At 39.2% G+C, this 72,089-nt stretch overlaps 2 protein-coding genes across 4 annotated transcripts in view; both read right to left on the reverse strand.

Moving 5' to 3' along the window:
• Positions 1-4,597: 4,597 nt before the first annotated feature.
• ctsbb (cathepsin Bb) lies at positions 4,598-33,219 on the reverse strand. Its single transcript, XM_041250662.1, has 10 exons — positions 33,102-33,219; positions 22,350-22,476; positions 21,697-21,782; positions 16,766-16,880; positions 16,124-16,239; positions 15,804-15,889; positions 15,357-15,503; positions 14,838-14,954; positions 9,333-9,461; positions 4,598-5,305 (listed from the first exon to the last, which is right to left on the reverse strand). Exons 2-10 carry the CDS (start codon positions 22,473-22,475, stop codon positions 5,208-5,210), a joined length of 1,020 nt encoding a protein of 339 aa, XP_041106596.1. The 5' UTR covers position 22,476; positions 33,102-33,219; the 3' UTR covers positions 4,598-5,207.
• A 31,900-nt stretch (positions 33,220-65,119) lies between these two features.
• Positions 65,120-72,089, reverse strand: part of preb (prolactin regulatory element binding) — a 10,879-nt gene continuing 3,909 nt past the window's right edge. For all 3 annotated transcript variants that reach the window (XM_041250663.1, XM_041250664.1, XM_041250665.1), the window contains exons 2-10: positions 71,998-72,089; positions 71,298-71,505; positions 70,676-70,908; positions 69,968-70,048; positions 69,481-69,608; positions 69,157-69,330; positions 68,359-68,431; positions 67,560-67,719; positions 65,120-67,216 (exon numbers count right to left, since the gene is read on the reverse strand). The exon at positions 71,998-72,089 is cut by the window's right edge. In XM_041250663.1, coding sequence (XP_041106597.1) covers positions 67,122-67,216; positions 67,560-67,719; positions 68,359-68,431; positions 69,157-69,330; positions 69,481-69,608; positions 69,968-70,048; positions 70,676-70,908; positions 71,298-71,505; positions 71,998-72,089 — 1,244 coding nt within the window. In that variant the 3' untranslated portion in view covers positions 65,120-67,121. The remainder of the gene's footprint in view (positions 67,217-67,559; positions 67,720-68,358; positions 68,432-69,156; positions 69,331-69,480; positions 69,609-69,967; positions 70,049-70,675; positions 70,909-71,297; positions 71,506-71,997) is intronic.

Below are 72,089 nucleotides of genomic sequence, written 5' to 3' on the forward strand. Positions count from 1 at the left end.
AGAGGTCTTACTGTACCATCCTGAGAGGGAAAAAGACGAGGATCTTCCTGTGACAGTTTTATTCCCTCGGTGGGCGGGATCAAGTGCATGATACCAGGAAGGGGTCTGAGCAGCTCTGGTATAGAGAGCTGAACAATACCTATCCCAAGGTCAGGAACATCCAATACCTAATGTAGTGGTGGTCATTTTCAAATTGAAAGGGAAGAGCAGCACACATTTCTCACCACTTATTTTCCTTTCCCAAGCTAAGTAAGGCATGACCCATTCCCCTTACAATACAAATATAAAATAAGACACACAATGTATTTTTCTAAACCTGAAAGTAAAAATATACAAAAGCATGACAACCTTAATGTACAAAAATCTTCACTAACATACAACTGAATAAAACTTGAGTATTTATATTAGTTTCGTATAGTATTAAATGGCGGTGTTTGAGTGAAAAATAAATATGAAGATAAAGAAATAAATAAATGTCTATGTATTGAAGTATGTATTCATTTATTTCAATATTTATTAATATTTTACTTTTACCAAATATATATGCTATCCTTCAGCATAGCTAATTCTTAAAAAAAAAATAAAAAAAAAATAAAATAAAAAAAAATATGTATGTTCCTTTTTGTCCAGTTGGGACCATAAAAAGCATTACACTGCCGAATCCAAATTTTTTTCAGAGCGCAAGACCAGAATAAAAAAATTATGATGATTGTTGGAACATTTTTTTTTTAAATATAAATGAATTTTTGGCCTTAGAATACAACTCTCAGAATGGGTTAACGATTAAGTCAAATTCTGGTTAAATTCCTACTAAGACAATACAAACTAGAAATAAAACAGGTTTTCTTTGGAAATTACAGTTGATTTTATGAGGGTTCTAAAAACTGGCTACTTCAAAGATAAACTGGATTGAACCAGATGCTTTGTAGACAGGGTTAGAACAAATGAACAATTAACCAAGTGATAAGAGATTTGTGTCTTTCTGACTGGTTTAAGGAAAAATCATGTCTGGTTATAACTTTGCAATTCTGAACTTTTATGTTCAATAAACTTACTTATCTGGACTCAAAAAGAAGCAGCCAGCGACTTTTATTTTGCCTTTCAACAAGGATGATGATGATTACTCGAAAAATCCCCAAAATATAAGTTCCGAGCATTCTCAACTGCAGACTTCATCTTTCAAAATACTCCTTGTCTTAACGAATTGTGAAGCACTGACAGTAACGCAACACGCTTGCAAACTGAAGGTTGAAGTTACAAATTCCATGCATGGGGGAGGAAGATGAGGAGCATGGCTTCACGACTGGACTCCTTCGACTGTGATGCACACCCCCCCCCTTCACCGAGAGCCCTGGGAGGTGGGTCTAGTCTCACAGAAAGTGACGATGCCAAGCGGGCGTGAGGGAATGTTCCCTGGAAAGGCGGGCCACCCGACTGGTGAAGGGGAACAAAAATCACATTAAGTGCAATCAACCAGGGCCTCTTGAGCATGCGCAAGACACAGACAGACAATGCTCCTATGTTCGTCCTCTGAAGGCAGCTTGGCCTTGCAAGAAACACATGGATGAAACCCAGGCATGGCATAGCAGGGCCTCTGTACTATGTAGCAGTGCACACAGTAATAACAGTAAAAAGTGTCAGTACACACAGTAGAGAAAGCCAGTGGCCACAATAGCATCAGTGTAAACAGCAGACAGTGTCAGTGCACACAATAGATAGTGTCCTTGCGCAATAGAGGCTGTAAATGCGCACAGTACATATGAGTGTTAGTGCACACAGCAGACAGTGAGTGCATAAAATACTGTGTCAGTCACAGACTGTGTCAGTATGCAGTGTCAATACACACAGACAAGATCAGTGCACACATTAGATCATGTCAGTGCCACTCAGTCCCGGTATTGGTAGCGGTGTGTTAACAGGGATGCCCAGCTGTAAAAACAGCCACTGCCTAACCTTCCAGCCAGTACAGACATGAGACTGGGAGCAGCCTGCCTGTAAACAAGCTTTTGTAGCAGTGTGCTGAAAGCTACACTAATACAGCAATGAGTTGATAAAGTAGGCACACCCACAGTAGCTGCTTGTTTTCCTTTCAATCCTTACCTCTGGAAAAACACATTAATAAATGCATTACAATTACACACAAAACTGGAGAACGCAAAGCAAACATGGCTGAACACTTTTTTTTTTTTTTTTTAAACTCTGGCGGAGTAGAAAAACAGAGAGCACAAACAGACTTGCTAAGGTCCCAGGAAAGACAGCACTTGAGCCTCAGGCTTCCCGCAGAGCAACAGGCCACGGTGGGACTTTATCAGCACCTGGCTGTAAAACAAGAAAATCTAGAAATAAACAACTTTACTTCAGCGATTCAATATTATTAATTTAGCATTTCAAAGCAAAGCTACAAAAAGCAAAAAGGTAATTAAAGATACAACTTTTATCAATGCTCACTGATATATTCAGATCAGCTGAAAAGTAAAATGGTATTGTTATCAGTGTGTGTAGCTCCTATATTAGAACATAAGAACATAAGAAAGTTTACAAATGAGAGGAGGCCATTCGGCCCATCTTGCTCGTTTGGTTGTTAGTAGCTTATTGATCCCAGAATCTAAACAGGCAGCTTCTTGAAGGATCCCAGAGTGTCAGCTTCAACAACATTACTAGGGAGTTGATTCCAGACCCTCACGATCCTGTGTAAAAAAGTGCCTCCTATTTTCTGTTCTGAATGCCCCTTTGTTTAATCTCCATTTGTGACCCCTGGTCCTTGTTTCTTTTTTCAGGTCGAAAAAGTCCCTTGGGTCGACATTGTCAATACCTTTTAGAATTTTGAATGCTTAAATTAGGTCGCCACGTAGTCTTCTTTGTTCAAGACTGAACAGATTCAATTCTTTTAGCCTGTCTGCATATAACATGCCTTTTAAACCCGGAATAATTTTGGTCGCTCTTCTTTGCACTCTTTCTAGAGCAGCAATATCTTTTTTATAGCGAGGTGACCAGAACTGAACACAATATTCAAGAAGAGGTCTTACTAGTGCGTTGTACAGTTTTAACATTACTTCCCTTGATTTAAATTCAACACTTTTCACAATGTATCCGAGTATCTTGTTGTTACAGTATTGTTACAGCATTGATGTGTTATGATTTCAGTATTTGCCATGTGTCTGCCCAGTTCTGAATCTTGTCTAGATCATTTTGAATGACCTTTGCTGCTGCAACACTGTTTGCCACTCCTCCTACTTTTGTGTCGTCTACAAATTTAACAAGTTTGCTTACTATACCAAAATCTAAATCATTAATGTAGATTAGGAACAGCAGAGGACCTAATACTGATCCCTGTGGTACACCACTGGTTACCACACTCCATTCTGAGGTTTCTCCTCTAATCAGTACTTTCTGTTTTCTACATGTTAACCACTCCCTAATCCATGTACATGCGTTTCCTTGAATCCCAGCTGCGTTCAGTTTGAGAATTAATCTTTTGTGCGGGACTTTGTCAAAAGCTTTCTGGAAATCTAAATAAACCATGTCATATGCTTTGCAATTATCCATTATCGATGTTGCATCCTCAAAAAAATCAAGCAAGTTAGTTAGACACGATCTCCCTTTCCTAAAACCATGTTGACTGTCTCCCAGGACCCTGTTACCATATAGGTAATTTTCCATTTTGGATTTTATTATAGTTTCCATAAGTTTGCATATAAGTCAGGCTTACTGGTCTGTAGTTACCTGGTTCAGTTTCGTTTCCCTTTTTGTGGATCGGTATTACATTTGCAATTTTCCAGTCTGTCGGTACCACCCCTGTGTCAAGAGACTGCTGCATGATCTTGGTTAGCGGTTTGTAAATTACTTCTTTCATTTCTTTGAGTACAATTGGGAGGATCTCATCCGGCCAAGGGGATTTGTTTATTTTAAGAGCTCCTAGTCCCTTTAACACTTCTGCCTCAGTTATGCTAAAGTTATTTAAAACTGGATAGGAAGTTTTCAAGTTCAGGTGTCTTAAAAGGAAACACCCATTTGTAATGGTTAATATTCCCTACTTGAAAGGGAATAGCTGGAAGCCAGCAAAAAGCAAGTACTTTCTTTTTTCCTCCCTTTCCAAAACAAAAAAAAAAAAGAAACACCAATACGGAGTCCGTCCCCAAGTAATTGCAGGAGACATTTGGATAATAACACTTATTTGGAGGACGGTTTTATAGAGGCACAAAAGGACTAATTACAATGATCTCTGGGGTAGAGATGTGTTTGCTTTCCTGACCTAAGCAAAATGGAGACCAGGAGGTAACAAGGTAAGAAACTGGTTAATATAGTGAACACTTTACTCAATAACATATCATATGTTTTGGATAAAATATTTACATTTTTTTGGTGTCAAACAAGGTTCCTCAAAAGGGTATCTTCTTCTAAAAAAGGAGTTACAATACAACAATTAGGACACATAATCCAGTACATTAGGTCTTGGTTATTACATGCATTATAGGTCCAGTACAGTTATGCAACTGACGTGTACTTGTATATGATACAATGGTTTCTCCTAAAATCATATATTGTGTTGCCAGGAATGTGTGTGTCAAGGAAGTAACTTGACAAGACTTAATTCCAATTATGGGTTTATTAAAAGAAAATCTTTATTAAAAAATAAATCAATTTAAAACAAGAAATTATGATTCAATTTGGCTACAATCCAGTGAATAACACTATTTTGCATTAAAAATGTTCTTTCAAAAACACAGTTTGTTTACTGTAGTAAAACTAGCATCAGTAGTTTTACTACTCAAGTTTATGGACTGGGTCAATATAAAACATTTATAATAACTGGTCAAAGGTGGAAGATGATTGATCTACTACTGATCCTGTTCACAGCTCAACTTATGCGATTTGAATCTTCCCTGAAAAGTCTCTGCAACCTATCAATTTTACCAGCTGTCTATTTACATTACAGCTGCAAATCATACTTGTGATTTTTAAAATGAAAATAGTAATTTAAAAAACCCCAGAAAATTAAAAACGCTAAATGTGAATTACATATGTTTTCATTATTTGCAGCTAAACAAGCGTCTCTCCAAGCCATATATTAAAGACAATGCTCACAGCAGGATTGGCTCCAATCTACTCCCCTGCCCCCCAGTAAGTGGTGATTTGTCATAATTTGGTGTTGCTATAGAATCACCCCTGGTGAAGATACAGAGGGTGATCTTCTGTTGATTTCCTGTTTAAAGCCTGTTGGAAGAGGATGAACTTTTAGGCTTGCCAGCAACAATCTCCGATTCGATTCCACAGTGATCCTGTCCACGTAGAATCTTAAAGAACCCTGGAAGAGGAACGACAAATACATGAGAATTAGTGGCAGCATTTAACCAAGGTAGCACCAATTAGCTAAAGAAATTACTACAGCAGCAACTAGAAAAAGTGTTCCTGTTTTAGCTAGTCCCTCCAGAAAGACGTGAATCTGTGTATTAGCCCCTACTTGCAGAATTTTCAGTGCATTGCAGAAAAACTGATAAGTTGTTCATTTTTCTTCAGTGGTGCCTACTACTGCTATTATGTGGCAACAGAGTAGCACATAAACACTATCTCATAGCATGATGATTCAGTGTGGGCAGCAACTTCTTATATATGCTGTACAGCCTCAAATAAGCAAAAATGATAAAATGGCATGGATAAATGAAATGGTGCAATTGGCTAAACAAGATCAAATGACCATGCAGTAAGAATGGTCTTATGCAGGGCTAGGGGCAAATCACCTCTGATCAATCAATTTCTTAGGAATTATTTTCCTAAAAACCTCAATTATTCTCTTTGGCCACTGCAACAGTTCCTGTAAAGCCATGAGCTAAAATTACCAAATTCCAGAGTGCCATAGTACTAGAGAAATATATTTTAAACCTAGGCAGGACTCCCTAACAGAGCAGGTGCTTTAAATCTGGGGCACCTCATTTTTACAAACTTTATCTTAAAGTGATATAAGAAAAGTCTTATAAATAATATCAGGGCAAAACTGCCATTTATTCAGCTGTCGAGTTTGGTAACACAGACTCCACTGGTCCGCCTCCTGGAGATATTCCTGCGAAGCCGACCGCTGGTGTTGTATTCAGAGCCATGAGTCTGGAAGACTGTCCTTTCTTTGTTCCGTTTTATATTTCAAGACATACTTCTCTAAAAAGAGCGTAATCTTGAATTTGTAATCACATCTATATTGAAGCATAAGGCTATAATGATAGGATTATAACACTTAGCTTTAGATATATTGTTACATTGTATTCTTTAGGATAGTTTTGGGTTTTACACAATTTTCACACAGAAATGCAGCCACTGAGCCGTCTCTGAAATGTTTTAACAAGTGTGTAAAATACCACTTCACACAGCATGAAATTGCGCAATCTATGCCAGTGTAATACCGTCATAACCCTTTCACATAGCCAAAGAGATCTTGTGTCTACAACTTTCAAACCTGCACAAATCAGCAGATTGTTCTCATGGCAACAACAGACTGTTCTTGTGCAATCTGAAACACTGACAAGACCCAACATGCATGCAGTGCTTAATTTGTAAATAAAGAGATGCCGGGGTGCAACCAATGACAATAACACCGACCCTAAGAAACGCATAAAAAACGCATATTTGAAAGAGTATTGTACGTACTTGTGTTAGATGTTTACAATCACATATTCTATATCACATATAAAGAAGTAGTGCATGCAGAGAAATTAATTAAAAAGGTAACCACAGGACAAATTATTAAATAAAAAAGGCCTGTATGCATGTTTTATGGTTTTGCATTTAAATGGTTTAAAAAACAGAAACGCACCAACATTGGTTTGACCCACGATCTACACTATTAATCAGCAATGTGTATGCAACAGAATTATTTAATTATATTCATTGAAAAAGGCAAGAGAGAACCAGATCGTTATTTTTATTGTTTTGTTTTAATATAATATAGCAAGTTAATCCTATTGAAGTAGGCTACAATATTTTTTCTTCATTAAAAAGTTGCTGTTCTTTGTTGAAATTAATGCTTAGCTTTCATATTTTGTTGTGCATTACTCATTTAAATCAAAACATAAGAAGCTGCTTGTATCGTTCATGACATGACATTTTTCAAATCAAGTAAGCTATCTGTGTATAAAAAAAATAACAGAGTTGCAGCCAGTGTCATCTTAAAGGCACTGAAATCGTAAAGTAATTTAAAAGTAAGCTACAGATGTGGCAGTGGAGTGTCTCTCTAGCGCACGCAAGAACTTGCAGACTTAATACAACCGAGTTCAGATTTTAAAACTAAAGCATATTCTGATATTTTTATCTAGGGGGTACCGGCGTTATGACTCTGCACGCCCAGAGGTTCGTGGCTGTGCACGCCTATTACCCAACTACGCTTAAGTGACCTGGCATGTTGACTTTGAAACCACACCCACTATAGTCTTTCACACAGGCAGTTATGACTGTTCAGTGCCGTCTCTGAACCACCTCGCAAGGTGGTTCAGAGACGGCATCAAATATGACGGTTCTGTGGCGGTATAGGCACAGATCTATAAGCCGGTTCTGAACAGTCATAACTCCTCTGTGTGAAAGCACCTATATTATTAATGCTGTTAGTTTGCAAAGACAATACTGCCTGGATTGTCCGAGCTAGGATCCAACGGCGGTCTGCAATTACTCGATCCATTTAAGCATAAATAAACCGAAGGAGTAAATATATATTCTGATTTGTTAAACTATGAATAAATTGAGTCTGTGCGATTATTCTTAATTGAAGGTTGTTTGGGCATGTGAAAATCTGTAAGCCAACATGAATATCTGCTGTAGGAGTTTAAACCATCTATCTGTCCTTCTGTCAGCCTCACGATTCTCTTAGAGAATAAAATAAGAGCTCCAATGTGGAAACAGCGTATGGCAAAAAACAAAAAAAACACACTCTAGGTTCAGATTTAAAAATATGGTATAAAAAAGTAGTTGCAGGCATCAATGTATTATAAATTTTATTCAGGTTGACATGCCACATTCTGCATCTACCTCACTGTCTCAAACTAGTGTTGAGAAGACACACACATATAATACATGTAAATAAGCAGTTACATTTGTTGACTTTCAGACTGCACTAAAATTATTATTTTTAAAATAATGCACTCAAATAATGCAATTTGGAGCTTCTAAAAAGACAAAAGTATAGAGATATTTTGCACTGGCTGGAGGAACAATAGATTACATAACAATGTTTATTTTATAAAATAAACAGAGGCATTTTTATAAGCGCAACAACTCACTCCAGGATGTGTGCTAAGAAATACCCTGACCTGTGGCAGCTGTGTGCCTTTTTTATTTATTAATAATAATATTTAGCTGTAAATATGTACAAATAAAACCACATGCCTATAGTCTTTATTCTGGATACCAATATGCTAAATGTTAATTGTGTCCATTCTAGTGTAGCACTTTTTAAATTTATTCTAAGGTTAAGCCCTTTGCAATTGCTTGATTAGTTCAGTATGATAAGTGTAATCTTATTTTAAATAAGATTTTAATTCTAATACATCTAATTTTAAAATTTGCTGATGCTTGGACACCTTCTGATAGCAGTGATGACCCCTTTTCCTACCCCACAACAGTTAAATTCCCTTAGCAGTCCATTTATTCAGCGCTTGTCAGGCACGTCAGGTCCAATTTATTTTTACACGCGCCATTTAAAATATATTCTGAGAAAAACTTGTTTAAAAGGCATTGAATCGTAAAAGGACACACTGTATCTCGCCAAGCCCCACCCCTTGTTTGCTGTATTTTTCACGTACCTCTTTTTATAGACGTGCACACTATAAAGTCATTATTTTATTGCTATAACATCTCAAAGCTCTACAAATGTCTGTGATATTGTTTGAGCGCTGGATGGAGAAGCAGCCATCTCCTTTGTTTATGTCCGTGTTGTGTCTGTGGTTCACGGGTTATCAGATATGCCCTTTTTTTTTGCTTCATTCGGCTCCTATCAGTCTCACTCGGCCACCGAAAGGTTTTCTGGTCTTTTTCCGGAGCAAAAACGACGAGACCTGTGCTTTACGTCTTTTTGATGACTGGAAAGGGAAAATTGTAATGTCAGACCTGATCCGACATAGGACAGCAAAGGGTTAAGGCATGATTAATTTTGCTACATGGGTATCTATATACTTAAAATAACAAGTTACATGACATTTGGGCAAGCAATTCTCTAGATACATGCCAAAAAATGTGTGGTGTGACACATACGTATGACCACTTCCACTATATACCCCTACGTAGGGGATTTCATCTCCAGCGGGGGAGAATAATTAGAAAATAAGACACACAACCTATTCCAAGAGGGGCCTTACCATTTTCACCCCAGTCAGTGTTCCAAGAGTTAGCTGCTAGCCAGTACGGGGTGCTTCCCTCCACCCCCCAGCCCAGGATCTTGATAGCATGTCCACCAACAGCCTCACCACTCACATGCTGGTACACTCCTGCAAGAGACGGGATCACAAACACATTAACTCAACATGCAAGTCTGAGGTTCCTTACAGCTTGCCACTTTCATCACAAAACATACCGCAGGTAATCAGCATGTTGTGCCTTGGACACCTCACCTTGCAAGCAACATGTCATGCGGAAGACACCAGGGAAGGATATATAGAAGTGTGCACAGATTTATGTCTTGTTCTTTAAACCTGTATGGACACTTGAACCACAGTTAAAATATTTTTCAATTCCTAGTAACGACCTGGCCAACACAAAAAGCCAGAATGAAGACTTCAACCCTTTGCTACCACCATGCTCTAATTTCAATACTATGATGTATGCAGTTAAACGAGGCAGTCTTCCCAGCGACAGCGAGTGGGAGAAGTACAGGCGTGGAAAAGTACAGAGCAGTTTCGAAGCAGTTTGAAAGCAGGTTGACGGCTGCAGAAGAAACTAAACTTCAAAAAAAAAAACCCTCAACATGGTCTTCAAGCCTGTAATCTGTGACACCTGCTTGATGTGGGAAATCCGAGAAAACCCAGCGGAGCTAAACCAAGTGTGCGTAAAGTGCCGCGCGATCCAGGATTTGCATAAACTAGTAAGTATGCTAGAAATGGAGCTGGAAGAAGTGAGACAGCAACAGGATCTTGAGGAACTGGCACACCCACAATTCATGGAAGTCTGCATCACCCCTAACAGACTGAAAGCCACCAGGGAGATAGGTCAGAACAGCTGGGTTCAGGTAGGCAGAAGCAGGGAAAAAAAGAAACTTCGTCAAACACCACCACCAGAAATCAAAACAACCAACAGATTTGAGTCACTTCAGAATTGTGATGAGCAGAACCAACAACAAGAGAATGAAAGGAACAACATCGAGGACCCTATTGACAGTGGTGACCAGACAGCAAAAAGAAGGGAGGTCATGATTGTTGGGGACTCCATATTGAGAAACACAGCAAGTTCAGTTTGCAGTTTGGACCCCCTTACTACAACAGTGTGCTGCCTTCCGGGAGCCTCGGTCAAGCACATCACTGAGAACGTGGACAGGCTCCTAGAACGAACAGGAGACGACCCGGTAGTAGTCGTCCACATCGGTACAAACAACATTGGAAGAGACAGACCAAAATCCCTGCAAAACAAATTCAGAGAGCTAGGAAGGAAATTAAAAGAGAAAAACCAAAACTGTGGTATTTTCTGGTATACTACCCGCACCTTGCAAAGGACCATATGGACAGCTGGAAATAATTAATCAAAACGAATGGCTGAAGACGTGGTGCACACGGGAAGGCTTCACCTATCTTGATCATTGGACCACATTCTACAACGAGGACTATCTGTATAGACGGGATGGACTGCATTTAAATAACAAGGGAACTAGTCTACTTGGAGAAAAGATCCTCGAGCAGGTTCGGAAGCATTTAAACTAGAAAGGAAGGGGGGAGAAATCAACAAAAAAACAGAAGGGAGACCGCATCAAAACAAGAACAACAACTCAGGTAAGACAACCATTAAATGTATTTATCTAAATGCTAGAAGTATCAGAAACAAAATTCTAGAACTTGAAGCTACTGCACTAACAAGTAACTATGATGTGATAGGTGTTACAGAAACGTGGTTATCTGAGAGTGATGGGGACGAATATAATATTTGTGGGTATACACTGTATAGGAAAGACAGGCAGGACAGAAGAGGAGGAGGGGTAGCGCTATACATAAGAAACAGTCTTGAAGCCCAGGTGTTAAACCTGGACAAAGAAAATAAAGCCGAATCAATATGGGTCAGAATAACAGACAAAAATTCAAAAGGCATAATAATAGGAGCATGCTATAGACCGCCAGATTCAGACGGTGAGCACAATAATCTGTTATACAATGACATTAGAAATGCGTGTAGCAAAGGAGAAGCCATACTAATGGGGGATTTCAACTTCCCCCAAATAAAATGGGAAAACCCGGTGGGTAGCACGAAGGATGAAATTGAAATGGTGGAAATGACAAATGACTGCTTCCTAACACAATTTGTGAAGGCACCCACTAGAGGGGAGGCATGCCTTGATTTAGTCTTTTCAAATAACGAAGATAGAATAACTAAAACAGAGGTCAGAGAACCACTGGCAAACTCAGACCACAACATGGTCTCATTTGAAGTGTTTTTTAAATCCCCAAAAATAAAGACTAAAGCTAAGGTTTACAATTTTAGAAAAGCAAACTATGAAGGCATGAAACAGAGACTAACAGAAGTAGATTGGAGTAAAATAGAGAAAACACCCACAGAAGAAGGATGGTTGTTCTTCAAAAATGTAGTACTAGAGGCGCAAAACAATTACATCCCTAAAGTAGACAAATCTAAATGTAAAACTAAATTGCCAAAATGGTTTAATAGATCAATTAAAAAAAATATTCAGCGAAAAAAAGGCACTTTACAGAGCATTAAAAAAGGACCAAAAAGAAAGTACGCAGAAAGAGTACACAGAACTGCAAACGCAAGTCAAAAAGGAAGTTAGAAAGGCCAAGAGAGAAATAGAAATGAACATTGCTAAGGGAGCTAAAACCAATTCCAAAATGTTTTTCCAATATTACAACAGCAAGAGAACATTCAAAGAGGAGATTAAATGTTTAAGAGATACAAATGGCAAAATCGTAGAGGAAGAAAAAAAAATAGCAAATATGTTAAATGATTACTTTTCACAAGTTTTTACAAAGGAAGATACTGACAACATGCCCCACATGTCATCCAGTTCCTATCCAGTTTTAAATAACTTTAGCATAACTGAGGCAGAAGTGTTAAAGGGACTAGGAGCTCTTAAAATAAACAAATCCCCTGGGCCGGATGAGATCCTCCCAGTAGTACTCAAAGAAATGAAAGAAGTAATTTACAAACCGCTAACCAAGATCATGCAGCAGTCTCTTGACACAGGGGTGGTACCGACAGACTGGAAAATTGCAAACGTAATACCGATCCACAAAAAGGGAAACAAAACTGAACCAGGTAACTACAGACCAGTAAGCCTGACTTCTATTATATGCAAACTTATGGAAACTATAATAAGATCCAAAATGGAAAATTACCTATATGGTAACAGGGTACTGGGAGACAGTCAACATGGTTTTAGGAAAGGGAGATCGTGTCTAACTAACTTGCTTGATTTTTTTGAGGATGCAACATCGATAATGGATAATTGCAAAGCATATGACATGGTTTATTTAGATTTCCAGAAAGCTTTTGACAAAGTCCCGCACAAAAGATTAATTCTCAAACTGAACGCAGTTGGGATTCAAGGAAACGCATGTACATGGATTAGGGAGTGGTTAACATGTAGAAAACAGAAAGTACTGATTAGAGGAAAAACCTCAGAATGGAGTGTGGTAACCAGCGGTGTACCACAGGGATCAGTATTAGGTCCTCTGCTATTCCTAATCTACATTAATGATTTAGATTCTGGTATAGTAAGCAAACTTGTTAAATTTGCAGATGACACAAAAGTAGGAGGAGTGGCAAACACTGTTGCAGCAGCAAAGGTCATTCAAAATGATCTAGACAAGATTCAGAACTGGGCAGACACATGGCAAATGACATTTAATAGAGAAAAGTGTAAGGTACTGCACGCAGGAAATAAAAATGTACATTATAAATATCATATGGGAGATATTGAAATTGGAGAAGGAATCTATGAAAAAGACCTAGGAGTTTTTGTTGACTCAGAAATGTCTTCATCTAGGCAATGTGGGGAAGCTATAAAAAAGGCTAACAAGATGCTCGGATACATTGTGAAAAGTGTTGAATTTAAATCAAGGGAAGTAATGTTAAAACTGTACAATGCACTTGTAAGACCTCATCTTGAATATTGTGTGCAGTTCTGGTCACCTCGCTATAAAAAAGATATTGCTGCTCTAGAAAGAGTGCAAAGAAGAGCGACCAGAATTATTCCGGGCTTAAAAGGCATGTCATACGCAGACAGGCTAAAAGAATTGAATCTGTTCAGTCTTGAACAAAGAAGACTACGTGGCGACCTAATTCAAGCATTCAAAATTCTAAAAGGTATTGACAGTGTCGACCCAAGGGACTTTTTCAGCCTGAAAAAAGAAACAAGGACCAGGGGTCACAAATGGAGTTTAGAAAAAGGGGCATTCAGAACAGAAAATAGGAGACACTTTTTTACACAGAGAATTGTGAGGGTCTGGAATCAACTCCCCAGTAATGTTGTTGAAGCTGACACCCTGGGATCCTTCAAGAAGCTGCTTGATGAGATTTTGGGATCAATAAGCTACTAACAACCAAACGAGCAAGATGGGCCGAATGGCCTCCTCTCGTTTGTAAACTTTCTTATGTTCTTATGTTCTTATGTCTACTACAAAACGCATCATGGTTCAGCCGTCCAACCAGCAATCTTGCATTTTTTTCCCCCTCATGCCTCCATGTAATTGGTTTAGGTCTGGGTGGGTAGGTTTTTTTTTAAAACACACACACTGCAAGGATGATTAACTTGAGTCCGTCATTACAACAGAGTTCAATGGGGTACTCACACATTTGAAATGTCTACCTCCCCCTCTACATGCTCTAAAGTGCTGATCTATAACCCATCCAAAAGCTAAGAACTGGGCAGGAGATGGCGATTGAGACAAAAAACTAAGTTACTGTACAGACATCTGAGATTCCCCCTTGTATTTTATTGTACTGTTATTTTAATTATATATTTGTTTTTATTTTACATCCAGTTTTGAAAAAAGTTTCTCCGGACGGAGGCAGAACTAATTAAATGAGATGCACACATCTGATGCCTGAATAACTTGGGTGTAACTTCACTATGTTTTCTTCGCTTCCGTGTGTGTAAAACGATGGGTAACTTAGGATGTAGTTATTACTTTATCATTTAGCTATTTTTTTTATTGGTAGTATGTTATTTGTTTTATTTTAATTTTTTAGCAATACAGTAGCACACTGAAATCCTTATAAAATTGTGACGCTCCTATACAGTTTTTTCTACGTAGTTTAGAAAAAAATTGTACATTTGTATGTTTTACAAATATTTATTATACAATTTTTTTAATATTCTATGAGAGGCATGGCTTTGTGAAAAAACACATCCATTAGAAAGGTCTACTTAATGCCTTTCTGTTGATATTGAGTTTTAATTTCTCATTTACGGTTAGCGTTAACACAAAGTTGTTATTCACGTCCAAATATGGTCATTCCCCATAGGCAGCATAGGGTTAAAGTGTTTTTTGCTGGGACTATGGTGAACCAATGCTCAAGGTTTCAAATATATCTCTTGAATTAGGAAGTTAACTTCAGACCATGCTAGCACAGCTAGCTACAGAGGAGAATGCAGTTTTTCAATTCAGGACGGATGGATTACCTTGTTCAAGGCTATCAGGACTTACCTGTCTTGTACATGAGGAAATCCTCATAGACTGTAAAAGCGCCCTCAACTGGCCCATTCTTGTAGAGCTCTGTCATGATATGCTTCTCTGAAGAGGGCACTGCATAGGATGTCAACCCTGCAGAACAGACACTTAACTATCCATCTGCACATGCTTACCTACACCTATACATTTATTCAATGACTAACAGGTTATTCTTTCTCAAAATAAAACTGTGATGGGTAAATCACTTCCCTTTGGATAAACAGGTATTTGGAGCCACGAGCTGGATATTGCTGACAGTGAACAAATAAAACAATTTTATAGTTAACAAAACAAATGTTATAATTTCTAGTCTGCAATGCCAAAAAAAAAAAAAAAAAAAAAAAAAAATAGGCTTCAGTAAAAAGGGGGCTACTGTAACATTTAGAAGAAAGTGTGGATTGCAAATTGGGGAGAAACTGGGGTAAAAAACCATTGGCAATGACTACATTTATATTCAAAATAAAAAAAAGGGATGGTAGCCCCCCTCACCCTTACCATAGTGCTTATCTTGCTTGTAGGAGGGGCTGTATCCATCCTCACACTGTAGGACACATTTGGGGGTGTCTCCTTCTTCACCAGTGCAAGGGGGTCGGGAGCCATTTACGTGGTGCTCACAGGGAGGGATTGAGTATGGGCGGCAACCTGAGGCGAAAACAAGACAAGTAAACTATAAGCTTGACCGATATGAGCAGTTGTCAGCCTGGGACATGTCCCTTTCAGAGCAGTCAAAAGGGAAGTAAATCATTATTTAGAAGATTATCACAAAGAGAGAGAGAGAGAGAGCCAGTGGAGTCCCACTTAGGTTACGTTAACCTCTTAGGTTTTAGTCTACTTGACTCTCTGTAGCAGAGAGCAGGCGAATGCTTGTGTGATTATGTAAACGTCCGCCATTCGGAGGGGGTATCCCAATACATAGGGAGAGTTTTCACATTCGCTGCTCACCCACATGCGAGTCATATAATCCACCCGTCACCAGCCCTTCCTTGGTCCAGAAGCTCCAGGCTGCAGAAGGAAACCCCCCATTACACCTGTAACAGAAATAAACTCAACACTTACTACATTAGAAATAAAAGGAAGAGACCAATCAAACTACATGTTAATCACCAGCAAGACCAGAAGACAACTTGGAGACTGTATAGCAGTCAATACAAGGCTGTCAGTCCCATCCCCTGTGATGAAGGCAAATACTCTTGGTATTCCTCTTGTATCTCCACAATGTTCCCAGCGTACCATTTCCAAATCGACCCTTCCTAATGCCTTACCCCATGCCACACGAGTCACAGCAGGAGAGCAGATCCTCCGCAGAGATCTCAACACTGACCTTCCCATTAGACTGAACGCAGAACCGGTCAGAGATTGCCTCAGCAGCACCAAAAGCCTACCAGAAAGAGAGAAGCAATGACAGAAGATATAAACATTGAGGGGAGGCAGTGGCTACAGCTGTGGCCACATTCTTCATACACCATACCTGTAGCAGTGCCATCTGTTTACCAAATTCTTTTTGCTCCTTTTTCTATAATTTGCAGAAAAACTATGTCTATTTTGAAAAATATTACATATATAAAACTAGGTGGTCAGTTGTAAATACAAAAATATAGCGATTGATATCTTAAAGCAATTCACAGTGAAATTATGTGATAACATAAAACAGTATTCCATCTGGTAAATCTCAAGTGAAGCATCTCAGGTTTGCAACTTCTGTCACTTCTTTGAACAACCCAGACATAAACAGCAACAAATTCCCAAGTACATCAGGAACTGACAGGTTTCCAAACATAGCGAATCGAAGTCACCAGAAACAGAATAGATTTGTATTTTCAGCAAAAGGTTACTTGCTATCAGCAACATAAAGCTGTATAATATATACTGGAGTTTAGTTGAGCAGCCTGATGGGAGTCCCTTACCCAGCAAGAGCCACAAGAGCCCTGGTCTCGGATCTCCTGGATTGTCGGGCAGTTGGGCCACTGCTTCCTGGGGTCAAAGCTATCAGGTAGTTTGACATCACCAGCATACTCCACCCTGTAGAGAAAAGATCGGATACATAGAGAGGGTGTGAGAGAATCAGCCAACAGATATGACAAACATTATAGCGGTCAATATAAAATTAGAAAACTTCAATATCAGCAGCCAGTTAGCTTCCAGCTATAGTTGGCATTGATACACACAAGATACCCGCTGGAACACAACCACATCACCCATGAATCAAAAAAATAAAATAAAAAAATAAAAAGTCCATGCAAGTATTGGCTTTCATTTTGACTTGCTGTATTTAAGCCTAGTTCAGTAAATACTGTACTAAGTAAAGACAAGTGGTCCAAATATATTTTATTATCCACAATAACCAGCCAATCAATACTTTGCACCAACAAAAGCAACCAATCCCATATCTGCAACTGTCAGCTATTCACAGCCTGTCAACGACACAGCAAACCGAGACACGGACATTTCAATAACATAGCTCCATTCAGATATCTGGCACTATTCAGATAAACTATAAGCAATTCTGACAAGTAGACAAAAGTTTTGTTTAATAGTTTTATTTCTCTAATTGTGTGTGTTCTTTTACGAAAATTTTTGGGACTATACCTAAAACCTCATCGGATGGGTATCTGCCAAATCATAAGTTCAACGTAAAGTAGGTTTTAGTGTTTAACCCTTTGCAGTCCATTTATTCAGCACTTGTCAAGTGTGTCAGGTCCAATTTATTTTCACACACGCCGTTTATTATACACACGCTGCATAAAATTTGTCCCCACGGAAATCCGCACAGGTCAAGATATGTGCCTTAGGGAACTCACACCTAGTTCATTTGTAATTAATTCGAAATCGTGGTTCACTTGCAAACAAAGTCATTTTTTTCAGGTTTGCTTTGGTTTGTTTCACAACAGAAACATTTAAGCAAACTTAAGTTTGTTTTAAAGTGAATTCAAATTTGTTTGTTCAGTTTACTTGTGGTTCATCCAGGACAAGAGTTTTATTAGTGTCACATTGCACTCTTCCAAACGCACTCGGCTCTCTTGCCAATTACTAGAGTGAAACTTCTCTCTGTAAACACTTTCCATCATGCCCAGCATGGAGAATACTTTAGGTGATGTGCTGTTGTCTGTGTTCATTTTGGTTTATTTGGGCTTTACAACATCAAATCATTGCAGAAGAAATGGACCATTCTGAAAGAGAGTAACGTATGTCAGAAAAGCACTGTTCTTCTGAGGAAATGCGTGAGCTACATCTGGTGTTTAAGAGACGTTTCAAGCAAAAGCAGATATTGATATTAACAATAAAAGTAGGTGGTGGTACGTGTGATGAGATACAGATGCAAAAGGAGCTGGTTTACTAACTCAGGTGGAGAAGCACAAACTCAACACTAAATGTCTGTACCGCTTTGTCTCGGCTCAAAGTTTCCTCTGCGAGTGTATATGGTGCAATTATAAAGAAGCAATACATGTGCTACATAATTTAGGGGTGGGAATTTCAAATAAGATATTCAAATATACCCCATCTCTAATTACTCAGAATAGTGACATGTCCTTAGAACATATTAGCAGCAACCACACATAGGGATGCATAAACACAAACAGTAACAGCCAAGGCATCTAATGTATTCAAAAGTAAAAAATTATTTAAAAAACCAAGAAGAAAGAAAGAATATACGGCAGTTCTGCAGTTTATGGTTATAAAACAGAACTTTACAAAAAATACCTTCAAAACTTAACTGCATTTAACACCCTTTGACAGCTCGTATAAAAAAGCACACAACAAAATGTTTGCTCAATAACGACTGCTATACTATATAACAAACGAGATGTACTGTACCCCTACTCGCTGATTCCAGAATATAATAATGATTATATATATATATATATATATATATATATATATATATATATATATATATATATATATATATATAAAATCAACCAAGACATCACATTGCTGACCACTGCGCACAGTAAAAGATGCAATGCTTATTTGTTTTCTGCCACATTCTGTATTTTCTTCCAAAAAGTAGATGGTTGCTTGCATTTTACATGATTGAGTATTTAACTTTTTCATTTTCAACAAGTAATACTTGTGCTGCAGAGATTACATTGTATAGTGGTCGTTTAACTTATCAAAATACTTCCATGCATTGCTTTTGTTTGTCTTTTTAAGATGCCATTTTCACTGCTCATGTACTCCCTTAGCCAATAGCAGAGCTAGGTAATGAAGAGCGCCCACCTCCTGTCAGTTATCAGTAAGGAGACAACTGGAGTGGCTAATCACTTAACCTTCTCCTCTCTTCCGGGTTGCATACTTTTCCATCTGTTTTAGAAATTAATGAGTATTCGAAACATGATCAAAGTATTCAAGTAGTAATTTTACTTTGAATACTCTATTACTTGAATATTTGGACTCACCCCTAATATTTATTCAATAGTCATTTTCATATTTTTTTCTTATGACTTGTCCTTGACTTGACAATTTTCCTATTGTGTTTAACAACAGAATGATGAAGGTGGTCATTTTGACAGTTTTTGGAATTTTTATTTAAATTTTCTGTGTGAGCGTGTTTAAGATAAGGAGCTGTGCTTTCCTAACTTCCTAAATATATGTACTAATTCCCCTGACCATTAGCGAGATAAAATACCGTCATACCTATTTCGACCAGGCGCAGCACATATAAAACATATTAAAACAATTAAATGTGTAAAAAGTTGTCAGTAGGTTAATGAAAAGAAATTGTAGGCATGTTATTTAAACAGTTGTAGCAACATGTGGGGAAGTGTAACACTATTTTTCAAAACCCTGCTACTTAATGTTTAAAGAAAGCGCATGCTGCAATAGTAAATCTCAAAACACCGGTATTGGCGTAATTTCAGCAAATAGCCCCAGGTTACGCCAGTTAGTAAATCAGCCCCATAGTATTTTTTTGTGATGTGCTGTTCTGTACATGTGACGTTATGGTGTTCTTGTCTGGTGTGTATGTGTCATTGTATTATATTGCGAGTTTTGCCGAGCTCTGCGTTGCATATGTGTGACAGTGCCAAGACACTTTCCTTGTTGCTTGCTGAAGTACACTGCTGCCACGATTTGCTTTGTTGTTTGGAGATGTTCATTTCCAAGTGAACTGGAATTCGTTCGGTTTCATATTGATAAAAGCTGAAACGGAGTAAAGTGACAAACGTTCAGAGTCCCCTTCCAAGTGAACAGAGACCACTATTTCAAATGATCTCGGTTCACTTGGTTTGAGGCGCATCCTGGTGGGATTACATGGTTCTCAGAGGTTTCACATATCACTCCAAGCGAATCGAACCACACTTCAATCCGCATCAAAGGGTCAAACTAACTCAGGGTGAATGTGCCCTTGGCACAAACCCTGGAGTGAGTTATTGTACTTAAAATGGCTCCGATTATTTCAAATAAAATTAAAAAAAACAACAAAACACACAAAAACAGGTTTAATGTAATGTATCCTTAAGCTGGCCTCTGCAAAATGGCTCAATTTGCTGGAAAAATATTACTGCAGAGTGCATTTCTCAAATCAAATATAACTGCTTATTTACATGTTTTATACACTTTTGGTAAATAAAGTTGAAGGTTGAAATCACTGTTAGTACTTATGTTTCCTCCTTTTGCATTTTAAGGCTTTGACATTTATGATAATTCTTAACAAGTATGTGAAATCTGGGAACATTCTGTCTTGCATATCCCTTTCAGCTCAGAAAAATTGGATACATAATGCTTGGCTACAGAATTTTTCAGATAAGACCAAAGCATTTCTATTGGATTGAGATTGGTGATTGTGAAGGTCACTCCAGAATAATTCCAGAGTTAGCCATACTGGAAAATAAACTGCCTGCGAATCAGCCTACGATCAGATGGTATCACTGTACTTTGGAAAATGTTTTGATACATGGCTGCATTTATTTGATCTTCAAATCACATGAATATCTCCAGTCCCTGAACTGCTTAAACACCCCCATAACATGGTCAAACCACCTCCACGTTTAACTGTAGGTACAAGATTTAATTCATGAAGGCTTTCCCTTTTTTTTCTTCAGATTCCTGTTCATATTCCTTGGCTTATTTAAGACAGTTTTCTAACAGGGGTGTCAAACTCCATTCCTTAAGGGCCATAGGTCTTCTAGTTTTTGTATTCTAACTTAAGCTCTCAATTAACAATTGAGCCAAATACCTCTTTCAGGCTATTGACTTTATAATGCAGCTTTGTCAGTTAATATATAATGGCACATTTGTACAGACTTAATACAAAAGGTGCCAATACATTTGGCATGAACACATTTTAAATTGCTTACGTGTTTTTTTTATTTTTATAATAGATTGCTGGTTAAAACTACCAGAAATTGTGCATTTCGGTCTGTCACAGTAATCTGTTTCTACTGTTCACTAAATGCTTATATTGAAACATGTTTTCTTAAATTTTATATATTACATGTAGGGTGCTACTACTTTTGTCTGTGACTCTATATTACTATATTATAGTCCCGGGAATATACATCCAATTTATTCTGAACCAGCTTATAAAGGATTGCTCTTTGGTTGAATGGAAAGTCCAGGTCTTACCTTTCCATTCAATTCATGGGCTAAGACGCCAATTCATACACCGTTGCATATCAGAGCTGTGCAAATGAAGTTGCTAGCTACGCCAAGAAATCAGAAAACCAGTTGGTCTCGTTTGAAAATCAGCAAGCTGACTGGACCAAACTGACTGGTGTTCTGCAAATTCATATTGTACTGCTTTAGCACTGTTTCAAGCCAAAGACAAACTATTGTCTTATAGTTCATTCAGAAAAAAACTAATCCTATCAACCCTCCAAATGACCTTAACACTCACATTACTGGGAGCTTGGGCCCATTGAGGAAAGTCCCACAGAGTTTCTTTACATAGCTCAGGTCAGCATTAGGGAAATTGTGTCCAGCCTGGAAATAAGTAAGGAGTGTTAGCTGCAAGAGACATTTCCATGAATACACCAAGAAGCTGCACAGTACAAATATATCCCCCCTAGACTACATCAGAAATGCTATATGCCATTATCAATGTAAAGTCTTTTCAACTGTGCTTGAATTGGAAAATCCTTAAATTTTTCTGGTCAATACTTGTCTATCAATATTATACTGTACAGCAAGTTGCTACGTGAATCATGCTGAATGTTTTATTACACCGAGCATATCTCAAATCTGACATTTACATTTTGGCCCTAAAATTCTCAAAAAGGGCATGTCTAACTAATGGGGAGGTCATCCCTTCTGGATTGAAGAGACCCAAGAAATCTGTTCAACTGGTTTCACATAGGATAGGCAATGTAGTCCACAGTTCATGCTACTCAAAGTCTGTGAAAGCCATACAACGTTTTTAAAAGGTTGTATTTAGGATCTATGAAGGACTAAATGGCTAATTCCTGCCCCTTAGTACTGTAATGCTTTGTGAGGGCAGGGTCCAGCACTGACCAGCATAAGGACAGAGACAAGGCCGTACAAACTTCTTACCTTCCAGGTGGTGTTGGCCTTGTTGATGTAGTTGACAAGCTCATTTGACAGAGGTGGGAGGCGAGGCAGTGTACGTGCTCTTGCGAGCACTGAGAGGAGGCAGAGCAAGGCAACAGGACGCCACATGCTGGAGAGGGAGAGAGGAAGAGGAAGGACTCAAAAACACAAAATCCTAAGAACCTGATCACCTGAGCATCAATTTTACATACCCAAAATTGCCATTTGGTAACTGACAAGGTTATGTGCAACACTCTTCTGGTCATTTGGCAGCTAATAAATGCATTAACCACCTTTCACTAGTTTTTACAGTACATCAGTCTATTTTACATAGCACCTTTCATAGTGGACCACCATCACATTACTCAAGTCAAGAAAGAACACCATCATACATGTAGTTTACACCCCACTGTTGAACTCGAAAGTCTGAATTCTTCACTGGAGTGCTTTCAGGCTTTTTTTTTTCTGAAAAGGCAAGATGTTTTGCTTGTGTTTTTGATGGGTGTAAACCACATTACCTCATATGGCTATATACAGGTCACAAAACATTTTGGATGCAAGGTCCCCCTATCTTCTGAAAAAGAAATAATGAGCAGGAATCGCTTTCTCTATTATGAATTTTTTGAGATTCTCAGACTCAACGATAAAGTTGAAAAAGGACTGTCCGCTTACAAGGCTGCAGCCATTTCTTTCTTTGATAGAGAGATCAATGCAGTTGGTCGACCCGGGGTAGCAAATCAACATTGATGAGGCGCTTTTACTCTGAAAAGGACAACTTCATTTTCAGCAACATAAACTAAAAGAGCTCAATTTGGAATCAACTGTGCCCCAGTGATTCCACTCACACACATACAGTGCCTATAAGAAGTATTCGCCCCCCCTTGGACGTTTACACAGTTTGTTGCATTACAACCTGAAATCTTGATGCATTTAAATGGGATTTTTTTTCTTTGATTTACACAACCTACTCAACACTTTCAATGTGTGAAAAAAATGGGGGGGGGGGGGGGGGAACATACAAATCAATTAAAAATGAAAACCTGAAAAGTCTTCTTTAAAGTCTTCATTTCTTTCCTGCCGGGGGGGGGGGGGGCGTCTTCTAGGATGACAATGCCCCCATACACAGAGCACATGTGGTCACTCAATGGTTTGATGAGCATAACACTGACGCTGCCTAGATCAGGCCGTCCCTCCAAATTGGCAGAGCAAGGAGACTGATCAGAGAGACTACCAAGAGGCCAATGGCAACTTAGCAAGAGCTACAGGCTTTTACAGCTAAGACTGGTGAAAGCGTACATGTGACAACAATATCCCAAGCACTCCACAAATCTGGCCTGTATGGTAGGGTGGCAAGAAGGAAGCCATTACTCAAGAAAACTCACCTTGAATCCCGTTTGAAGACAAGAGATTCTGTAGCCATGTGGCAAAAAGTTTTGTGGTTAGACAAAACTAAAATGGAACTTTTTGGCCTAAATGCAAAGCGTTATGTCTGATGCAAACCCAAAGAACACCATCCCTGCTACGAAGCATGGTGGTGGCAGCATCATATTATGGGGATGTTCATCGGCAGGGACTGTGGCACTTGTCAGGATAGACGGCAAAATGAATGGAGCAAAGTGCAGAGAAGTCCTTGAGGAAAACCTGCTTCCCACTGCAAGAAAGCTGAAACTGGGACGGAAGTTCACCTTTCAGCATGACAACGACCCAAAGTATACAGCCAGTTACACTGGAGGGGCTAAAGGAACAAAAAGGTAAGTATCCCTGAGTGGCCCAGTCAGAGTCCCGACCTAAATCTAATCGAAAATTTGTGGCATGACTTGAAGATTTGTGTCCATCAACGTTTCCCAAGGAACCTGGCAAAGCTTGTTTTGTAAAGACTGGTCAAATATGATTCACAGCTGTAATTGCTGCCAAAGGTGCTTCCACCAAGTATTAACTCAGGGGTGTAGAGACTTATCCAATTAAGATCTTTCAAGTTTATATTTAATATAATTTTTTTTTTTTCCCCCCTCAAAACTTTTTTCCCTTAACAGTGTGGAGTATGGTATGTAGAGAAGTGTAAAAAAATCCTCATTTAAAATGCATGAAACTGAGGCACTGACAACAAAACGTGAAGATGTTCTATAGGCACACTAATTTTATATATATAAAGCATAACACATTAAATACAGTGGCAAATGCATAATACATGATAGTGACATAATGCGAAATAGCAGCATCAACACAGCAGCTAATAGCAAATATCAGGCTGAAAGAGCATGGAAAGCAAGAGAGAACAGGTGGGTCTTGAGAGTTGATTTAAAGTGAGCAACAGTGGGAGCATCACGTGCCAATGTCTGAAAGGGGGGGTCGCAAAGGATTTCGTATTTTTTTTTTTTTTTTTTTTTTTTTTTAACCTTTATGCACCGACAAAAACAGCAGCACGCCCTCTTTATATTAAGATTAATTAGTATGTTCTACTTTCTCCTCCTTCCTTTATCTATGGATTCCAACTATATTGTATGGCAATTTTCAAATGACTTTTTCAAAGTACAAATGTATTGGTTGAACCATCTGACATCGCTGACAGGAACTCAGCAATGTAGTGCACAATTATTCTTGCTGGTTTGTTATTCTTGTAACGACTTCCTAGATTTAGCCCGTTCTGTTCCTCAACCCTATTATCAAATTACAACAACAAAGCTATTTTCTATTGTCACACGGACTGAGAATCTGCTTAGCATTAACTTATTATATTTGTTCACGCTTTAAAACAAGTCAGTTCAAGATAAATTCCACGGACGAGTAGTGGAAAAAAAATGATAGGTTACTTATTGTAACCCTGGTTCTCTGAAAGAAAAGATGACCACCAAAACATTGTTTAAGGGAATATGCCTGCCTATTGGTAGGTGTAGGTGTCACCACTGAAAGCCATACAGGTGTCTTCGATGGACAGCGCAGGAAGCTCATTTACTCTTCTGGCAGATTTACTCTAATGGCTAATAAAAACGCCACTGAGGGAAACAGGGAGCAGCTCTGCTGAGGCCATGTGATCTATAAGTACCCCCAGCACCACCTCCAGATCCCATTTAGGGACCATGCTTTTCGTCTGAGGACGGAGCCTCAGGGCCCCTTTAAGAAAATGCATTGCCAGGAAGTATGCCCCAGCAGACACAGAGTCAATTTTGTCATGGCACACTGACACTGCTACTTAGTAGACCTTCAGAGTAGATGCAGATTTTCCCCGCATCAAACAGGTGCTATAAGGTGGTTAGAATTGTCTCAAAAGGGAAAGTCACAGGGTCATGACCACAAGCAAAGCACCAGTTTTGGAAAACCTTCCATTTATACGAATATTGGGCTCTGGTGCTAGGCGCTCTAGCAGACTGTAGTGTCTCTACCACTGTGTCTGGCAGACCTTGTCTGGACAGACGGTTCAGTTCAACGGCCAAACCCAGAGTTGGAGCTGGGCCGGGTTCCGGTGCCACAATAACCCCTCAGCTTGGCTCAGGAGGTCCTGGAGTGGGAGCTGCCATGGTTGATCCAACAACATGTTGGAGAGGGGAGCAAATCAGGGGCTCCTCAGCCATCTGGGTGCTACCAACTAAACCTGGTCTTTTTCCACCCTGATCCCCTCTAATGTCAGGGGCAATAGCGGTAGAGGACGGAATGCATACAAGAGCTCCTGTGGCCAGGGGTGAGTTAGCGCGTCTACTCCCAGGGGCCCCCCCTTCTCTCTCTCTCTCTCCATAGAGAACCGTAGGGGGCAATGAATGGACTCGGCTGTGGCGAAGAGGTTGACTTGTACTGTACGAAACCTCTCCCAAATTTGTTTCACAACCTGAGGGTGCAGTCTCCACTCCGAGCAGTCTGGAACTCCTCTGGACAGGAGGTCTGCTGCTCTGTTGTCCACACCACGGAGGTGGACCACCCTGATGGAATGCAAGTTTCTGTGCATCTAGGACAGGAGTCTGTGCGCCGCATGGTGAAGGCCAGGTGAGCGCAGGCCGCCTTGGTGGTGTATATAGGACCATTGTCGTGTTGTCCGTCCAGACCAGCACATGTTTGTGTGCTAACTGCCGGTGAAAATGAGATAGTGCCAGGGTTACTGCTTGCAGTTCTTGGGCATTTATATGCGCTTGCTGCCAAGGTCCCTTCCACTGAACTTACATTCCTCTCCCATTCCAGACCGCTCCCCAGTCCAGGCTGGAGGCATTCGTAGTGACAACTTCCCTTCTGTGAGGGGAACTGAGGGGAGATCCGAGGCATAAAATGCTGGGGCGGAGCCAACTCTCCAGTGTCTTCCGGTATTGTCTGGAAACTTGCACCAGCCTGTGTCGATCGTGGACCAGGTGCACCTTGAGCCTATTCACCCAAGCATGAAGCGGGTGTATTCTCAGCAGCTCTAGGCGAAGGATTCTCGAGACAGCTGCCATCAGCCACAACAACCTTTGAAACATTCTGACCTGTAGAAGTGCATCCTCACTGAACTGGGAGAGCGTGACTCCCAAAATGACCGAATTCTGTCTTCCTACAGTGAGGCAAGCATGCTCACAGAATTCAGTTTGATCCCCAAGAACACTGTGGACTGAGACGGTACGAAGTTGCTCTTCTGTTGATGTATGGAGAACCCTAACTTCGTCACATGATCTATGACCTGTCCTGGGTGCAGCCCTGCCATGGGTCGTGTCCAGTTGTCATTCCGGTTATGAGGGGAGAAGGTGGCAACCAGAGCTCCTGAGGGGCAGTCTCCCTTGGGCTTGGGAGGAGGCACATCTTTTTTAGGCCGTGGCCTCGGTCTTCAGCCAAAGAACCGGTTACCCCTGGCCAGCGGTGGTCCCTTGCCGCCAGTTTTTCCTCTGTCTGCTTGTTTGGCCCGAGGTGGAGGGCGGCATTCAGGCCTAGCTGCCCCACCAGACTGGGAAGGCCACCTAGGGCACTGCCGATAGGCAGGAAAGGCGAGAACTTTGAAGTTACCTCCGTAGCCTTGTGGGACTTCAAGGCTCGCATCCACAATCGCTCCGAATGTCTGCCACCAGACACAGCGAGTGTGCCCATCCTCCCTTGGGAGCTTCGCTGCATACTGGTGAAAACCAGCAGAGGACCATGCAGAGCGCACTGACACGACGGCGCGGGCGTCCGTGTCGGTGACTGTAGTTGGCACCGAGGTGGGGACGCACCAATCAGCGTCGGGGTCAGTGCCGAGCTGTTGTAGTCTGAGCCAAGTCAATCGGCATCGGGGGCAGTGCCGAGGAGGAGAGCGGTGACAATCCAGAAGCTGAGAAGGGCGCGGTAAGCCCAAGGTGGACGGTAGCTGGTGCAGAGTCAAACAGCATCAGGGACCCGACAGCAGCTGCCACAATAGCTCACGACTCAAGCACAGTAAGAACTACGAGATTAATAAAGAGACTAAAAGCTTAGCGCCCATCTCTGTAGAAGGGTCGAAACCAGTTCTATTCAGGAGAATCTGCCAAAGTGAGACTAAGGCAACTAGCAATCTCAGCAATACTCGTAAATGTAGTAGTTTACTGTAGCAAATCCGTTTTCCAGGCTAGATACTCTATTCTGAGCGTTTTTCACAGTGCAAACGATCCAATTTCCAGCACAAGGAAAGCGAGGTGAGAGAAAATGGCGACATGCTACTGTGAGGACATCCCTCTTCAGTAGGAGGTGGGAAGGACTTCCCCTTCACAGCAGGGCCTGATAGCACTCTCAGATGTACTCTGTGCATTGGATGTGGGCGTGCGTGCGTGTGTGTGTGTGTGTGTGTGTGTGTGTGTGTGTGACTAGCTACCTCACAGCTGGCTGTTGAAGCTGCTGCTTGTGTGGAGACAGGCGGTGTCATATTTCAATTGCAGGCTAGTCAAGCATAAATGTAGTAAGGGTTTTTGAATTGTGTTTTGTGCTCAGACACTAAGATTTACTTTGACACTTCTGATTTCTATTTATTATTTGTGTACTTAATTCTACTATTGATTTGGCATTCTTTGTGTCTGCGCGTGAATGTGTGTTCATAGTAAATCCTCGATCTTTAGAACATGTCAATTTAAATAATTAGTAAGAGAACTAATCAACCCAGATATATCAATTATTAAACTGTTCCTACAAGATATAGCACTGCTACACTAAAAGAAACAAATATGCAAATTATGCACTTGTAATAAATTGTTTCCACAAGCCTTATACAAATTAATTTACAGTATGGTTTGCCACATGTAGTGACAACTTGCAACCATAACTCGCAGGGGCTTTACCTTTGTGACAACAACTTCCCTGAAACCAAAAGGACATTTTGTCTGTCTGCTGGTCGGAGTATAGGCTTGGGATTTCAAAGAAAATCAGTCGAGGTGAGAACCACAGAGTCACCATTCTCTACTTCTGCATTTCTGTAACTGCAGAGAGGGTTAGCTAAAACACCTTGAGAGACAGGCTTGACCTATACACAATTCCTTCCTATCAGAAAACAGAGAAAACTGACTCACTTCATGTTTACAAGCTAGATTCTGAGAAGCAGAGAACTTAACAATTCCAGATAGTATTTCTAAAGAATGGGATATTTATATAGATTTCTTGCTGAACAGCTTCTTATAACAAATGTGTAGGCAATTGAGTTTAAAGTAATTGAGACAACCATGATGTACCTATCATGTAATCATTTTAGCAAACCTAATTACATGCCAAATTTAGTATACAGGTAATTTACATCAACTAAAACAAACTCAAATCAATGACAAGTCTCTCGGTGTCCTTAATTCAAATGCTATAGTTATTCATGAAATACAGGTAAAACAACATCAGCTTGAGTTTCACCACACATGGAATGGATGAATGCTTCTCCAAAAAAAAGAAGTTATAACAAATGTTTCCTTTGCAACCCCACCCACTGCTTGGTGGTAATAACTTGTCAGACACATTAAATGCTGTAATGCAACACAAAAACATATGTAATCTGAATTTAAACACCAAAACTTAAACTCTAAACCATGTAGATTGCTGATTGGTTGAAGAGCAAACAAGAGCCATTGTCTAGGGGTTTGCCTTTTCATTTGACTAATCAAAACAAAACTGCAGACTCATTGAAAACCTGAGCCAGTCTACAGCACACAGTAATCTAGGAGTACAGTTGCTTGTTTCTGTATTTAATGCAAAACAAGTAATCTTACACATTAAATTTGATGTAAGGAAATGTTACTAAAAAAAAAAATGTTCTGGCAAGTATGTTTTTATGGTCACTGCCTCTGCTGACAGACAAACAAGCAGACTTGCAGGTCCAGGCAAGAGTGCAGGCAACCTCCCAGCCTTCATTTACAGACCCAGTATTAAACCTGGCAAGGTCACCCTTTACAAAGTGGAGGGGCAGGTCAGCAGACAAAACGACTGACATGTTTTGTAACTTCAGACCTCAAAAAGGTTTGATTTTAGTTACTTTGGCAGTTTAGATTACAACAGCCGTCTCTCATTTCATTTATATATATGATATTCTGTTACCCTGGCTTGAAAAAGAAAGTTGCATAACCTATAGCTTCAATCAATAGGGTGTTCAAAGTCTTAAGTTTCAGTTCTTCTACTAAACTTTAGCCATCAACACACTTTGTTGTTTGGACATTTTAGTACATTATGTATTGTTTACTAAATAGGCAACACTTCTTAGTTTAAATGACACAATTTCTAAATGTTAGTTTTACCACAGAAGTTAAACTGTACAGTCCAAGGTCCACAGTGTAGTAAAATGCTACAATAAAGCCATTTCTTGCATCTCATGAGACAAATGAGTAAATCTCTATGTTCTTGTTGCTCTGTTGCTCTGTGTTCTGTGCTCTGTGTTCTTAAAACACATGAAGAAATTTGTAAAGTCCTACATCCTACCTCAAAATACACAGTATCTAAAAGCTGAAAATGATAATATATAGCAAGAAACTACTATAGGCTAAAAATATTTTAGTTGTCTTGAGACTTACCTCAGACCTATTGTATATTGTGAACCACTAGTAAAAGTATCCAATACTATAGAGAGGGAAATCAATTTTGGTGCATTAGAGAAAAGGGGTTTTATGAGAAATGGAATATACCTGGAAGAGGCATTGATTTATGAAACCATTGTAAGATAATGTATTATACCTCACTAATCTCTACAGACGTTTATATAAATCCATGGAACAAGCAGATATGGGACTGCTTTTCACTCATAGATTTAATAAAAGTAAAAGCAACCTAAATCAGCTCAGAGCAGTACAGGGTCATACTCCCCAGTACAGTATTTTCCCAAAAACTACCAAGGTTATGGTCACACAAGGAGTTTTGGTATTGTCAAAAAAAAAAAAAAAAAAAAATATGAAAAGAAATGAAGACTGAAAAACAGCATATTTTATATTACATCAAGACAATCGTCGTAATATAATACTGCTACACATCCACTTCCGATTTCTCCGATCCTCAACAAACTTTGACATCCAGTACACTTAACTGGTTACCGGTGTCGTTATTTTGTGGTACACCGTGTACTGCACTTGCCCGGGCATGCGGTAATGACTTTAGCTTAGAAAACAACCACCTGAAAGGGATACGATGTACTGAGTTTGCCCCTTAAAGTTATTTTTAATGTATATATTTTTTTTCACAATTCAGCAAAATGTGACTAACTGATAAGGAATAAGTTGGGTTATCTAAAATTGTAAAGATACGACTTTGCGGGTGAACTGCAGTTTGTATTGTTCGTAGCGATTTGTGCATATTTGTGCAGTACTGTAATCAATCACAGTGACAGCCAGAGCAGCCAGCACATTGATCCGAATTTGTAGTATACCTAGGGCAGAGCATTGTCACAAGTACTGTATATTGCGATTGCTTGATGCTCAAAGGAAATGGCAGTTTCAGTTATAGACAATATATGGAATTATACAGTTAAATCATGAAAAGACTGCTACATTGTAGATGTGTGTTTTTACAATTACATATACGTCTTGCAGAACTTTATAATGTTCCAGCTTTATATTGCTTTGAAATAAGTTACGACTAGTGTTTGTATACATTTAGGTTCTGTAGCAGTCAGACAGTCGATAGTTTTGTTTTGTTTCTATTGTCTTTGTTGATCTTTTCAAATTATTAAATTTAGTCGCAGGTTTTGCAATGCGCTAGGCCGCGACGGGGGATAGCTTGCCAGAACAGCTAAAATAACATTAAAACACGACTGAAAACTTAGCGACTGTAAATAAATACATACTGTTTTTAGCAAAAATGACAGAGAAACAACTATTAAGGCACAACAGAGTAGTAATAAAAAACTACTCAGGCCCCCCGTTACGAGTTAACATATTACGAAGTTAACATTTTGCTAGATAATCATTTGTTAACAATAGTTAGCTATAACGTTACCGTGATCCAAGTAACGTCTTCCTTGTTTTATCAGTACAAACAGAGAAATAGTCTTGAGGTGCATTAATTTATCTATCTGTGTTCTTTTTAATAGTGAAACGTGTACTTTAACATGTTAAGCACACCTGGCTAACTATGCCACTAACAAAACAAACCCAGCGTTTGTTCTGTTTATTACTTTAGTTAATTTCTTAAAAATTGTACAGCATTTAAAAATGCAGTGAAAAAGCAGGGTGTGAGCATATATTTATTAACAAACCAGTTATAACCTGAAAGAACCTTAATGTAGCGGTAAAGTGCTGGAATCAGCTTTCATTTTCAAAACAGCTCGGTTGTGGTTATAGCTTTATAAGTTACAAGACCATGCAATACAGTATTCAACGATATTGTGGCACACTTTTTTTTTTTTAAATCGATGTCTTTACAGGTGTATGATTTAGTTACCGAAATCTCAGTCAACAAAGGCACTTCATATCACTTAATTTGCACGGATGAAACAAACTGACAGATATGGTTACATTACAACTTGAGGATACAACAAAATACATTTCAACTAGGAAATGCATTATGAGTGACCAAATATCCCCAACATGAAAATCCCGTGTTCGTCCAACCCCCACTAATTAAAATTAATGGTGTTACCATTCACCCGTTTTATTTATCCCGTGCCAAAAATACACCACTCACCTCTGCTTAATCCGCATTTATTTGTGTGTATGTATCTCTGTATCTCTCTCATATATATATATATATATATATATATATATATATATATATATATATATATATATATATATAAATAAATAAATAAATAAATAATATGTATTATATCTATTAGAGGGCAATAAGACCGCTAAAACTTTTTGCAGGTACTCAAGTTCTCTCTGGCGATTTTGAAAACGTCCATGTTCTCTCGGTAGGCCTGTTAGCGTACAATATTCTGGCGTTAAACGGGTACGCGTACCAGTTTTGGCCCTACATCAGCACAATATAATTGTGTTAACCCATGATGATCCTACACTATTAACAATGTATATTACTATAACTCTCGATCTGTCTTTAACAACATCATAACAGGCACTACCTAAACTATTTGTTACGTTTTAAAACCCCCAAAGCTTAATTTTCTTTGATGTTGTTTACACTGAAGCAAAACTGAAAAAAAAAAAAAAAAAAAAAAAAAAAAAAAAAAACATGTCTAATATTCATAAATACCAACAGTATGCAAACAATCAGACTTATTTGGATTGTTTTGTTGTAAAATGAACAACTCAGAATTTAGTTTCACTCGACCTCTGCTGTTTAGCAGCATTATGTATAACTTGAATTAACCGACACAGAACGTTAGTTACGGTAAGCAGATCAGATAATTTAAAATAACAAAGCATGACAAGTTTCAGTTACCTTACTGCGTAAACTGAAACCAACGGTGTCTTGCAGTTTTTGCTAGTTTGCTCGATCTCGTTCTCCTCTTGCTCTGGTTTAATTCTTCGTCTAGTTAAAGCTTAGGCGTTTATGAGATCACGTGATAAATCACGTGGCCTGAGGGCGCATGATGACTATCCAGAGGATTAGGTCAGACACGGAAACTCCAAGTAGCAGTGCGCACGTCCGCACAAAGGAATATTCACAAGAACGTGTCATGAGGGCATCAGCTGATTTTTAATGGTTAGGTTTAGTGTTGGCTATTCGGTTATGGTTAGGTTTTAGGGCTGGGGTTGCTTAAGGTTAGGGTTGGGTTTGGATCAGGATGGGTTGATTTCGTAGAGTTCCTGAGCTCTGGCAGTTAAATGTGCCCTAGAATCATCCGATGCCCCTTTGGACACTTTTAGCGGACATTCCTTTGCGCTGCATGTAAACCGGGTGGCCATATTGCCTAGCAACTTCATTCACTATAAGGAAACAGACCACAAGAGTATGTATAGCTGCAAAACGAGCAGTGCCTGCAAAGTTACCACGAAATGATCCTGTCAGGACAACTGAAGATGTCAGCACCTCCGGTCACTTTTTTTTAAGTAACAAAAACGCTTATTCACTGCCAAATATGACTACTTTAGATGTGTAATGGCTCTAGTATAGGATACTGATCTTAGGTTTAGGGTTTCGGCGTTGGGAGAGGATTATTCATTGTTTTATTAACAATAATATGATAACCAATCAGAGTGCAGTGTCCTGACAGGAACATTTGGTGGTACCTTTGTAAGGACAGCGCAGGGTACGGCAGTGCTGCGTGCGCAACTCATAATTTACGTCGTGCTTCATTCAACTTCAACTCCCCACTACGTGACCATAAACAGGGTGCGGAAGGAGGAGAACACTTCCTCACCCTGTGAAAATTAATTGGTGGTCCACGTCCAAAGCCCCACGAACCTTAGGGTTACTGTTAGATTATTGTTATGTGTATTGAAAGTTACGGACAATACCCTACAAACCTTCGGTTTACGGTTAGGTTATTTTTATGAAATAAACATAGCTTTAGTACCTACATTCATCACCCGTATCATGTGATTGGGCTGTAGAGTATAACAATTATGCTGCCTATTACGAGATGCGCACGTTGCAATACACGGTGTGAGCTGCGGTAGAGAGGATGTGTTTAATTGTTGTTTAAACTTTGACTTGTTCCGGTAATACATTAAAATCACAAATATTACGTGAATTATTGATTTAAAAAAAAAAAAAAAACGAGTGTGTCTTTTGATGGTTAAAACCACAGAATAAGGGTGTAATAATATATCGAGAAGTGAATTCAGACCGCTAATGAACAGCTTAGGAGACAAACTTTTTTTTTTTTTTTTTTTAAACCCGCAGGAATTATAATATTGTCATATTAATACATAAAATAAATACATATCTACTGTACACACATACATGCAGTCGATTATATCAACGCTACTCACATGATTGGCATTTTTTAAAATGTGTTTTTGTTTTTTGATAGGCATGAATACCAATAACAATTTGTAATGAGGTATAACTACTGTAGCTATAAAAAGGTTATATGTGTATGATCATTACTAATATAGCGGGTTATAATAATAATACTAATTTGTTTATGTGGCTGACGCTTTTATCCAAAGCGATTTACAGGGGTAGAATTAATTATTTATAAATAAAAATTCAGGTACCCGTTTGTACAGGTGGGTTTTTACTAGAGCAATCAAACCTTGCTCAAGGGTACAGCAGCAGTGACCCTTCTGGGATATAACAGCCTCAACATTTGTGTAACTTTACATTGGAAATGATGAGGTTAAATATTCTAAAGAGCTGTATTTTTAAGAAAAAAAGAGCTATATTAGATTTTAATGAGAACGTATAAGGTACAGAAAAGTAGAATATGAAAATAGTTGTATCTTGCATAAACTAACAATTACAACATTAAGGATTTTTTTGTTGTAACTTGTCCTTGACACCTTTAATCCTCCTTACTTTTTTCTGATCAAAGAACATAACATTAAAATCTACAAGTCAAGTAGATGACTTGTCCTGATGTAAAATTGCACAAGATAATAGGGAGTAACTTTACATAAGCTTTATGACAACCTTTACAGATTAAATTAGGTATTACATAGGTATTGCCCTCTCCTCTTTCTCTCCTCTCTGCATCGCTGATGTCTTCGGCTTGCTGTTGAAATCAACTACTGCCACATACCCTCTGGACCCCTGGCCGACTAACCTTGTCCGTCTCTGTGCTTCTGATCTTGCTCCTTCCATTATGCACACTTGCAAGCTGTCCCTGGGCTCTGGCTCGGTTCCTGCTGCCCTTAAGCTTACCCAAGTTACACCAGTACTCAAAAAACCCTCCCTTGACCCATCCCATCTCCAATCTCCCTTTTCTCTCCAAAACTCCAGAAAGGGCTGTAGCCAGTTAGCTGATGAAACATCTCACGGACAATAATCTGCTTGAATCTCTACAGTCTGGCTTCTGGACGCATCAGAGTAATGAAACTGCTCTGCTCCGGATTGTGAATGATCTCTTGCTTAATGCTGGTGCTCCCTCTGTGCTTGTCCTCCTTGACCTAATAGTCGCGTTTGACACCATAGATCATGGCATTCTTTTTGACAGCCTTCAGAAGTATGCTGGAATCTCTGAAACCTCTCCTTTGATGCCCACATATCCTCCATGGTCAAATCTTTCTTCTCCATCTTCGAAACATCTCCAAAGTCCATGCCCACCTTTCTCTCCCAGATGCGGAGATACTTTATCATGCATTGTCTCCTCTCATAAGAACATAAGAAAGTTTACAAACGAGAGGAGGCCATTCGGCCCATCTTGCTCGTTTGATTGTTAGTAGCTTATTGATCACAAAATCTCATCAAGCAGCTTCTTGAAGGATCCCAGGGTGTCAGCTTCAACAACATTACTGGGGAGTTGATTCCAGACCCTCACAATTCTCTATGTAAAAAAGTGCCTCCTATTTTCTGTTCTGAATGCCCCTTTGTCTAATCTCCATTTGTGACCCCTGGTCCTTGTTTTTTTTTCAGGCTGAAAAAGTCCCTTGGGTCGACACTGTCAATACCTTTTAGAATTTTGAATGCTTGAATTAGGTCGCGACGTAGTCTTCTTTGTTCAAGACTGAACAGATTCAATTCTTTTAGCCTGTCTGCATATGACATGCCTTTTAAGCCCGGAATAATTCTGGTCGCTCTTCTTTGCATTCTTTCTAGAGCAGCAATATCTTTTTTATAGCGAGGTGACCAGAACTGCACACAATATTCAAGATGAGGTCTTACTAGTGCATTGTACAGTTTTAACATTACTTCCCTTGATTTAAATTCAACACTTTTCACAATGTATCCGAGCATCTTGTTAGCCTTTTTTATAGCTTCCCCACATTGTCTAGATGAAGACATTTCTGAGTCAACAAAAACTCCTAAGTCTTTTTCATAGATTCCTTCTTAGATTTTTATTTCCTGCATGCAGTACCTTACACTTTTCTCTATTAAATGTCATTTGCCATGTGTCTGCCCAGTTCTGAATCTTGTCTAGATCATTTTGAATGACCTTTGCTGCTGCAACAGTGTTTGCCACTCCTCCTACTTTTGTGTCGTCTGCAAATTTAACAAGTTTGCTTACTATACCAGAATCTAAATCATTAATGTAGATTAGGAATAGCAGAGGACCTAATACTGATCCCTGTGGTACACCGCTGGTTACCACACTCCATTCTGAGGTTTTTCCTCTAATCAGTACTTTCTGTTTTCTACATGTTAACCACTCCCTAATCCATGTACATGTGTTTCCTTGAATCCCAACTGCGTTCAGTTTGAGAATTAATCTTTTGTGCGGGACTTTGTCAAAAGCTTTCTGGAAATCTAAATAAACCATGTCATATGCTTTGCAATTATCCATTATCGATGTTGCATCCTCAAAAAAATCAAGCAAGTTAGTTAGACACGATCTCCCTTTCCTAAAACCATGTTGACTGTCTCCCAGTACCCTGTTACCATATAGGTAATTTTCCATTTTGGATCTTATTATAGTTTCCATAAGTTTGCATATAATAGAAGTCAGGCTTACTGGTCTGTAGTTACCTGGTTCAGTTTTGTTTCCCTTTTTGTGGATCGGTATTACGTTTGCAATTTTCCAGTCTGTCGGTACCACCCCTGTGTCAAGAGACTGCTGCATGATCTTGGTTAGCGGTTTGTAAATTACTTCTTTCATTTCTTTGAGTACTACTGGGAGGATCTCATCCGGCCCAGGGGATTTGTTTATTTTAAGAGCTCCTAGTCCCTTTAACACTTCTGCCTCAGTTATGCTAAAGTTATTTAAAACTGGATAGGAACTGGATGACATGTGGGGCATGTTGTCAGTATCTTCCTTTGAAAAGTAATCATTTAATATATTTGCTATTTTTTTTCTTCATCTACGATTTTGCCATTTGTATCGCTTAAACATTTAATCTCCTCTTTGAATGTTCACTTGCTGTTGTAATATTGGAAAAACATTTTGGAATTGGTTTTAGCTCCCTTAGCAATGTTCATTTCTATTTCTCTCTTGGCCTTTCTAACTTCCTTTTTGACTTGCGTTTGCAGTTCTGTGTACTCTTTCTGCGTACTTTCTTTTTGGTCCTTTTTTAATGCTCTGTAAAGTGCCTTTTTTCGCTGAATATTTTTTTTAATTGATCTATTAAACCATTTTGGCAATTTAGTTTTACATTTAGATTTGTCTACTTTAGGGATATAATTGTTTTGCGCCTCTAGTACTACATTTTTGAAGAACAACCATCCTTCTTCTGTGGGTGTTTTCTCTATTTTACTCCAATCTACTTCTGTTAGTCTCTGTTTCATACCTACATAGTTTGCTTTTCTAAAATTGTAAACCTTAGCTTTAGTCATTACTTTTGGAGATTTAAAAAACACTTCAAATGAGACCATGTTGTGGTCTGAGTTTGCCAGTGGTTCTCTGACCTCTGTTTTAGTTATTCTGTCTTCGTTATTTGAAAAGACTAAATCAAGGCATGCCTCCCCTCTAGTCGGTGCCTTGACAAATTGTGTTAGGAAGCAGTCATTTGTCATTTCCACCATTTCTATTTCATCCTTCGTGCTACCTACCGGGTTTTCCCTTTTTATTTGGGGGAAGTTGAAATCCCCCATTAGTATGGCTTCTCCTTTGCTACACTCATTTCCAATGTCATTGTATAACAGATTATTGTGCTCACCATCTGAATCTGGCGGTCTATAGCATGCTCCTATTATTATGCCCTTTGAATATTTGTCCGTTATTCTGACCCATATTGATTCGGTTTTATTTTCTTTGTCCAGGTTTAACACCTGGGCTTCAAGACTGTTTCTTATGTATAGCGCTACCCCTCCTCCTCTTCTGTCCTGCCTGTCTTTCCTATACAGTGTATACCCACAAATATTATATTCATCCCCATCACTCTCAGACAACCACGTTTCTTTAACACCTATCACATCATAGTTACCTGTTAGTGCAGTAACTTCAAGTTCTAGAATTTTGTTTCTGATACTTCTAGCATTTAGATAAATACATTTAATGGTTGTCTTACCTGAGTTGTTGTTCTTGTTTTGATGCGGTCTCCCTTCTGTTTTTTTGTTGATTTCTCCCCCCTTCCTTTCTAGTTTAAATGCTTCTGAACCTGCTCGAGGATCTTTTCTCCGAGTAGACTGGTTCCCTTGTTATTTAAATGCAGTCTATCCCGTCTATACAGATAGTCCTCGTTGTAGAATGTGGTCCAATGGTCAAGATAGGTGAAGCCTTCCCGTGTGCACCACGTCTTCAGCCATGCGTTTTGATTAATTATTTCCAGCTGTCCATATGGTCCTTTGCAAGGTGCCGTTAGTATACCAGAAAATACCACAGTTTTGGTTTTCTCTTTTAATTTCCTTCCTAGCTCTCTGAATTTGTTTTGCAGGGATTTTGGTCTGTCTCTTCCAATGTTGTTTGTACCGATGTGGACGACTACTACCGGGTCGTCTCCTGTTCGTTCTAGGAGCCTGTCCACATTCTCAGTGATGTGCTTGACCGAGGCTCCCGGAAGGCAGCACACTGTTGTAGTAAGGGGGTCCAAACTGCGAATTGAACTTGCTGTGTTTCTCAATATGGAGTCCCCAACAATCATGACCTCCCTTCTTTTTGCTGTCTGGTCACCACTGTCAATGGGATCCTGGATGTTGTTCCTTTCATTCTCTTGTTGTTGGTTCTGCTCATCAAAATTCTGAAGTGACTCAAATCTGTTGGTTGTTTTGATTTCTGGTGGTTGTGTTTGACGAAGTTTCTTTTTTTCCCTGCTTCTGCTTACCTGAACCCAGCTGTTCTGACCTTCTATCTCCCTGGTGGCTTTCAGTCTGTTAGGGGTGATGCAGACTTCCATGAATTGTGGGTGTGCCAGTTCCTCAAGATCCTATTGCTGTCTCACTTCTTCCAGCTCCATTTCTAGCATACTTACTAGTTTATGCAAATCCTGGATCGCGCGGCACTTTACGCACACTTGGTTTAGCTCCGCTGGGTTTTCTCGGATTTCCCACATCAAGCAGGTGTCACAGATTACTGGCTTGAAGACAATGTTGAGGGTTTTTTTTTTAAGTTTATTTTCTTCTGCAGCTGTCAGCCTGCTTTCAAACTGCTTCTAAACTGCTCTGCACTTTTCCATGCCTGTACTTCTCCCACTCGCTGTCGCTTCCACTCGCTGTCACTGGGAAGACTGCCTCATTTAACTCTCGACTCAACTACTGCAACTCTCAATATAGTGGTCTCCCGACACACAACATAAACCGACTGCAACTAGCCCAGCTGTACTGGCTACCTGTAAAGTCCAGTATTACTTTTAAAACTCTCCTGCTCACCTACAATGCCCTTCATCTCACAGGTCCTGAGTACGTCCTCAACTTGCTGACCCGCTGTGTCCCTGCCCGCAGGCTGAGGTCCTCCAACTCTAGCCTGCTTGTTATCCCCAAGCAAAAGTGCACCGGACTTGGAGAACGCTCATTTAGCTTCATGGCTCCAACTCTTTGGAACTCTCTCACAGCTTTGGTGCATGATGCTCTCAACGTTGCTCGATTTAAATCAACTCTCAAGACCCACCTGTTCTATCTTATATTCCATGCTCTTAAAAACAAAACCTTCTCTGACATCAATCCATGACTCGGCCTGCCTGCAAGCTCTCCCTTCTGTATCTGCTATTAGCTGCTGTGTTGGTGTTACTATTACATTTATTATGCTACTACAGTCAACCCTTTTTATACTGCCAGATAAGGGTCATACAAATGGCCAATAAGTGAGGGTGGCATTATAGTGAGGGTCAAAAAAAAAAAAAAAATCACACAAACACACACACACAACCTTCTATGTTTGCAATACATTCAAACGTTTTATTTTTACTACACTACAGTGCTGGTTCTTAATACAACAGTAGGTCTACTAGTGACGTTTTATCATCTTTTCCCATCTGTATGAAACATACATGGTTACTTTTGAGGAGCAGTTTATACTTCAAGAAATAAAAATAAAAAATAAACAAACACTCATTAAGTGTCAAACACCAAAACAGCAATTCCATAAAAACAAAAAAGCACACAATTGTTTGGTTTTTTTTGTTTTGTTTTGTTTTTACTGTACTGGTCATTTGAACTTTGCTGTTTGTTGCATGGCTGTAAGCCCATTGAATAATGTCATCTATTTATTTTACAAAGGAATTTAAGCTCAACAGCATTCTTTAAACAATTTTTAAAAAAAGCGATGAATATGTACAGACAAACACTTTTATTTTTTAAACAAAAGATAAAAAAAAATTCTGCTGTTTACAAAACTAATGCTTTAGTTAAAGTCAGCCTTCATTGGTACAAACAAACCTCTAACTTTACTTTTTTTTTAACATTTACTGTGGTTTATAAAAGTCACTTATTTTAGACTCGGTCAAGCCTTTTTGTGGTTAAACAAATCAACCCGTTCCATCAAGGTAACCCTTATGAAAAACTCACATGGGAAAATTTTATATTTTATATTTCAGTTAACCAATGGGATTTTATTGGGGTTCTCATGAGATTTTAATGGGGCTCCCAAGGGGTTCTCATGGGATTCACATGAGATTTTAATAGGGGTTCTCATTGGGATTTCAGTGGGGTTACCAACGGTTTCTCTTGGGATTTTAATAGTGTTTCTGTGGGGTATATCTTGGGACAAATGGGGTTCATTAGGGTTTCTTACTTATACACAAAAAAACCAACACCTATTTATACAATAGGAAAGTAAATACTAATTCAAAGTTTGTATGCCTTTCAGTTTCATTATATTTAACTGCTAAATGAACATCTATGTAAATAATATTTTATTTTGACAAAAAGAAAACAGCTAAAAAAAAAAAGCATGTTTTGTTAATGCATGTTATTAGTTTGTATAGTTTTTTTTTTATGTAACATTAGAAAAAGATGACTCAATTTTTATTTACAAGATTAGTTGACTTGTATGCCATTGTGGTCTCTATGGCAGTTTTTTCCACAGTCAGAAACTGTTGCTGCACTTTTACTGAAATAAAAAAAAACAAAGAAATGGTAAGGTTGAATGGTCTATATTTCCTAGAAATGGCTGCTTCATTTTATTTTAATGATTTTATTGTTTGATTGCATAATCCATGTCAGTTTTAATAATTTTCCTGGATTAAATGGCACTATAATATTTAACTTTGCAGGTCTTTTGTTTCACATTTTGATTTGCTTGAATAGCTATAGTGGGGCAAGTAGTGTTGTTCTTTGTACAACAACACTGTGTTGTATTTTTTTCAGCAAAGTAAAAATTCTTAGTAGGTGAAAAATAGAAAATAATCATTAGAATTTTTAAATGATTCACTCACCAATAATTGCGAAAACTCTATTTTTGCCAAAAGGGGTTTCATAACAGCCTTTTCTTTAGTGTTTGACTTCTGCCCCGTGACACCAGCCATTTCCTCTTTTAAAAAGAGAACTTCCATCATGTGTCTTGTCATTTTCCTGTGATTAGAAAGGTTAACAATGGGCAACTTCTCTTTAGGAATAGTTATTCCAAATCCTAGATCAATCTGAAAAAAACACATTTGACTTAATTAAAATAAATACATTTAAAAGAAATCTAAAAACAGAAACTTGAAGCATTACAGAAGTGTATGCTGACAGTCAACCTCTGATTGTGTTCAACGTAATGACAAATCTTTAAGCTTAAGATTTACAATTCTAGTCACTAGGCTCAAAAGAGTTAAACTGATGGCACCACCTACAATATACTTTATAATGGCTATGGCAGCACCTTATCTTTTTTTTTTTTATCTGGGTCCTAGGTTCAATATAACATTTCCAATGAAACGGAAACAAACTTAATATTAGAAGATAAATTCCTTGAATTTTTCCTGATTTTCCTCCCATAAAGAATGAAAGTTAATTCTAAAAAATTAACTATTAAAACAAAAACAAGGAAAAACTAAATAATAAAAATTATATTAATTTAATTGATATATTATATAGTTGTGTATATATATATATATATATATATATATATATATATATATATATATATATATATATATATATATAAAGGGATTGGTGTTAAAAACTGAAAAGATAATGTAAAACTAACTGGTTGGTAAACAAAGTAATTAACGTGAAGTGTTTGGGATTAAAAACTAAAAGTGGGTTAACGAATACCTTGGTAAATGATGATGGTGTTTTAAATAAGGGCAATTAAAAGCAGTTAAATCTGGTTTAAAATACTTATTGTGCAGAGTCCATACATGGGGGGACATTAGGACCTGGTACTGGTTATAGGATCAACTCCAGGTTTATTTAATTGACTAATTAGCAGATTAATTAAGGCTTAAAAGGGTGTGTGTGTGTGTGTGTGTGTGTGTGTGTGTGTGTGTGTGTGTGTGTGTGTGTGTGTGTGTTTGTTTGTTTGTTTAGTAGACTAATTAAGGCTTAAAAGGGTGTGTGTGGGGGGGGGGGGGGGGGTATGTATGAGTTTGTTTTGCAGTTATAGTGAGACTGGAAAAACAAACTATTGGAAAAGGTATTTGGGATTACGATTTGGATTGTGAATTGGTTGTGATGATGAGGGAACAGGCTTAGCCTGCCTTGTTATTAGATAGAGAAAGAATTGTTTAGCTAGGGCCTGAGAACGGGTTCGGTTTTGTTTTGTTTATTTTCTTTTTAAAATTGTAAACAATAAACATATGCTACGGTGTTTCTTGGCATCCTGTGTTTAAAGCATTTATTTGAAAACGTGTGATTGGAGGGCAATCCATCACAATATATATATATATATATATATATATATATATATATATATATATATATATATATATATATATATATATATATATATATATATATATGCACAATGTGTGTGTGTATATTTTATGTCTTCTTGCAACAAACCGCTTGTGTTTGTAGTTTTGCAGTCTCTTCACTGTCCTTTCAGCCTCACCCAGTCCAGATGCCCCCCTCCTAGCCCTGGTCAAAACCAAGGTGCCCTTTTTCTTAAGACACAGCAGTTTCATTAATTAGTCCAGTTATATCATTAATACACGTTCATGTAATATCATATTCAAGGAATATGTCCTACAACTTTCAACATGCACCAGCTTCTTCACTTAGCTGAAGCAGTTGAAAACTGGAGTTCTTTGCAGAGGAACACAAGGTGTTCCATACCAACTAGAAGCTAGAACCTTGTAATATTAAGACATTTACCCATACTGGCAAAATGGCACCTTGACAATACAACTACTGCGGCTACTGAATATATTGTCAATTCATTTAGAGGGTATTCAGTGGTTAAAAAATTATGATGATGTTACTGTATTTGAAACCCAAAAGTTTCACATTCTAACAACTGCAATAAAACAAGCTCTGGAAGTCGTAAGTCGAAACATTGTGCAGACAAGTTAGCTTTTTACAGCAGGGCAGTTGTAAAGGAATGCATGGCACATTCAATGTGTTATGAGAGAGTTTCAAAAAGAGTGAGCTATTGTGTATTGTTTGATGATCGAAACTGTGGTTTAATTGAGAGTTTTGTATTATTAGACCACAATTGCTTTTGTTTGGTTAGATTGTTGTGCACTTAAAATAAGGCATTTCGAACATCACAGTCCAATTCTGAGCACTTTTCTTTTGTAAATAGAGTGAGCAATGATTATGTTGCATATAAAGCTTCAAAAATATAGAGAACATGGGGCCCGAACTTCGATCTTCGCACAATTTGTGCCTCACAAAAAATATTGCTATGGCACAAAATGAGAGATAATCCAAAATGGCACAAAGCATTTGCGAGACATTGGTATATAGCAGTTTTTTGAGCAATTCGCAAATATGTTTGTGCCTCTTAAAACCGTCTGCACATTCACTACTAATATAGCAACTGCACCAAACAGCCAAGTGAGAATGCAGAATGATGGACAGTCACCATTGGTAATGGCATTACCCTGACAAGCTGTTGTCGCCACAGTATGTACTGATATGACAGCAGACAAGGCCACACAATATATCCTGCACACAACATAACACCACTGTTTTATTGAATATGGACAGTATTGTATCAGAAGGAAATACTAAATAGGTTTCTTTAAAGGCCAGCAGATCTGACATAGATGTATGTTTTTGAAGCAAAATAAAAAAAAGGCTTTGGACACTGTCTGTTTTCTTAATGATTTTTTAAAAATATTTTTTATATAAGTCGTGCCGTGACGAAGTTTACTGTGGTAGCACACTCTCTGATGTGTAAATGTAACAAGGTCATTCACCTGCAAAGTAAACATCAATCAAACATTTTTATATACACAATACACAGAAATGCGTTATGTTATTCATTCTACTCACCCATTTGAACATCATGATTAAGCCCAGTTTGTAAGGTTTTGAGTGTCGCCGGAATAGATTTTTTTTTTCATTATGCCCTTTTTTTTTTAATAATAATTAATTCTTAATACGTTCCTAAAATGTTAATTGTAGTTTACTATGATTTCTCAATAAATGAACAGTCTCTGTACAATTAGCAACATCAACATTCAGCAGACTGGACAGCTGCAGAAAAATGGCCAGAAATTACAGTTAACAGAAATGTTTGTCCCGCCTCAGCTAACTTATGATTGGACTTCTGCAGAGAAAGTCTTTGATTGGTTGATCGTATCACCAGTCTGATTTTAGGAAAACGTTATCACAGCAAGAGTGCGTCACAGCACTCTTTCTAGAGCAGCAATATCTTTTTTATAATGAGGTGACCAGAACTGAACACAATATTCAAGATGAGGTTTTACTAATGCATTGTACAATTTTAACTTTAATTCCCTTGATTTAAATTCAACACTTTTCACAATGTATCCGAGCATCTTGTTAGCCTTTTTTATAGCTTCCCCACATTGTCTAGATGAAGACATTTCTGAATCAACAAAAACTGCGTGCAGTACCTTACACTTCTCTCTACAAAATGTCATTTGCCATGTGTCTACCCAGTTCTGAATCTTGTCTAGATCATTTTGAATGACCTTTGCTGCTGCAACAGTGTTTGCCACTCCTCCTATTTTTGTGTCGTCTGCAAATTTAACATGTTTGCTTACTATACCAGAATCTAAATCATTAATGTAGATTAGGAATAGCACAGGACCTAATACTGATCCCTGTGGTACACCACTGGTTACCACACTCCATTCTGAGGTTTCTCCTCTAATCAGTACTATCTGTTTTCTACATGTTAACCACTCCCTAATCCATGTACATGCGTTTCCTTGAATCCCAACTGCGTTCAGTTTGAGAATTAATCTTTTGTGCGGGACTTTGTCAAAAGCTTTCTGAAAATCTAAATAAACCATGTCATATGCTTTGCAATTATCCATTATCGATGTTGCATCCTCAAAAAAATCAAGCAAGTTAGTTAGACACGATCTCCCTTTCTTAAAACCATGTTGACTGTCTCCCAGGACCCTGTTACCATATAGGTACTTTTCCATTTTGGATCTTATTATAGTTTCCATAAGTTTGTATATAATAGAAGTCAGGCTTACTGGTCTGTAGTTACCTGGTTCAGTTTTGTTTCCCTTTTTGTGGATCGGTATTATGTTTGCAATTTTCCAGTCTGTCGGTACCACCCCTGTGTCAAGAGATTAATGCATGATCTTGGTTAGCGGTTTGTAAATAACTTCTTTCATTTCTTTGAGTACTATTGGGAGGATCTCATCCGGCCCAGGGGATTTGTTTATTTTAAGAGCTCCTAGTCCCTTTAACACTTCTGCCTCAGTTATGCTAAAGTTATTTAAAACTGGATAGGAACTGGACGACATGTGGGGCATGTTGTCCGTGTCCTCCTTTGTAAAAACTTGTGAAAAGTAATCATTTAATATATTTGCTATTTTTTTTTCTTCATCTACGATTTTGCCATTTGTATCTCTTAGACATTTAACCTCCTCTTTGAATGTTCTCTTGCTGTTGTAATGTTGGAAAAACATTTTGGAATTGGTTTTAGCCCTCTTAGCAATGTTCATTTCTATTTCTTTCTTGGCCTTTCTAACTTCCTTTTTGACTTGCATTTGCAATTCCGTGTACTCTTTCTGTGTACTTTCTTTTTGGTCCCTTTTTAATGCTCTGTAAAGTGCCTTTTTTTGCTGAATATTTTTTTTAATTGATTTTTTAAACCATTTTGACAATTTAGTTTTACATTTAGATTTGCCTACTTTAGGGATTTAACTGTTTTGCGCCTCTAGTACTACATTTTTGAAGAACAACCATCCTTATTCTGTGGATGTTTTCTCTATTTTACTCCAATCTACTTCTGTTAGTCTCTGTTTCATACCTTCATAGTTTGCTTTTCTAAAATTGTAAACCTTAGCTTTAGTCATTACTTTTGGGGTTTTAAAATGCACTTCAAATGAGATCATGTTGTGGTCTGAGTTTGCTAGTGGTTCTCTGACCTCTGTTTTAGTTATTCTGTCTTCGTTATTTGAAAAGACTAAATCAAGGCATGCCTCCCCTCTAGTCGGTGCCTTGACAAATTGTGTTAGGAAGCAGTCATTTGTCATTTCCACCATTTCAATTTCATCCGTCGTGCTCCCCACCGGATTTTCCCATTTTATCTGGGGGAAGTTGAAATCTCCCATTTGTATAGCTTCTCCTTTGCTACATGCATTTCTAATGTCATTGTATAACAGATTATTTTGCTCACCGTCTGAATCTGGTGGTCTATAGCATGCTCCTATTATTATGCCCTTTGAATTTTTGTCCGTTATTCTGACCCATATTGATTTGGCTTTATTTTCTTTGTCCAGATTTAACACCTGGGCTTCAAGACTGTTTCTTATGTATAGCGCTAGCCCTCCTCCTCTTCTCTCCTGCCTGTCTTTCCTATACAGTGTATACCCACAAATATTATATTAGTCCCCATCACTCTCAGACAACCAAGTTTCTGTAACACCTATCACATCATAGTTACTTGTTAGTTCAGTAGCTTCAAGTTCTAAAATTTTGTTTCTGATATTTCTAGCATTTAAATAAATACATTTAATGGTTGTCATACCTTAGTTGTTGTCCTTGTTTTGATGCGGTATGCCTTCTGTTTTTTTGTTGATTTCTCCCCCCTTCCTTTCTAGTTTAAATGCTTCTGAACCTGCTCGAGGATCTTTTCTCCAAGTAGACTGGTTCCCTTTTTATTTAAGTGCAGTCCGTCCCGTCTATACAGATAGTCCTCGATAAGAGCAGATAGCTCTGGTAAACGATTATTCATGACTATCCATGATATAATATTATCAAGGAGTTTCTTTAAATTACTTTAAATTACTTTCAGCAGCTTTGGTAAAGAGAGCTCAGAAATACCTACCCTAACGGCAGGAATATCCCAAACCTAATGTAGTGGTGGTCATCTTCGAATTGAAAGGGTACTTACTTTGTCCCACCTGCTACGTACAGTACAGCAAGTTACAGAAAACCCAATGCAGACACACTGATATAGGCTGATTAAAACATCGTTTTCACCTGAACAGTAAACAAGAAAGTTAACTGCTTTGGAGTTTTTTTTTTATATATTTCTCTACGTTTTTGTTTTTGCCTAAGTGCAATGCACACAGGAAGATGAAGGAATAAAAAAAAGTGTATCTATGGAAGAAAGCTACGTAGTTGAGTGACTTGCGTTGTGCAGTAGTTCATTTAAATGAGGTTTGTTTCCTCCCTGCACTAATTGAAATTGTCCTGATTTTTCATTCTTGCTATCTGGTCACCATATCTGCACATCACCTCGAGACATGTGATAAGGATCACGTGACTTAAAACGTCATTTGAAAACTCTCTATTCTACATATGAGCTGGGTCTGTGGAACAGGCGGAGCTCAGAATTCCTGATGACAGCACTGCTGTCTGAGCCTCAAATTCACTATCGTCAGGGTTTAATATTCTAAAAATAGCTTTTTTAGTATACATTCCTTTTCCCACATATATTATAAAATCATATCATGTTCAAGCATGTTTTACATGATCATTAATGTATATACATTTCCCTTTAGGAAATATACAGTTTTGAATTAAGGCTGTTTTATCAATAAAAAGCATCTTGCCCCACCATATTTGATCATTTTTATAGATCATAGACAAATGTCTCTTCGAAAAAATGCATACATACAAAAGTTTGGAGCAATGTAAACGATTTATATCTATCAAGTTGTCATGTGTGTTATTCCTGTATGAGTAATGCATTTCAAAGGTAATTTCAATGTTTTTAAATGTGTGCACACATATATCTTAGAAAAGATATATTTTTTGTGGCAATGCGTTTTACACACCTGCCCTCACCCACACCTGTAGGCCTATATATTATGGCTGGCCTTTCCATGTAAAGAACACCTTAGAAAATATGACTATCTTGTGGCAATACGTTCCTCATTGTAAGGAATAATAACACACTGAACAAAAATTGCACATGTGGGCTTATTCGGATAAACATGCATCCTGTACAGGGCAGTGTACATAGCTCTGTTCCAGCTCAATGGCACAAGCTGTTATTGTTTCATCAGCCGCATGGGAGGGAGTGAGAAATCATTGAAAGTCTGTCTCTAAACATTGTGTGATTTTCATGTGTTAATGTAAAGGTTTTCGAACCATTGTTAAACATGGCCCAAATTTGTGACATGTAGCTTTGCATTCACACAACCTTCTCGCAGTTCCATGGAACTATAACCGCCTCTGTATAACTTAGTTCTGTTGTGTTACAGGAGCGCTTTATTCAGTTTTGATAAAAACTGGCTTTGTGCCTGCTAGTCCCCAGAAGCGAGGAAGTCCTTTATGTGTCACTCCCTCTCAGTAGTCACGGCTACCCCACCTAGTGATTTATGGGCACTAGAAACCCTGTTAAAAAGTTTGTTTTATTTTAGTTAAGAACATAAGAACATAAGAAAGTTTACAAACGAGAGGAGGCCATTCGGCCCATCTTGCTCGTTTGGTTGTTAGTAGCTTATTGATCCCAAAATCTCATCAAGCAGCTTCTTGAAGGATCCCAGGGTGTCAGCTTCAACAACATTACTGGGGAGTTGATTCCAGACCCTCACAATTCTCTGTGTAAAAAAGTGTCTCCTATTTTCTGTTCTGAATGCCCCTTTTTCTAAACTCCATTTGTGACCCCTGGTCCTTGTTTCTTTTTTCAGGCTGAAAAAGTCCCTTGCGTCGACACTGTCAATACCTTTTAGAATTTTGAATGCTTGAATTAGGTCGCCACGTAGTCTTCTTTGTTCAAGACTGAACAGATTCAATTCTTTTAGCCTGTCTGCATATGACATGCCTTTTAAGCCCGGAATAATTCTGGTCGCTCTTCTTTGCACTCTTTCTAGAGCAGCAATATCTTTTTTATAGCGAGGTGACCAGAACTGCACACAATATTCAAGATGAGGTCTTACAAGTGCATTGTACAGTTTTAACATTACTTCCCTTATTTGGTTCTAATCATTGGTTGCAGCCTTTGCAGACTGTGTTTAAGCCACACAAGTAAGGAAGATAAGACAAGTAGTTATGCAATTTTACAGGTTTTATTTGGTTCACAGAAAAAATGAAGTTAAAATCAAGCAGACAGCACACCATTTAATCACAGAATGAAAACAAAACTCAAGTCTTTCAGCCCAATAGTTCAGTTCCGCTGCAATATAAAAATTGCCAGGCCTGTTGCAAACTCAAGACTTCCAATTCTTCAGGTAGATCCCTTCCACGCAGGCTACAGCGATCACGGGAACAAACGAAACAAAAAAACAAAAAAACAATATCTTGGGTCTGGTCTGGAAAGTAAAGGCAAAACAAGGGGAAGTAGGGTTATAAAAACGGTTGCTAAAACTGGCCAGATACAATAGTTCTAAACTAGTATAAACTAAATACTGTTTAGCAATAACACTATAAAAGCATGTCACCAAATATGGTGCTTCTAAAAAGGCTGGGTTTTAAATGCAATACAAACACAGGAAAAAATGAATAAAACAATTTCTTTCTGGAAAGAAAAATAACAAGAAAATCAGATTTAAGCCACAGGACCGTGTAGCTCTCAAGCTGCTGCTAAACGGGAGCACTCCAATCCACCCCACCCCACTCCACTCATCTCCACAGCTAGCGTCCTGACTCCTGCACTCTACTTATTCATTTTGTTTTTCCACCTCCTTTGTCTGTTAACACCCTGCCTTTAAAAGGACAGAAAACGGGTTTAAAAACTAAAAGAACCTATCCTGTCGGTTGCAGCACAACTTCCTCAATCAAGCCGTCATTCTAATCATTGTTTATCATTGTCCAGAGGAGGTTAACTCACCCGATATCTCACCCCTGGAGGGAAACAATATTTTTTCAAACCAATACTTCTCATTGGGGACACTCACCTCACGTGCATCAGTGCTATGTAACTAAAAAGTCTCATGCTCAACTCATGTAAAGCACAGTCCTTAAAACCAAAACAAAGTGAAAAATATAATAAAATACACAAGTGAATATAAATGGAAAAAAGTGAAATTAAATAATAAATACAAAATCAAATCATAAAGTGAAACACACACACAATTACAAAATTGAAAGATAATAAGATGCACTGTGGGTCACACATGTGACACAAGCAGTCACAGAAAAAGAGAAGGTGTATGCTTAAGCAACTTTCGATATTCTTGTCTGTCTAGCTATTGTTGACAGACATAATGTGAATACCGCTGGTTGCTTGCTGACACATCATGAGTTCTGGTTTCGATATGATTAAGAGGAGTAAAATAGAGAAAACATCCACAGAAAAAGGATGAATGTTCTTCAAAAATGTAGTACTAGAGGCACAAAACAATTACATCCCTAAAGTAGACACATCTAAGTGTAAAACTAAATTGCCAAAATGGTTTAATAGATAAATAAAAAAAATATTCAGTGAAAAATGACACTTTACAGAGCGTTAAAAAGGGACCAAAAAGAAAGTACACAGAAAGAGTACACCGAACTGCAAGCGCAAGTCAAAAAGGAAGTTAGAAAGGCCAAGAGAGAAATAGAAATGAACATTGCTAAGGGGGCTAAAACCAATTCCAAAATGTTTTTCCAATATTACAACAGCAAGAGAACATTCAAAGAGAAGGTTAAATGTTTAAGAGATACAAATGGCAAAAAAAAAATATAGCAAATATATTAAATGATTACTTTTCACAAGTTTTTACAAAGGAGGATACGGACAGCATGCCCCACATGTTATCCAGTTCCTATCCAGTTTTAAATAACTTTAGCATAACCGAGGCAGAAGTGTTAAAGGGACTAGGAGCTCTTAAAATTTTAAACAAATCCCCTGGGCCGGATGAGATCCTCCCAGTAGTACTCAAAGAAATGAAAGAAGTAATTTACAAACCGCTAACCAAGATCATGCAGCAGCCTCTTGACACAGGGATGTTACCGACAGACTGGAAAATTGCAAACGTAATACCGATCCACAAAAAGGGAAACAAAACTGAACCAGGTAACTACAGACCAGTAAGCCTGACTTCTATTATATGCAAACTTATGGAAACTATAATAAGCAAAATGGAAAATGACCTACATGGTAACAGAGTCCTGGGAGACAGTCAACATGGTTTTAGGAAAGGGAGAGCATGTCTAACTAACTTGCTTGATTTTTTTGAGGATGCAACATAAATAATGGATAATTGCAAAGCATATGACATGGTTTATTGAGATTTCCGGAAAGCTTTTGACAAAGTCCCGCACAAAAGATTAATTACACTATGTAACACAGTTTTTGTTCCTGGGTAGTAAGTGTTATTTCTTAATTGCTTAAGCCTCAAAAGTATAGAAAATGGCTATTATTCCCCACAAACTTTGCTTTAGTGACCAGGACAGTGATATTTCAAATATCACTATTTCAAATGGGAAAACGGGCAAATATGTGTCTTTTCGTTCACATAAAGTCAGAAAAAAACAACATATGAATCCAAATTAACATGTATTTATACTGAAGTAATACAAAAATGACTACAAAAGATTTAGAAGTGAGTAGTTTTTTGAGATTTACAATTATACTGTAAATACAGTATAATCATAAATCTCGAAAAAAAATACATGTTAATTTGGATTCAGAAATGTCTTCATCTAGACAATGTGGGAAAGCTATAAAAAGGGCTAACAAGATGCTCAGATACATTGTGAAAAGTGTTGAATTTAAATCAAGGGAAGTAATGTTAAAACTGTACAATGCATTAGTAAGACCTCATTGAATATTGTGTTCAGTTCTGGTCACCTCGCTATAAAAAAGATATTGCTGCTCTAGAAAGAGTGCAAAGAAGAGCGACCAGAATTATTCCGTGTTTAAAAGGCATGTCATACGCAGACAGGCTAAAAGAATTGAATCTGTTCAGTCTTGAACAAAGAAGACTACGCGGCGACCTAATTCAAGCATTCAAAATTCTAAAAGGTATTGACAATGTCGATTCAAGAGACTTTTTCGACCTGAGAAAAGAAAAAAGGACCAGGGTTCACAAATGAAGATTAGACAAAGGGGCATTCAGAACAGAAAATAGGAGGCACTTTTTTACACAGAGAATCGTGAGGGTTTGGAATCAACTCCCCAGTAATGTTGTTGAAGCTGACACCCTGGGATCCTTCAAGAAGCTGCTTGATGAGATTTTGGGATCAATAAGCTACTAACAACCAAACGAGCAAGATGGGCTGAATGGCCTCCTCTCGTTTGTAAGCTTTCTTATGTTCTTATGTTCTTAAGTATTTTCATAAACTGAATATCTCTATAACCTTCAGTTCAATCTTCTGCCTAGATATAAATGATAGATATAACTTGAATATTGCTGATTAATTATGCTTGTTAATACCAAAAGAGCACTGACAAGCATTTATTGGTGAAGTCCACTAATTAAGAGAATGTCCAACTGCCTGTATGTTTTGTATAAGGATGCATGTAACAATAGTTTGGGTGCACAGAAAACCAGAGCAATAAATACCATGTCTGTACCATGGGGGCGCAGGAAAGTCATGGCCGCTGGAAGCCATGGCAGCTCAGACCACCTGTGTCGCCTTGGAGCTCGAAAGGCAACTGTCGAGACCTGTAATTGACCTGTAGATTTATTGCACAGAAATATTATCTCTGTACCTGGGCAGCTCAGGAGTATCATCAGCTGAAGCCCATCATGACCTGCATGTACTGTCTTTAATTTATTTTGTTGCTGTTTTTGATTTGATTCCTGAGTAAACTCATTTTAATTGACTTAATTTGAAATATAATCTTACATCATATAGAAATGACAGCTGTAATGAGCCAATACATATACAGTTCAAAGAAAAAGTTTGTGAACCCTAATGATAATCATGGAAATTCTATAGTTTTACCATAATAGCCTTCTTGAATCAAAACCAAGTCTTTTCTAAAATATCCAACTTTCTATTAACCAATTCCATGTCTTTTGAAACAACATAATGTATGAATTAGACAAACAAGTAATTAAGATTCAGGGTATGTAAAAAAGTAAGTGAACCCCTGGTTTTATCAGCTCAATTAAGGGGATAATTAGAATGATTAGGTATATCTTCCGGGCTGAGTTTGGGAGGCCCCACCCCATATAAAGATCAGAAACTTTGTGAGTTTGGTCTTCACCATACAGGTATGTGGAAACACGTCATGCCACGATCAAAAGAAATCTCTGAGGACCTCAGAAAAACAATTATTGATGCTTATCAGTCTAGAAAGGGTTACAAAACCATTTCTAAGGATTGGGGGCTCCACCAGTCCACTGTCAGATAAATAGTCTACAAATGGAGAAAGTTCAAGACCACAGTCACTCTACCCAGGAGCGGTCGTCCTACCAAAATCTCTCCAAGAAAAAAATGAAAAATCATCAAGGAAGTCTGTGGCAATGTTGCCCCACCCCTGTGTGTAATTTTGTGTTGTATGTTGCATGTGGTGTGTTAATATTGGAGTATCGTAGTTGGTACACAGGATATAATATGGGTTATGAACACGAGTGATTTAAAATGTACATTTGTATTTAGACACAAGGATTGCACAGCACTTCACGTGCAGGTAAAATATAATAATATGTGAGTACGGGAAATTGCACTTTATTAATTCACGTGCAGTTGTACCGCGACTCCAATTGAATGATTGATTAGCAATCGAGTCTCGGTAGAGCTGCATAAAAGCAGCATGTTTTCACTCACTCAGGGTTGTGTGTTCAGTAAGTGGAGAACGACGCAAGCACTCAGCTTCACCAAACTGTTATGTGTTGGTCCCTGTTTCTGGTCTGACGTCACCCACTACAGCTGTCTTTGAGACAAAGTCACAAAGAACCGCAGAGTAACATCCAAGGATCTGCAGGCCACTCTCGCCTTGGCTAATGTGAGTTTTCATGATTCAACTATCAGAAAAGACTGATCAAGAATGTTGTTCATGAAAGGATAGTCAGAAGGAAACCACTGCTCTCTAAAAAGAACATTGCTGCCCATCTGACGTTCACCAAAGAGCACATAGATGATCCACAAGACTTCTGGAACAATGTTCTCTGGACAGACGAGTCAAAGGTAGAACTTTTTGGCCTCAATGAGAAACACAGTGTTCAAACAAAAGAACCTCATCCCAACCATCAAGCATGGTGGTGGGAGTATGATGGTTTGGGGCTGCTTTGCTGCCTCAGGACCTGGACGGCTTGCCATCATTGACACAACCATGAATTCTGCATTGTATCAGAAGATTCTAGAGGAGAATGTCAGGCCATCCATCCGTGAGCTGAAGCTGAAGCGCAGCTGGTTCATGCAGCAAGACAATGATCCGAAACACACAATCAAATCTACATCAGAATGGTTGAAAAACAAGAAATAAAAGTTTTGGAATGGCCTAGTTAAAGTCCAGACCTAAACCCCATTGAGATGTTGTGGTAGGACCTGAAACGAGCAGTTTATGCTGAAAAACACACAAATGTCACTGAGTTGAAGCAGTTCTGCAGGAAGGAGCATTCCAAAATTCCTCCACAGCACTGTGAGAGGCTGATCAATAACTACAGGAAGCGTTTGGTTGCAGTTATTGCTGCTAAAGGTGGCATAACCAGTTACTGAGTCTAAGGGGGCGATTATATTTTCACACGGGGGCATTGGGTGTTGCATAACTTTCTTTAATAAATTATTTAAGTACAAAAATTTGTGTTATTTCTTCACTCAGGGTCCCTTTTATCTAATATTAGATTTTGGTTGAAGATCTGATAACATTCAGTGTCAAAACTATGCAAAAATGCAGAAAATCAGATAGGGGACAAATGCTTTTTCACAGTACTGTAACTGTATATGTAAACACACTATCGCTGTCCATCATATCAATACAGTGATAAAACACATAACTGATCCGCCCATCTGGTGTGTGCGGATGAGGGGGGTGGTTCTGTGCTATTGTACGTTTGTTCTATTGTACCCAACTCCAGAGTGGACTGTTACTCCGACACTATTTAAGCCAGCGGTGCACAGTTATTGAAACTAGCGGTGCGCTGTTATTGGAACTAGTGCATCACCATTATCATGCAGATATTGGTATATTCAGCCGAATTAGGGCTTTAGCCCAATGCAAATTTGATTGCACTATGTGCATTTTGAATGTCCACCTAGAATACATTTGCATCACATGTTTCTAATTACTGATGCATTACCATATGCTAATAGGACTGTATTAAAGGAACAGACGGAAGGCAGTGTGCTGGACAGAGGTGAGTGCATGTTCCCACACTTGTCTATTGGGAATGGGAATACACTATAAACGTCACTATGATATGAACATGTTATATATGTTATTATGGAAACAAAAAAAAAATAGGCTTATTGCTTGTATGTTTTTGCTGCAAATTGACTATGGTGATGCAGTATATAGGTTGGCATCACCATCAACTTTAGATAAACTGGACTCTATATCATGCAGCATTGAGGTACATTACAAATACAAGATTTAATACTTATTGTATATTATACGATTTGGTAGGCTGGACTTCTTTGGCTTTACACAGGTTGAAGCACTGGTATATTCTGGTATATAAGGCTATTAAATGTAATTTATATGAATATACTTATTTAAATGAATACGTTATAGCTTCCCATAGTAACCATAGCCTCAGATCTCATTCTTTTTTGCATTTTAAAATCCCAAATGTGCGTACTGAGGCTGGTAAAGGATCCTTTGCTTATTTTCCCCATGGCCCTGGAATGAGTTTCTGTCCAAACTAAACTGCAGACCCAGATATCTTTATTGCAGGAGAGGGCGGCAGTCTCCCAACAACTGCCTGTGAGTCATGGCAGTGACACGGGGAGGTGGGAAAGTGGGTGTGTGGACTTTCCCCCTCTCTGAATGGCTGAGAGCCGAGTCCTGGGAGACTGTTGGTCCTATAAAATAACGCTCTGCTGTTTCCTCAGGTGTGCCCTTATAGACTTGCTGAGAGTGCGGAAACGCTGGTTGCGGACCGAGAACTAGCCGGGAGAGAAAAAGACACGAAAGTGTCACAGTGAGACAGTGAGAGCGGGGAACCCTTGGGCAAACCCCTTAAAAATATAACAGAGCAGGCTAGGTAGCCGGCAGCGTGAACTTTTATTTTTGTTTATTTATAATAAAAGTTTTTTTTTTTTTTTTTGAACTGCAGTCTGTCTCTGGGCCTCTATTCACTTGCCAGCCTGTCACATTTGGTGTCAGAGAGGGATATAGCGCCTCCAGGGGGCTCAGAGCAGTACTGCAGGGTTTTTGGGGGTTTTTTTTGGGACAATTTTTTTTTAAAGATAAATAAATAAATAAATAAATAAATAAATAAATAAATAAAAATGGAAGGCTGGAGAGATGGCTGCCAGGGCCTGGAGGAGTTCCTTGGTGGTCTAGAGGACCAAGGCTGGTGCCTTGCCTGTGGGGAGTTCGGGCACCCGGTGGTGCGCTGCCCCTGCCAAGAGGGAGAGGAGGAACTGGCTCAGGAGATGAAGGTGAAGAGGAGGCAGAGAAAGGGAAAGGAGAAGAGGAAGGCAGAGCCTCCACTGCCCAAGTCTTCACTAGCAGAGGAAAAATACCTGCTGGTTTTGCCTCCAGAGCCAGAGTGAGAGGAGCCGTCTCTAACGCTAGAGAGGGAGGTTTTTTTGAAGAGCCTCGCGGTGGAGTTGTGCCCCGGCTGTGGGGACACATGGTGGCTATCTGCCCCATGCAGTATGATAAGGAGGAGCCGCCATCCCGAGAGCCAGAGAGGGAGGAGCCGCCGTCCCGAGAGCCAGAGAGGGAGGAGCCGCCGTCCCGAGAGCCAGAGAGGGAGGAGCCGCCGCTCCCAGAGTCCAGAGGGGAGGAGCCATGGACCAAGGAGCCAGAAGGGGAGAAGTCTGATGCTCTACAGCAGCCTTTATATGTGCTGCTGAAAGGAGCCCAGCGGAGGTGCACCCGATCATTATGGCAGGTACCAGCCCTGCCTCAGAGGCCACTAGAATGGCCACAGCCCCCACCGCCAGTGGTGTGGGGGCTGCAGCCGTTGCCGCCGAAGGAGCTGGAACTGCCTTCACCGGCCAACAGTGAGGAGGAAGTCTGGCCTCTGCCACCCTGGCCAGAGGTTCCTGCACTGTTGGCCACACCTGCACCGTCCAAGGATGCCTGCCTTGCACTGCTCAGGGATGCCACATTTGGATCGCCTGGTGCTGCCTGCTGCTCCACATCTCCTGGGGCTGCTGGTGTCTCCTTTTTGTCTCTTAGGGTTGCCGAGGGCCCGCTGCCCCAGTCCCCGCCTCCGCCACCAGAGGGAGCCGGGCAGCCGTCGCCGGAGGGTCCAGCGCCATTATAGAGGGTCCAATGCCACCGGAGGGTCTGACACTGCTAGGGGGACCCACACCGACTGAGGATGCCACGCCCACACTGTCCAGGGGTGCTGCCTGCCCGCCAACGCTGCATCTGCTGGAGGGTCCAGGTCCCATGACAGCATCGCCATACTACCGTGGAGATCCGGGGCCCCCTCAACCAAAGAAGGCTTGGGGGCTCCGACATCAACCCCGCCCACTGAAACAGCCCACCCAAGGGACATAATTGGACCAATTGCGGCCTGTGTACTTTTCCCACATCGCAGCTGGGTCTCTCTCATGCTTTCTGGCAAACTCCAGATGTGCTTTCAGATGGTACTTTTTGAGTAGCGGCTTCTTTCTTGCCACCCTCCCATACAGGCCAGTGTTATGCAGAGCTCTTGATATGGTTGACTGGTGCACCATTACTCCACTCCCAGCCATTGAACTCTGTAGCTCCTTCAAAGTGATTGTTGGCCTCTCTGTGCTTCTCTCACAAGTCTCCTTATTTGAGCGCTGAGTTTTGAGGGATGGCCTTTTCTTGGCAGTGCCTGGGTGATGTGATGCAGCTTCCACTTTCTGATTATTGATCCAACTGTGCTCACTGGGATATCCAAACACTTGGATATTATTTTGTACCCTTTCCCTAATCTATGCATTTGTATTACTTTATCTCTAACTTCTGTAGAATGCTCTTTGGTCTTCATGTTCCTTCAGATTCACAGCCTTACCAATGATCATTCAACAGTTGGGTTTTTATCCAGAAAATGTTACAGCAACTTCAATGGTTCACAGGTGGAGGCCAATGGTAAGGTAATTGTGTCCTCGTTAGGGCAATTTCTTTCATCAGTGCAAACTGGGAGCTTCCACAGCACAGGGGTTGAATACTTATGCAAGCAAGATATTTCAGTTTTTTTATTTTTCTTAAAAATATTTCCCAACATAAAACCAATGTTACTGGTCAAAAGTATTCACCCCCCTTGGACTTTTCCACATTTTATTGTGTTACAACATGGAATCAAAATGGATTAATTAGGAGATTTTGCCACTGATCAACACAAAAAAAGTCCATGATTTCAGAGTGAAAAAAAAAAAATCTACAAATTGTTCCAAATTAATTACAACTACAAAACAGAAAATATTAAAGTGAAATGTAGTCTTTACATAACAAGAAAAAAATACACACATTTTACACATACACACACACACACACACACACATATATATACATATATATATATATATATATATATATATATATATATATATTAATATATAAATATATATATATATAGATATATATATATCCCTAAAATTTTAGCTTTTAAAAAAATACAGTTTAAACTGTTCAAATTATAGCGCTAAAACATTTAACCGCTAAGGAATTAATCTGGTGGGCAGTACCAAAATTTTTCCCCACAATGCAGATACCAATTTAAGTATTGCGATACTCAATACTAGTCACATGAAACATTAACCACTTAACTAGTAAAAAGTCACTGGAAAATTAATTTGTACAGTTATAGGATTCAAATAAAGGCAAATATGATAACACGGTACCCTGTGTCAAGGTGGTACAGTCTGCCACGGTAGTATTGTGAGCACCAGAAAATACTGACATGTTCGTTTCAGCTTTATATATAGTTTAGATTATATTCACCAAAGATGAAAATACAATGGGTAAATCTGCAACAACAACTAACTGTACAACTGTAGCAACTTTTTACATAATATCCCAGATGTCCAAAAACACAAAGTCCAATTTAAAATAAAAAAAAAAAAAACGTTTTACAGTCCAGTTCACTTGAATCACATTTTAGAACTCCTGCATTTAAATTCTACACTGAGTGTACAAAACATTAGGAACACCTTCCTATTGTTGAGTTGCACCCCCTTTTGCCCTCAGAACAGCCTCAATTCCTTGGGGCATGGACTCTACAAGGTGTCGAAAGCATTCCATAGGGATGCTGGTCCATGTTGACTCCAATGCTTCCCACAGTTGTGTCAAGTTGGCTGATAGTGGATCTCTACTCCGAATAGCTCGTTCCATCTCATCCCACAGATGCTCATTTGGATTGAGATCTGGTGACTGGGCAGGCCACTGAAGTAAGCTGAATTCACTGTCATGTTCGTGGAACCATTCCTGGACAATCCTAGCCTTGTGGCTTGGGGCATTATCCTGCTGAAAAAACCCATTAGCAGATGGATACACTGCTGCCATGAAGGAATGCACCTATTTGGCAATAATGTTCAGATATCCTGTGGCATTCAAACATTGCTCCACTTTTATCAAGGGGCCCAATGTGTGCCAAGAAAACACACCTCAACCACCACTACCAGCCTGCAATGTTGACACAGGGCATGATGGATGCATGTATTCATGGTTTTCTCCATACCCTAGACCTTCCATCAGCGTGAAGCAGCAGGAACTGGGATTCATCAGACCAGGCAATGTTTTTCCAATCCTTCAGTGTCCAGTGTTTTTGTTCTTTAGTCCACTGCAACCGCAGTTTCTTGTGTTTTGCTGAAAGAAGTGGAACTCTGTTAGGTTGTTGGTTGCTATACCCCATTTGTGTCAAGGTACAATGAGTTGTGCATTCTTTTATGGGTCTTTCGGCACCAATGCTGTACTGGACTGTCAGCTGACTAACTGTAGCCCGTCTGTTGCTCTGCACAATTCCTGTCAGCCTCCTTTGGCCTTTTTCATCAATGAGCTGTTTTCGACCACTGGCCTGCCGTTGGCTGGATGTCCTTTGGGTGATGGACAATCCTTGAAACACATGGGAAACTGTTCAGCGTGAAAAACCCAGCAGTGTTGCCGTTCTTGACACACTCAAACCGGCCTGCCTGGCACCTACTACCATACCCCATTCAAGGCACTTAAATCTTTTGTTTTGCCCATTTACCCTCTGAATGGCACACATACACAACCCATGTCTCAATTGTATCAAGGCTTAAAAATCCTTCTTTAACCCGTCTCCCCTTCCTCTACACTGATTGAAGTGGATTTAACAGGTTACATCAATAAGGGATCATAGCTTTCACCTGGATTCACCTCATCAGCCTATTTAATGTAAAGAGCAGATGTTCCTAATTTTGTACACTCAGTGTGTGTGTGTGTGTGTGTGTGTGTGTGTGTGTGTGTGTGTGTGTGTATATATATATATATATATATATATATATATATATATATATATATATATATATATATATATAGGCATCTCCAAAATTATTGGCATCCCTGATAAAGATGAGCAAAAAAGGCTGTATAAAATAAACAACACAGGTAATATTGTAATTGCAATATCAATAACAGCTATATTGTAATTTTCCAACGTGTGGAATATATTTCACTTTATTAATGATTTAAGTGAATCAACACATTTCTCAAATTATAAATTTATTTCCAAAAAAATTAAGTGTCACAATTATTGGCACCCTCCCCTTTCATGGATAATGGCACTGAGCCTTTTTCTATAATTTTTTATGAGATTGGAGAACACATTGGAAGGGATCTTAGACCATTCCTCCATACATAATCTTTCCAGATCCTTGATATCCTTTGGTCTGCCCTTATGGACTGCCCTCTTCAATTCAAATTACAGGTTTTCAATGGGATTCAAGTCTGGAGACTGAGATGGCCATTACAAAATATTGATTTTGTGGTCAATTAACTATTTCTTTGTGGATTTTGATGTGTGCTTGGGGTCATTGTCTTGCTGGAAGAGATTGTCTCCTGGCAGAGTGTAACAGAAATACAATGAGTTCTGGTGATAAATCTCCCTCCTGACCTGTGAGGGCGCTAAAGAATGAGAGGAGAAGTATCTGGAAGGGCTGGTCTGACAGTTCGTTTCCGGGACCGGGAAGTCGGTCAGCCTAGAAGGAAGCGAGACTCTGTTGTAGGACAGTATTGACCTGAAAGGTAAACAAGTAATGCAAGTAATAAGGCAGCTGCAACCGTTTATCTAGATGTCATGCGGGAGTACATATAGGGGCCAGGGAAACATGATCTTTTCCTTCGTTTGGGTAAAACGTTTGGAGAGAGAAGGAGCGAGAGAGGAACTCGCAATGTTTTGTGATATACGTGTTTGTTTATTAACTGTCTGTGTTTGTTTCACTGTAGACAGTTAAAGCACTTCTCCGGAGCTGTCGCAAAGGGTCAGCACTGTCCGGAGCACCCGTACGCACCACCGTATCCGTGTTTTCACCACCCACCCGCACAACTGCACGCACCCAGGACTGGTGACTGTCTGTTTATCTTTGTTCGGGACTGTGCCCTATTTCTGGAAAAGCAATAAAGCACTTTTCACTGGATTATCGTTGTCTGCCTGTCACTCCTGCACCGCATCACAGCTATACCCGTTCCCCCTACCAACCACTTTGCCGCACAGAGGCAACCAGGTTTTTGGCTTAAATGTCCTTGACTTTAACAAGGGTCCCAGGACCAGTGGAAGCAAAACAGCTCCATACATCAAAGATCTACCACCATATTTTACAGTAGGTATGTTTTTTTCTGCAAACACATCCTTCTTTCGCGTGGCCAAAGTTGGCTGCTCTCAAGAAAGGCTTTTTTTTCTGGCAACCCTTCCAAATAAGCTATTGGCATGGAGGTGGCCTCTAATTGTAGATTTGGAGACTTGGTGACCCCAAGATGCAACCAAGTTCTGTAATTCTCCAACTGTGTCCCTTGGATTCTTCTTTGCCTCTTGAACCATCTTCCTCACTGTGCGTGGAGGTAAGATACACTTGCGTCCTCTACCAGGCAGATTTACCACTGTTCCACTGGTTTAGAACTTCTTAATTATTGCCTTAATAGTGGTAAGTGGTAGATTTAGTTTTTTAGCTATTTTTTGTACCCACCGCCTGATTTATGAAAGTAAACAACAATTTTGAGTCCACCTGTGTGCAATTAAGGTGTTTTCACATGATTTCAGGTTAAATACACCTGTCTCTGGGAGGTCCCACAGTGGGTTAGTACATTTCCTAACAAAAACTACATCATGAAGATAAAGGAACATTCAAAGCAAATCCTGGAATAAGGTTCTCCAAAAGCACCAATCAGGGGTAGGATAACACAACATTTTCAAGGCATTGAATATTCCCCAGAGCATAGTAAAGTCCATTATTAAGGAAGGGAGAGAATATGGCACAACTGTGAATCTGTCTAGAACAGGCCATCCTCAAAAAGCAGGCGAGAAGGGCACTAGTCAGGGAGGCCACCAAGAGGACTATGGCAACTCTAAAGAAGTTACAGTCTTCCACGGCTGAGCTGGGAGACGCTGTGCATACGGCAACAATAGCCCAATTGCTTCACAAAACTGGCCTTTATGCGAGAGTGGCAAAAAGAAAGCCATTGTTGAAAAAAACTCACATCAGAAGGCATGTGGGAGACACTGAGACCAAGTGGAAGAAGATTCTATGGTCTGATGAGACCAAAATAGAGCCTTTTGGCCTCAATGCTAAGCGCTATGTTTGGCACAAGCCTAACATCGCACATCCTCCTGAGAACACCGTCCCTACTGTGATGCATGGTGGTGGCAGCATTATGCTATGGGGATGCTTCTCTGCATCAGGTCCTGGAAAGCTTGTGAAGATAGACGGCAAAATGGATGTAGCAAAGTACAGAGAAATCCTGGAGGAAAACCTGCTGAAGTCTGCAACACCTGGGATTTGGGAGAAGATTCATCTTCCAGCAGGACAATGACCCCAAACATACAGCCAAAGCCACACTGGGGTGGCTTAAAAACAAAAAGGTCAATGTCCTGGAGTGGCCCGGACCTCAATCCAATTCAGAATATGTGGAAAGAGTTGAAAATTGCTGTTCACCAAAGGTCCCCATCCAACTTGACGGAGCTTGAGCAATTTTGCAAAGAATGGGCATAAATTACAGTGTTCAGATGTGCAAAGCTGGTAGACACTCATGGCTGTAATTGCTACCAAAGGTGCCTCTACCAAATATTGACTCAAGGGGGTGAATACTTATGCAATCAATTATTTTCTGTTTTGTATTTGTAATTTAGAACAATTTGTAGCTTTAATTTTTCACTTTGACATTATGGACTTTTTTGTGTTGATCAGTGGCAAAAACTCCTAATTAAATCCATTTTGATTTCATGTTGTAACACAATAAAATGTGGAAAAATCCAAGGGCAAGGGGGGTGAATACTTTTGAGAGCCACTGTAGTGTTTAGCATTCATCACTCAGAGGTAGAGTGTTGATATGCTGGTGTTCTTGCACTCAAATACTGTGGACTAGCAAAAATGCAACTTTGTATTGCCATGTGACTGACTTGCAGAGACAGAGACAACATATAATTACTATTTTTAGTTTCCTCAACAATTAGTTAAAAGGGCTCTTAAGATTTTAAAGCAAAACAGGTTATTTGTTTAAAGTACATCCCGCAGTGGCAATAGAAAGACAATTTTTGTTCTACAAGTAAAGATTTTTTTTTTCTTTACGTCATTCCATTGTTGTTGAAAAAATATATTATTTTTTGTCATATGAATTGGTAAACTTTTTACTGCTGGTAAAAATATAAAGTTAATTTGTGGTTTGTTTAATGGTCTCAATGCATTATTTAACTGCCATCATTTGACCTTGACAGTTTTTTTTTTTTTTTTTTTTCAGAATACTAGTTTTGTTTATTTAATACTTTAGAAATTGTAAAGCATTTTTTGTTGCTGAAATACAAAAGCAAAACAAGTATAGTCATCTCGAGACATGTATTGTACTGGGTACATACAAACCTGTTAATGGTTCAACTTACTAGCTATTGAGTGACGTGTTGGTATTTATCAGAATAATCGAAGCAACAATCAATAGCGTTCATGCAGCGCTAATTTATATATCACACACACACACTGCAAAAAAGGGTTGATATTAAAACGACAAAAGTAGGAAAATGTGATGTTATGGTTTTTAACCATAACTCTGCATTCCCTCCTACCCCTTACAAGCAGTGGGTCTGTCTGTCTATTTATCTATTGCAGCCCAGCTAATGGCTTACAATATTTGGAGGGAAAAAAAAACAAACAAACAAGATGGCTGCCTAGTGAAAAAATTATTTTCTCTGATGACAAAAGAATAGGGTCTGACAGATGGCCACGTTCTTTTTTGTATTAGACATCTATCAAAAAAAGTGGAAATACCACTGAAACCAATAGAAGATGAAAACGTGAAAAATTTTGACATTTACAAAATGCAGGTATACTTAGTCACCCTAGCATGTTCTACCACGTTCTCAAACCATCTTGGTGCAGGGAGAGGGAAAAAATTGGGGTCAAACCCAAACCGCGCCTATATATAATTTGGAACCCCCCTCCTCCCTCCGTCATTGTCCTCTGGCTCCTGCCTCCCATACAGAAAAGTTCCCATTGCCTCCCCCTGACCTTTTGAAAGTAGGAACTGGATTTGGTGTGAGAATCTTCTAGTCCTCACATTCTCATACCGTTTAGTTTCCCACTACAGCTGGGAATGAATACCACTGAGCAGCTGCAGTTTCTAAAGTCATTGCCACCTGTCAACTGTTCCTAGATCCTAGTTCCTAAATCCTGTGTTACTAAAAAAAGAAACAAAATAATAAAACTATTTCTATTATATAAGATTTTAATGAGAAGGTTTTGTCAACGTTAAAATCAATTATGAACCAAAATACATTAACTTTTCGCAAAAATATTTACTGGATCCTGTGTCACAAACTAACTCTGAGGGAAATGAGACCCCAAAGTTAGTTTGCAGGTCCTCCCATGAACTTGCAGCATAGATGGCTGTCAGTAGGCAAGTTGAAGGGTGTGATTGAATCATCTGTCTTTCATGTTTGCAGGATCCTTACAAATACATAATTGCTTTGTACAGGTGCAGTAAAGGGAGGTAAATATTACAAATACAGAACTGAAGAACACTGCACATGGACTCAGCACTAATGTCTGCAAGGATTCCTGAAAACATGGCGAACAGAATCAAAACCATGAACTCACTATCTTCTACCAACACCTCTATGCAGCAAGGCAGAGCAGTGGCCAAGAAGACGAGAACACACATCTCCCACCAATAAGAACTGGATTCCTCCCTCCTCAGTGTAATAGTTCCCCAAGACATGTGTTTCTATGACTGGATATCACAAGCCACCAAGTTTATCATAGACAATTAAAAAAAAGAATTCCATTAACAAGATGTCTTCAAGACACACAACAGTTACTAAAAATAAATTATAACTTTACAATTACAATGTTTGTGTAGGACATGGATGTCTTTTAATTAAAGGGTTTTATCAGAAGGGAACGGGACTAGTCGACCCTGTCTATTTTGAAACAACACACCATAATCGATGGGGTTGCTGGAGGTGGATACTGAACATGGAAGCTGTCCAGTATTAAGAGAAATAGCATTACTTGTTATGTGGGTTCTAAAAATCGAAATAAAAAAAATCATTAATAGTGCACTGCATTGTTGACTGAACAATGGTCTTCATGGTCTTGATGATTTCTTCATTCGCAGGAAGCCTTTTGCCCATCAGAGAATGTCATCCTATTTTCTACAAGAACATGTGTTGAATCAGTGGCAGTGTGAGGTGAGTTGTTTCACACCAACTGCATCACATGGCAAGTGTGGGCTTGGGACACATCTTGGAACAGATAAAAGCAAGGTGTTATAGAACGCACTGCCCTGATGAACTGGGGTAAAGCACACCGAGTCATCCGTTTGTCCTAAATGAATCCAGGGAAGGCATACTGTAGTAAGAGGACCACAGCCACAATCATTAGAGCACAGAGGAGAAGAACAAACCACATGGGAAATGATCCTGCAGAGAAGAGAGAACAACATTAGACTGCTCTTTCAGTCTAAATACATTTTCATATGCAATTTAATTGTACAAGCATATTGCTGATGTTGCCTTTTAATTGGTAGGCTTTAGAAAGGAACAGTACTACAGAATGTCCAGGCTTTTTGAATGTGCGTCCACTTGATGCAGACATCTCCAAAAATAAGAAAAATACTCCCACAACCAGTTTTCTGATTTGGTCTTTACATCCCCTTAATACCAGATTTAAAATAAGACTGGGCTGAAATTGAGAACAGGATGGGTAATCAATGCTGTAGAGCATTACCAGTTGTTATTTCTCCCCCCGACATCCCCTACTCACTTCGGTTTGGTAGAACATGCAGTTTACACCGGCTGTCTACAGCCACACTTAACATGGCTGCCTCTTTGTCCCCAACAATCTCTCTGCCATGCTGCGTCTCTGGCACAAAGGCCAGGTCTGTGACCACAATGCCGTGGGCCTCTTCAACATAGTAGAGTTTCTCAAAAGAGAAAGGAGAAAGAGAAGAGGTTAGCAGATTTTATTTATTTTTTTAAATGTATTTTTACCAGAAGACAAGAAACAGTGCTTATCTGGCTCCTAATAGGCAACTGATCCATGAACCTGATCCAGACAGCTCTTGAAGGATCACAATGAATCAGCTGCAACAACATAGCTTGGTAACCCATTATATACACCACCACTCTGAGTCTCCATTTCTGAACATGTCATCCGGTTCAGAAATGTGCTAAATTTCAGATACTGATCAGCAGATCTAAAAAGAAGCAAAAGGCCCTAATGTTTTGCTTTTTTTTCTGGCCTGTTGTGAGTAACTCTATAAAAACCAACTTGTGCCTGATCTCTGTTCTGAATGCAGTTTTATCACCTCTCCTAACACCGTAGTTTTGGTTTTGATAGCAGGGTTGCAGACAGAGTGAAGGTGGCAGGGAGAAATAATGAATGCATTTTACAGCTAAAGTTTAAGTTTAAGTCTTAAGACTTGAATCCGTAATTCATGTTACTTGAATAGTCTGGACTACCTTCATCCAGACAAAACAAGATTCATCCCTGCCCCACACACCAAGATATACCTAACCTCTGCCCCACCCCTGACACTCCAGGTGTCTTATTTGCTGGTTACCTGTAGAGAGAAGGAGATGTAGATAGCCACTGATCCTGTCACTGTCCCCAGGCCTAAGAACGTCCCAGAGTCACTGAAACACAATCCACCAAGGATAAGTGCACAGTGAATTACAATTATTTTTCAGTATTTACTCATCAGAAACAGTTTCCCATGGTTTCCAACTGTGATCATTAACTTTACAGTGTGTGTAAATGTGTTTTCTGGGGTACAGAATAAGAATAAGTTAGAAGGATATGTTGTTCTTTGTATTAAGGGTGCCATCAACATGTAACATTGTGAAACCTCTTAGGGCCCTATGGGTGTCAGTAAAATCAATTTGTCCATTAATGTAATTGATGCTGTATAAATTACAACTAACATTGTTAATGATTACTCTACTGTAAATACCACAGAAAGAGGGCTAATTTGCATATTTTTATTTATGGCAATAGAACAGAAGAACTGTGCACATTAAGTGACAGTTTGGGTGTAGTGAAAAGAAGTAAACTTGAAGTTTGGATAATCAAGGTTTTACTGTTTTGTCATGGATAGGTGCTATTTTGGAGTTTGTTCACAATGAGTTTGTTCGCCCCTTAGTCCATTTAACATTATGTTGGGAAGACCCACTACAGTACTGAAGGTTTGATCGGTCATTCCAAGTAATAATATTAAAAATGTTTGAACACTTCCAGTGACAATTTTGGCAGATTAACCTACATTACAACCAAGTACGTCACTGATTGAACCAATCAGCTACCTCCTAATCTAAGTGACAGATGGTAACCTGCCATTCCCTTGCCAATCAGCTCTTATTACCTGACTGCCAAACACGATATGACCTCACTCCCACAAGGTTGTGTGAGGAGGGGCAGGAAGCTCCGACCATCCCACTTGGTGATGTAGCAGGGAGGGGGTTTGCGGTCCCGCTTGTGTGGGATCTGTACCGTGTAGAGACGCAGAGCCTCCCGGTTATCTTCCACCTTCCCAAACCTGTCGGGGGGCAAACAACGAGCTAGCACTACCATCTCTTTCATCCATTGCAACATACACTTAACATTTAAACCACATTCTCAGAACACTATGTATTTGCTACACAGGCAGCGAGAAGGAGACAGAGACAGAGAGATGTAGTGTGCTTGCCTGCAGGCCTGGTATCGATACATCTTATCAGGGATGCTGGGCATGTTTTCATTCCAGTGTAGTCCCAGTGCCAGCTGGTCGTTCTTCCACACGCAACAAGCAAAGTCTCGGCCCACTGACACCACCTGCTGGAAGGAGAGGGGGAGAGAGGGAGAGAGAAAAACACACTGATGCAAACTTGACAGGGATTCTAGGGCATTTTAGCCTTAGTGATAGGTACCAGCACCCAGCCTAAACTCTGTCAGTACTAGTAAGTCATCAGGACGTACATATTCAGCTTATAACAATGCCATGGCATTATTATTAGGAATAAGTAGGAAATGGAGAAGGAAAGGTAAGATAGTTCTCCAGCTCCAACATCCATTCATACAGTTTTTTTTACAGATGACATCACTATTCATATCACCGTGCACAGTTATACACAGCAAGAGACAAAACATTATGGGTGTAGGACGACCATGGCCAAGTCAGGCCAATGTGTGTTTACCTTGTTATAAGGGCTGATGTCTAAGTCTTCAATTTCACCATCATGAGCTTTAAAATCTAGCTTCTTCTTCATGGCTGGGTACTGCCAGGGGAAAAAAAGAAAGGTATTTTATATGAAACAAGACCACATTCAAATTGTTTATTTATTAATTTATAATTTTGCACATGGTACTATTGCACTTAAATACTGTTTATCTTACCATTAAAAAAAAAAAAAACCTAAAAAAAGCAAAGTTAGAACATACAGGGCTATTCATAATTTATACAACATTGTCAAAGTACTGTGAAAACTGACGGGTACGTGGAGGAAAATATGATCTATGATGCCCCATTTAAGAAGAATTGAAAACAACATCACGGGAATTATGAATCACCCTGTATAATGTGACATTTCTTAGTTCCTTTATTGATCTCAATCCCTACAATTATGACAAGTTTAATTAAGTTCTGCCTTGATTTACTACAAGTTTTTCCTCTCATGTGATTTTTATAAGGAAGCAAAAAACCATGACAAGCAACTAGAATTCTTCAAACATGCTCCAAACTGGGAATATTAAAACTCACTATTGCTCAATATAGCTTCTGTTTCTACTAATTTATTCTGCTTTCATTGACTAATAATTTTTGGCATAAGGGGATATTACAGCTGGGGCCCTCGTGGATATTGCAACAGCAAGGTTATGGGGAACTCTCATTTGCTCAATTTCACCTCCCAGACTCGGATGTACCCGTCAGCACCCCCTGTCACCAGGAAGCTCAGGTCTCCACTGAAGCGCACGCTTTTCTGCAGCCCATCGTCGCTGAAGTCTGACTGCACCTCCCCCAGCTTCTCTACAGAGATCTGAGTCGTACTGTTCTGAGTCTCGTTCACTCCGTCACCCTCACCCGCTGCAGGCTGACTGCCCCCCACCCTTCTCTTCCGAGGGCCTTGCTCACTCGCACCTGGAGTCACACGGTGAAGACAGAGTTGTGATCTCAACTTAGGATCACCCAAAGGACTACTTCAAATAGATAAAAAGATTTGTATTCCGAAAGATCAAATTTTCACCAACACAGAAATCTTGGATTTGGAATTATAGTCTGACAGATTCATTATTAAGGAACATACACAAATTAAAACACAACAATGTCCAGTTTTACTCAAGTAGATAACCATTTTGCTTTAAGATTGGTTGATCTGTATCTATTGAATTAGTTATAGCTATAGTTTGACATTCATAATTAAGTCACTCGTGGATTATTTTAGCATTACCCATTTAAAACCATTCCACAGGTATCTTCTATACCTGCCCACTGATGATGAAGTACAAATCCACCCTACCCATACTCACCTCCTTTCCCCTGAGTTTTATGCTCCTGTTTGATATCTGGTTTCCCAGTCTCTTCTTTGAAACGCAGAATCTGACAGCTGGCATCCTGTCCAGCTGCAATTACATCCCCCCCTAATGCCAGACTCATGGTGGCCCGGGTCTCTGTGTCGAGGGAGTGAGCAAGCGATGCACACACCTGCCCCCCTATGCGTTCCAAACGCAGGAAGTGCTGAGGAAGAGAGAGTGGAGATAGGAATTCAGACCACAGTGGGCTATTATTGGATAAACCTTTGCTAATATGCCTTTTTTATATGTGTCTGTGAATTGCTGGTACATGTTCTGTACTGTACTCTCTTCAATAGGTCAGTTTTTCATGTTTAAACAGCAGATACTTTTAAAATACAACTGAGGATGGTCCTGAGGTGGAAAAGCCTCTAAATCTTTATTTTAACCACATCAGTATAAATAAATTAGATTTTGGAGGAGTCTGGGAATATTGAAATACACTCCTTGTTACAACCGGGATACTACCCTTACCGTATCGACAAATCCAATTCCCTTAAAGCTTAGCATTCACACAGTACTACAGACATCTACAGCCCCACTGTTTATCATGCGAGGAGGCGGCCTTCCCTGATTAGATGGCACCGAGAAGTTTTCGAGGTGAATAAATCCCATTACATTGCAAACCAATGCTAATGTCTGTATGTGATTTACTTACCACCCCATTTTTTATCCCAGTCTTGGAGGCTCCACCCCCTCCAGCAGTGATAACTAATCCAGTGTCGTGATGCACACGGACTGTGTAGAGAG

This window comes from Polyodon spathula, chromosome 5, assembly GCF_017654505.1.
Source record: "Polyodon spathula isolate WHYD16114869_AA chromosome 5, ASM1765450v1, whole genome shotgun sequence".
Lineage (NCBI taxonomy): Eukaryota > Metazoa > Chordata > Actinopteri > Acipenseriformes > Polyodontidae > Polyodon > Polyodon spathula.

Excerpts from the sequence above, each read along its gene's own strand:
- ctsbb (XM_041250662.1), bottom strand. The coding sequence starts at position 22,475 with ATGTGGCGTCCTGTTGCCTTGCTCTGCCTCCTCTCAGTGCTCGCAAGA. Across the intron at positions 16,240-16,765 it reads GCTCTTGTGGCTCTTGCTGG|GCTTTTGGTGCTGCTGAGGC; the intron begins GTAAGGGACTCC and ends TCTTTCTGGTAG. Across the intron at positions 14,955-15,356 it reads CAAGCAAGATAAGCACTATG|GGTTGACATCCTATGCAGTG; the intron begins GTAAGGGTGAGG and ends TCTGTTCTGCAG.